At 44.5% G+C, this 72,089-nt stretch overlaps 1 long non-coding RNA gene and 1 other non-coding gene across 2 annotated transcripts; both read left to right on the plus strand.

The window, feature by feature from the left end:
- The first annotated feature begins 7,212 nt into the window (after positions 1-7,212).
- Positions 7,213-7,319, plus strand: LOC122228915. The gene has a single exon (XR_006206802.1). It is a non-coding gene; the product is annotated as a U6 spliceosomal RNA (small nuclear RNA).
- Positions 7,320-21,859: 14,540 nt separating this feature from the next.
- LOC122228297 lies at positions 21,860-28,353 on the plus strand. Its single transcript, XR_006206508.1, has 2 exons — positions 21,860-21,951; positions 28,095-28,353. It is a non-coding gene; the product is annotated as an uncharacterized LOC122228297 (long non-coding RNA).
- The last annotated feature ends 43,736 nt before the right edge of the window (positions 28,354-72,089 follow it).

A 72,089-nucleotide genomic window follows, 5' to 3' on the forward strand; every position in this document is an offset into this window, starting at 1 on the left:
TGTGATCTCATGAACCCTTAAAAGTAGAAGAGGAAGCCAGAATGAGAAGTCAGAGAAAGTTGAAGCATGGGAGGATTCAATCTGTCATCACTGCCTTTGACGATGAAGGGGGCCAGGAGCCGAGGGATGTGGGCAGCCTCTGGAAGCTGAGAATGATTGCTGGCTGACAGCCAGCAAGGAAATCTCAGGGACCTCAGTCCTACAGTGTCAGGAAAGAACTCTGCCAACAAGCTGAATGAGGCTGGACTAGAGCCTCCACTGGAGCCTCCAGAGAAGAGTCCAGGCTGGCCAACACCTTGATCTTGGTCTTGTGAGTCCCTAAGCAGAGAACCCAGTGGAGTATCCTGGTTTTCTGACCTGCAGAACCATGAGATTAAAAATGAGGTTGTTTTATATTTTTAAAAGATATTTATTTATTTTTTTTGAGAGAGGGAGGTGGGGGAGGGGATGAGAGAGAGGGAGAGAGAGAGAATCCCAAGCAGAATCTGAGCTGTTAGCACAAAGCCCGACGTGGTGTTGAACTCACAAACTGTGAGATCATGACCTGAGCTGAAATCAAGAGTTGGATGCTAAACTGACTGAGCCACCCAGACACCCCAATGAGTATTGTTTTAAACCACTGAGTTGGTGGTAAATTGTTATGGCAGCAGTAGAAAATGAATGCACCCTCCCATCTTTGAATCACCTTCCATTCCTTCACATTCCCTCATGCAGAATTGAACTGGAAGCCCATTGGCAAGGGGATCTGCAAAATGTAGTTTGGGGGGTCCTAGATTTTCCATAATTCAGTGCAGAAGGGTGGGAGTAAAGGCTAAAATCACGAGTGAGTCTCTGGCACAGCACATGCTAACATTTGGTGAGATGAACATTAGGAAGACCACTTTGGGGAATTTTGATTATGCTATAGTAGCATTGGACTTTTGAAATGGGTACGTTGGGGCCCCTCATTAAATGAATGAAGATGATACATTCATGCCAATCTTATAAGATTCCCAAGGTGGCACAGTAGGGTGTTGTGAAGAAAACCCCACAGACTGGAAGTCAAATTCTGACTCTGCCCCTCACCCATTGGGTGGCTTTGTGTGGCTCACCATTCCAGGGCTTCCACTTCTGCGTGTGGGGAGCAAAGGGAGTTGACGGAAGCAACCTGTCAGGTCTTCCCAAGCTTGAAAGTTCTCCTACTTGGAGAATAATTTTACTTTTTAAAGTGATTGTGGATTCTATTTAAAGGATTGTAGTCATATTTATGATTGATTTGATGCTGAATTCTTGATTAGCAACGGAACTCCCGATCACAAGATTGTTGCTAAGGGAAATTATGATTTAGTTTGCAGTTATCCGCTCAATATGAGAACAATGAGCAGACTCAATAATGATAATCTTTGGCTCCAAGTGAACTGAGGAGCCTCCAGTGTGGGTGTAAGACGTTCATTGCTAGATCAGCTGGGGGCCATGCTGCATAGCTTCTGCACTAGTCGCTAGAGGGGAAATTAGAGCCATGAGTCATATAATCCCTGGCTTCAGGGAGCTTCTAATGTAGTTGAGTAAGATGGACATGAGAAAATGGATGATGATAGGAATGAATAGAACTGTGTCTTAATTACATTGCAGGTTGATGTCAACTTCTTATAGTTGCACTGGGCTTTTTATAAAGGAGGCCTTTCCTTTCATCTTTCCAGATCACAGAGAGAGGCACAAACCTCTGGTTCAGGGCTAGGTTTTGTTGGCCTTTGCATTTTTACTTGGCTTTCACCAGGAACTGTTTTGTGAAACCATGAGTGTCTTTCCTGAGTTTCCAGTTTCCCAGAGGGTACAAAACATAACTCACCACCCACCTTGAGCAGGTTGTTTTTTGAGGCATTTGAAAGTAAAACAAAGTACCCTGCCATTAATGGAAAGGTAGAATTTTCTATCCACTTATACTTCTGACAGGTTGGTTGATGCTGTCACGGGCTGTGTGTGCCTTTTCAAAATGCATGTTTTTAACTTGTTATTCCTGGGTGGATTAATTCCTAATGCTCTTCTTTTATATGAAATGATGCCATGCTTTTTATACAGCCCTACTCTGTGTGTAGCCCACAGCGTAGAAGCAACAGTCCTGCCTTCCAACAGCCTGCACATCTGCACAGGGGACTGAAATGTTCATTTTGCACCCTGGATGTTCAGGGGTCATGGAGATACACGTTCTTAGCTTTAAGCCTCTTTAATGTTAGAAGCACCTTTGTGTGTTGTATATTTGGTGTTTCTTTTTCTTTTTTTAAAACATTTATTTATTTTCAAGAGACAGAGAGAGACAGAGTGCAAGTGGGGGAGGGGTAGAGAGAGAGGGAGACACAGAATCCCAAGCAGGCTCCAGGCTCTGAGCTGTCAGTGCAGAGCCCGATGCGGGGCATGAACCCACCAACCATGAGATCATGACCCGAGTGGAAGTCAGACGCCCAACCGACTGAGCCTCCCAGGTGCCCGTCTTTTTCTTTCCTGGGAGACTGTGTGGTTTTGGAAACTTTTAAAATGGGACATGGAACAAATTTTGCCTTTTCTGTTTTTCTGTGATAGTTTGGGAGAAGAGTATGGAGCTGGGGAATGCTGCCTGGGGTTGAGTTCTGATTCCAACATTTTTTTGCACAATTTTCTTAACCTCTCCGAGACTCAGTTTTTTCATATGTGAAATGGAAGGAAAACAGCCTGACAGGGTTGCCGTGAGGATTAAATTAAATGATACGTGTTAAGTGCTGAACGCAATGCCTGGGAAGTCAATGCCTGCTTAATACCTGTTAGTTACCATTATCATCTCCATCAGGACCATCATCACCGTCACCATTATTACCATTGTCTTCATCACCATGACCATCAGCATCATCACCGTGATTATCAGCATCATCATAAGGATCGCCATCATCATTATTATGATTGCCATAGTCATCGTCATGATCATCACCGGCATTATCATCACCACCACCACCATCACCACCACCATCACTACCAGCACCACCACCACCACCATTATCATCACCACCATCACCACCACCACCACCATCACCATCACCATCATCACCACCACCACCACCACCATTATCATCACCACCATTACCACCACCACCACCATCATCATCACCACCATCACCACCACCACCACCACCATTATCATCACCACCATCACCACCACCACCACCACCACCACCACCACCATTATCATCACCACCATTACCACCACCACCACCATTATCATCACCACCATCATCACTACCAGCACCACCACCACCACCATCATCATCATCACCACCATCATCACCACCACCACCACCATTGTCATCATCACCATCACCACCACCACCACCATTATCATCATCACCACCATCACCATCACCACCATCATCATCATCTGCAGCACCATCATCCTGCTATCCCAAAGACTCTCTCTAAGTGCCTGATATGTAACAATATCTGGTGGTGAGGCAGACATCAGGCCCCAGCTTTGCCCTAGCCTTGGCTGTAACCACTATACCTCTGAGGAAAGGCGTGAGCCCCCCATTCTCCCAACCATGATGCGTGGATTCTTCTTTGTTTTCCCTCCTTGCACAGTTCTCTACTTGTCTGGAGTCCTGACATTCAGCCTGGCATTTGCTGGCCCTGCCTCTAGGGAGGTTGGAGCCTCCCCTGGTATAATCTCTTGTAAGGATCTAGCTGTGGAGTGGTCTTCTGAGCCTGTGGCTGCTGCCTGTTGGACTCAGTATTTGCTGCTTCCTAGACTCGTATCATGGTAGGTTTAGGCCATGCGTGTATGACTTCACTCCTTGAGACCCTGGTTGTGGAGAATTTGAGGGATTTGGGGGCTAATTGAGGAAAAAGATATGATCAGGAGGGGGCAGGTCTACACAGGCTTTATTTGGGTGACACTGTGACAGATTTGAATGTGGAAGAAGTCCCTCCTAGCATGAGATTGTCCAGAGGCTACGACATGGGAGTCACTACTTAGAGAGGGGTTGGGGGGACTGGGGGATTGGGGGTGGTTTAGGTATCTAGATGATGTCACTCAGCAGCCTGGCCTGTGTCGGAGAGCTCCCCAAAGCAGCAGTGGCTGGGGGTCTTTATAGCCTCGGGGCTTATCTTATCTATGGCTAGCAGATGTTGGCTATGCAGAGCAGGCAGGCTCTAAATAGCTAAAAATCTGCTTATTTGGGCTAAATAAGATAATTGGATATGTTAAAATTTGAGATCAGAACCATGGGTTTTTGAGCTACCACAGACTGGGTGGCTAAAACAACAGGCATTTATTTTTTACACTTTTAGTGGCTGGAAGTCCAAGGTCAGGGTGCCAGTATGGTGAAGCTCTTGGTGAAGGCTCTCTTCCTGGCTTGCAGATGGCTGCTTTCTTGCCATATCCTCACATGGAGTAGAGAGAGGGTGGGGGAGAGCGAGCCAGCACTGTGGTCTCCTCTTACAAGGGCAATAACTCCATCTGGAGGACCTCACCCTCATGATCTCATCTACACCTCCCAAAGGCCCCACCTCCAAATACCATCACTCTGGGGGTTGAGGCTTCTACATATGAAATTTGGGAGAGACACACAAGCATTCAGTCCATGACACTTCTAATATAGAACTTTCTTTTCTCTGTCAGAGACAATAAATGGAAATATATTTTGGAAAGCGAAGAGCATTATACCAATGGAACACATCATTTTTATTACTACTTGAAAGGTTAACGTCTAGCTAATCACAAATAGTTTCCGATGTTAGGTTTCCTTACAATGCAGATGTAAGACTTAACTCTGTCTTTATTCCAGTCTTTCTACTGAACGATGTCAAAGAATGCCAGCCTGCACAATAAAACCCACACCCTCTGTCCCCTCTCCTTCTGTCTGGCAAAGGGAGGGGTGAAATCACAGTGTGTCAAGCAGGCTGTAAACATTTGAGCTGCTTTCCTTCAACTTTTGGGAGGGCTTCTTGGGGATGACAGGGGGACAAAGGGTTGCAATGTAAATTACCATGCAAATTGCCACACTGTTTGAACTTAAGACACCGTTGCCTGCCACAGCTCAGTGAACTTGAACTTCTGTGACTCCCACTGAAGGGGAGACTTGTGGTACCTTCCAAGCTGAGTCGCTGTTAAAATATGAAAACCCAAAGAGTATGCCTGAAGGTGTGTCCCTGTTGATCTTTGAACAAGTTTCCTCTTTAAATGTCAGCGGTAGGATAACTCTGACCAGTTTTGTAGTGTGATGTTCTGAGTACGTCTTGAGTATAGGCATCGCCAACTGTAGCACTGCCCACACATGGATGCTGGGACTTTCTTTTCCCATGCCCTCCTTTCCTCCTTCTGTCTCTTTCACTGGGTCAGCAAAGAAATGGATTGCTCATGTGGGAGGTCGCCTTCATCTCTGAGGTTGGCAGGCTTGGTACTTAGTGCTGCCCCCACCAGGTGATGAGAGGCAGGACTTCAGGACATTTCCTTTCAGGCAAAGCTCTCTGGCTTTGTTGGCTTCTTGTCTCCATTCCCAGGACCATGTCTATAGCATGGAGGCTGCAGGCCATATCCAGGGGTGGTGGCTTGTTCAGAGCTCTCAACTCATCTTTTCTTCATAGGAAATGACTCCCTCAGGGCGCAACCCTAATTTAGGATAAAGAGCGGACCACAGGAAGTGCCCTGAGGAGTTTCCATTCCAGGTTATAGGGAAGTTTCTAAAGAGCCATTAGACCTGATCTTGGTTCGTCTTCCCTCCACACCTAACCCTATGTCCAGTGTGGCATAATCATAACTCACAGTGGGAGGCATCTTTTCTTTGTGTTAAAAAAAGGCACAGCCACCACAATTAATGTCTATTAATCTTCATGTGCTGGGCACTGTGTTGAACATTGTACATATTTCATGTCATTTAAGCTGGACAAGAATGCCTCAAAGGTAGGTATATTAGGCAGGGTTCTCCAGAGAAGCAGAACCAATAGGATGTGTATACATACAGACATACACATACACATGTATGTGTATATACACATACATATATATACACACATATATACACACATACATAATTTACTTTAGAAGGAATCAGGGCTTATATTTGTGGAGGCTAACAAGTCCAAGATTTGTAGGATAGGCTGGCAGGCTGGAGACCCAGGGAATGGCTAATGTTGCAGCCAGAATCCAAAGGCGGTCTGGAGGCAGAACTCCTTCTTTGTCAGGGGAAATCAGTCTTTTTTGCTCTTAAAAACATTTTTTTTAATGTTTATTTATTTTTGAGAGACAGAGCATGAACAGGGAAGGGGCAGAGAGAGAGGGAGACACAGAATCAGAAGCAGGCTCCTGAGCTGTCAGCACAGAGCCCGACGCAGGACTCAAACTTGTGAACCGTGAGACCATGACCTGAGCCAAAGTCAGATACCTAACCGACTGAGCCACCCAGGTGCTCCAGTCTTTTTTTTTCTCTTGAAGTTTTTTTAAAAAAAATGTTTAAGTTTTTTTATTTTGAGACAGAAAGAGAGTGAGAGAGAGAGGCAGAGAGAGAGAGGGAGAGAGAGAATCCAAAGCAGGCTCCATGCTGTCAGCACAGAGCCAGAAGTCGGGCTCAATCTCATGAACTGTGAGATCATGACCTGAGCTGAAATCAAGAGTCTGACGCTTAACTCTCTGAGCCACCCAGGTACCCCTCTCTTGAGGTTTTTGACTGATTGGATGATTCTCACTCATATTATGGAGGGCAATTTGCTTTACTCAAAGTCTACTGATTTGAATGTTAATCTCCTTGAAAAAAACACCTTCCCAGTGACATTTAGACTGTGTTTGACCAAATACCAGGTTGACATGTAAAATTAACCATCATAATAGGTATAATTTCCTTTTTACAGGTAGAGACCACAGGTCTCAGAGAAATTAATTCACCGACAGTGGTAGGCTGAATAACCCCCCCCCCCCCCCCCCCCCCGGCCAAGTCCATGTCCTGGTCTCTGGAACCTGTGAATATTGCCTTATATGGCAAAAGGGACTTTGTAGATGTGATTAATTAAAATTCTTGAGATGGTGAGATCATCTTGGATTGTCCAGGTGAGCCCAGTGTAATCACAAGGGTTCTTATGAGAGGGGAAAAGGAGGGTCAGAGTCAGAGGACAAGGTGCTGTGATGCCAGAGGAGAGATTGGAATGATGTTCTTTGAAGATGGAGGAAGAGGAGGCCACAAGCCAAGGACTACAGCTGGCCACTAGAAACTGAAAAAGGTGCTCGCTTCGGCAGCACATATACTAAAATTGGAACGATACAGAGAAGATTAGCATGGCCCCTGAGCAAGGATGACACGCAAATTCGTGAAGCGTTCCATATTTAAAAAAAAAAAAAAAAAGAAACTGAAAAAGGCCAGGAAATGGATTTCCCCCTGAGCCTTCAGAGGGAACTAGCCTTGCCAAGATCTTGATTTTAGTCAGGGAAACTGGGTTTGGACTTCTTTCTTCCAGAACTGTAAGGGAATATATTTGTGTTGTGTTAAGCCACTGAGTCTGTGGTCATTTGTTATAGCAGCTATAGGAAACTAATACACTTGCCATAGCCATGTAGTTAGGAAACTGTAGAGGTGGGATTCAAAACCACAGCCTCAGGTGCTTGACCCGGTTGTCCTCATCAGTCCTGTTGATCTCTCTCAAACAACAGTTCTTGCGTCCATCCCTCCTCTTGCAGTCCTTGTCCAGACTTCAACCACCCTGTCTCTGAACTTATAATAAAAGGGATTGGGGATAGGGGGCCAAAGGGTAATGAAAACAAGAGTCCCCATTTATTCCTACTATGTGGCAGGCACTTTATAAATATTAGTATTTCATTCTTCCAACCTCCTTGGAAGTCAGGTACTACTATTTTCCATAGTTCATAGTTGAGGAACCTGAGATGAAGAGAGATTGATTAAGTTGCCCAAGATCACACAGCTATTAGGGGGCCGAGCTGGAGTTTAAGCCTAATCTGTCTGATGCTGATGCTTTTGCATATTCTCTCTACCACACTTGCTTCTCCAAAATCTTGATCACAGAACAGCAGCAGCGGGAGAGGAAAATGTTGGTAAGAACTGAAAAGAATTGGAGACTGAAGCTTCCCTTTCCAGAAACCTCTGTCTCAGGTGTACAGGCTTTGGATCCAAGGTCAGAAGACCCCAGGGGCGTCCTCTACACCCCTGGTGATCGAACTCCTCTGGCCATGCTGGAGCCTTTTGTCCACTTCCTTCCCTTCTGCCTTCTTTTTGGACCTCTGTTCTTGGGCTGCCCTTGGCATCTGCCAAAGTGGCATTTGAGTTATCCCCACCCCCTTCATGCACACACTTGTTTCCCTTTTGCCATTCTCACTGTGGCCACCTACAGAGGGGGTCCAAAAACATGGGAGGGAAGGGGGCAGAGAGTGAACCCTGCCTTCCAAGGTGGGCTAACCAGGCTTCTCGGCCCATCCTGGGTAATGGACAATCTAGAGATGATGGCCAGGCCTTGGTCCTGTCCATCCAGTGACTGAAGATGACTCTGGCAACTGGGGCTGACCAGAGACATATTGCTGATTCTGAGCCGAGTGTGTGACTTTACAAAGCAGGTTATCAGCAACATTGGGCTAAAAATACCATGTTTATTTTTGAAATAAGTTGTTTTGGCAGTTATAAATACTCTATGAAGCCAGCTTAGAGTGTAGTCTAGCGGCTCTCAGGAGAACTGAATCATATTTCAGAGGCACATGAGGAATCCAACATGCAAATTCCAGCCAGTTCTTCACTATCCTGAGTAATGGAGGAGAGATTGGGTGTGGATAGAGCCAGTGGAGAATCAATTTAGTGCAGGCTTGCAGCCTAGGCTTCCAAACTGAGAATCTTACTTTGGAGTAGGTTACTGCTGGAAGAAATGTTCAGGGACATTTTCTTTCCCTGCTTGGGTACCCCTTTGCCCTTGGGTAACAGAGAACTGAAGTGGTATATCCTAACTCCCTCTTTCCTCCCTTCTTCCTCCCTTCCTTCCTTCCTTCCTTCCTTCCTTCCTTCCTTCCTTCCTTCCTCCCTCTACCTCTCCTCTCTCCCTCTCTTCCTCTTGCCCCTTCCCCTCTCTCCCTCCCTTCTTTCTTTCTTCATCCATCCACCTTTCAAACAATTATTGAGCACCAACTTTGTGCCTGACACATTGCTGGGTGCTGGGGATATGATAAATAAAACCAACTTGATCTACGTGCCCCTCCTCCCCAATATGAAGTTTAGGAACCACTGTGATTGGTAATTAGCAAAAGGAAAAGGGAATCAATAATTTAAAAATGTGCCCCACCTTCTGAGTGATATGTAGGAAAGAGGGGGAGAGGCTGGGGTGGCATCTTAGTGCAGACAGGAAAGCTTCTCTGGGTGGTTGGGAGGGGGCATTTTAGCTGAGTCTGGAAGGATGAGGAGCCCCTGGGAGGGGAGAGATGGGGGATGTTCCAAGACAAGGAACCAATGCACACAGAAAGGCCTGAGAAAATGACTGATTTGAGGAACTGGCTTGCTACATTTTTATTTATGGAATTTCTATAAAGAACTGCTTGCCTGGCACTCTCAAGAGCTTGGCAGAGACTCTCACTCTCCTCCTTTTTCCTCCTCTTCCTTCTCTTCTCCCTGTTGGGGGGACGTTCTCTTCTGCCCAAAAAACCTACTTCCACTGTCACCCCCACCCCCCACCGTCACCTTATTGTCTTCAGCTCAGAGCCCATCAGTACCTTTGCCGCCACATCCTCCACCTGCCTAGCCTTAGAGGCACCTGGATGTGCTGATGAGAAAAAGGCTCCTGCTTCCCATCACCCACCTTCACCAGGACTTTCTTTACCACCAGCCTGGTGGCTTCACCATCAGCACCATGCTCACTGTCATGGCTCCAGTGATGTTCAGTCACCAGGCCCCCTGCCAACATTCCTGGCCATCCCCCCATCTCTCTTGTATCTCTCCTGTCTATCGTCATCCTCTTCCTCCCTTTATCTGCCCCAGGTAGACGTTTTCTTCTCTCTCCTCCCACTGACACTATGATGGCATCCCTGCTCTGCTTTGTCCCAGGGGGCGCTCCAAACAAGGAAGAACCTGACTATCCCCAACATGTTATAGCAGAAGGAACAGAGACCTTGGAGTCAGATGTAGATTAGCTGAACGGACAAGTCCCTACTCTTTGGACCATTATGGTTGGTCCACCATTATTATGAGGATTATGGAAACAATTGATGGGACCATGCCTGGCATCTAATAGGTACTTTGTAAATGGGCTATTTCTTCTCCTTCTCTCCACCAGCATGGATATTGTGACTGGCAAGCAAGAAACAAAACAGCACAGGGTCACCTGCACCCACACTCAGCCTGTCCAGCTCTTTAGCACCTCCACTGCTGAGGAAGTGTTTTAGGAACAACTCTAGCACTCCCCCAGTGCCAGTTAACAGCTTTTGGCTAATGGTGCCTAATATAGTTTTTAAATTACACAAGTAGTACTTGAGTATATTATTTTTAAAAATTTTAATGAATGAATGAATGAACGAATGAACAAATTTTTTAAAATTTTAGACAGAGAGAGCGCATAAGTGGGCGAGAGGGGCAGGAGGAGAGAGAGAGAATCTTAAGCAGACTCCATGCTCAATATGGAGCCCGATGCTAAGCTCGATCCCATGACCGTGGGATCGTGACCTGAGCCAAAATCAAGAGTTGGATGCTTAACTGACTGAGCCACCCAAGTGCCCTGCCCTAATATGTTTTAATTGAAATTGCCAAATCACCTTTAAACATATTACATCAATTTTCCCTCCTCCTGAGAGTTTATAATTGTACCTGTTTCCCTAAGCTTCCTTAAGTCATTATTGTTCCTGTTTTCCCTAAGTTTCACCACAGTTAAAATGATCAGTGTTTTAGAGGCACCGGGGTGGCTCAGTTGGTTAAGCATCTAACTTCGGCTGAGGTCATGATCTCACCATTCATGGATTTGAGCCCTGCTTTGGGATCTGTGTTGACAGCTCAGAGCCTGGAGCCTGCTGCGGATTCTATGTTTCCCTCTCTCTCTGTTCCTGCACCCCCCCCCCCCCCAGAAATAAACATAAAAAAAATCAGTGTTTTAAGTTTTCTGTGAATCAGATGGGGGCAAGATCAAAATTACTGTGCTTGTCAGTGACTCTCAGGATCCATGTGGCTATGCAGTCTGGGGACCCTTCTCCTAAGGGAACCAGATCCCCAGGGTATAGATCCCCACAAGATGGGCAGCATTGCTGCTGGGCTGTGCCTAGATAAAGTGAGTGATTCATTGGGCGGACATCACAAGCAGAGAGGGGATTGGCTATGTTTTCAGGCGGATTCTTCTTTCCAATCCCTGCACTGAGCCATGACTCCCTAAGGGAGGCTTATCCCTGGTTGAAATATGAAGCCATTCGGCTGAAGCTGGTTGCGCCTAGTTGTGACTGCATTGGTCATCTTCACTCCATTAAGGCACCAGCCTCAGCTGGTGAAAAGATGGTGAGTGAAGGCTTGGAAGGATACCTGGGCATTGCCATGGCTGTGTGCCGGCTGTACCTCTGCTTTGTGCATTCTGTGTCTAAGAGGTTTCTGATACCTGCTTGCCTGGTTAAGATATATAGTGGGGGTTGCAGGTGAGGGTAAAGGAGGACTGTGTACAGCAGTGGGAAGAACTCTGGGCTAAAAGTTTTGTCCATTTAGACCCTGTTTTGTCCATCAGAGCGCTGTGACAGGGTTATTCTCTTTATCAGTCGATGCCACGGTTGTCCTATCTGGAAAATGGGGACGTGAGGGCCTGCCATACCCAACCCCTACCCCTTGCGATATTATCATGGTGACATGAAGTCTGTGAAGGCATTTCAAAGTGTCTATGTGCTCTTCCAAAGCCAAGCTTAGCGTGCAAAATCCACAGACCCTGCAAACTAGAGAAATGCCCCCTTTCCTGGTAATTATTCAGTAATTATTCACATAAGAAGGATTTCATTGTTATGTTTCATATATTCATCGCAGTTGATGGCCTTTTAATAGTGGCATTGAGTTTGTGTACAGAAAGGTTATTCATTTTAAGATTTCTGGGCCTTAATTGTTATTTGTTTTGCTTGGTTCCAGTGCACTATAAATTAGTGATATCCACAGAGCGTATTTGTCTTGGCACCATGGTGCATTGTCTGCAGTGAGCCCTGTTTGGCCTGGCACTGGCTTGGATTTCCCCATCTGTTTCTGATGTTTACATTGTTAAAGATACGACAGACACACAGGACACGGCCACATGCAGAGAGGGAACTTTTTTCCACTCCAGTGCATCAAACAAGGTCTGAGCCTGTAATAAGCACAGCCCTAAATTACACTCCAGCCTGCTAAAGGCCGGCCCAGCCTTGGTGACAGGGGGATTGATTGCCAGGACCCTGGGGTATTCACTCCTAAGAATGTGTCCAGCGGGCTCAACAGCTCAGTCTCCAGAAACTCATTTTTGCCTGGTCTTTGAGAAAAAAGAACTGTACTCCTGAGTGGGTTCCTTGAAGCCAAGGATGGGAAACATTGGTGATCAATCCGCAAAGAATCCTAGTGCCGTGTCCCTGGGGGCAAATGTATCTCAGGGGCCGGGGACCCATGAGGCATTGGTGCTTTCTGTCAGCTTTGTGGAATGGCTGGTCCTGACCCCTAAGCCGTTCTACACGGCCACCCCCCATTTGCTAAAGTGGGGGCCCATATCTTTTTGTGAAGGGGTCTTAAAGTTTCCTCATGGTGTGAGAACCCATAGGAGGTGAAGAAAGGAGGTGGGTGGTGAAGTAGGCTGGACAGGGGAGGGACATTTGGCTTCTGTTGGGAGCAAAGGCTTTGAGGAGGGAGGGGATGGGCACAATGACCTCCTTAACCTCCCTAAATGAGCGAGAGAGAGCGCATGCATGTATATGTGTGTCCGTGTGTGTGCACAGGCATGTGTGTGTGTGTGTGTGTGTGTGTGTGTGTGTGTGTGTAGGGGGTGAGGAGAGAGACAGCAGGTAGGGATTGAATGTAGCAAGGACATTTGGTGGAGGCAGCCAACAGCCTTCTGGTTAGCTGAGGGCCAGGCTTTGACATCTGCTGTCACATCGTTATTTTCATCCTGAGAGTCCCTCCTCTGTACCGACTTCAAGTGTTATTAGGTCAGAACAAAACCTGCTCACTCTTGCTAAACTGACACCCCTTTCACTCCCCTGAAGTGAAGGAGCTGAGAGGTTGGCTGAGCCAGTTCTTCCCCATGGACCCACAAGGGCCTGAGGTCTGGGTTTGCAGAACTCAGAGACGAGAAAGCTTCAGGTCCTCAGCTTCTGTTGGAGTGGAAACCAGTCTACTTTTCCCCTTGCCTTCCAGGTTTATGCTTTTCTAATTTGGCACCTTATTTGGGTCGATGTAGCCCCCTGTGGAGGGCAAGAGGGTGGCAAATTACATAGGATGATTTGATGTTGCTGGCCTGCTCAAATGTCTGCACACTGCCCACAGAAAAATGTTGGCATTCCCTAGTCCGGACCCTCCATCCAGCTGCTCTGTCTCCTAAACAACCCCCACACCTCTTCCCAACACATTCTCCGTACTGCAGTCAAGATGAATTTCCTAGAACACTTGGGGGAGGATAATATATTGAGATGTCCACTGGTGTTCTGTTCTTGCTATATTTCCCCCATCATAATGACTCCTACCCCATGCCTACTTCTGACAAAGGTCATCGGACTCTGCCCAACCAACCCCAGGAGAGTCCGTGTTTCCTGGCCAGGAAGTGGGAGTTGCCTGCAGAGAAGCAAATGCTCTTCTTAGCCGTGTTTTCCAAAGCTTGAACTTCTTGTGGGGATTATGTTAAGAAGGGTATTGGGGTAGAGGTACAGGGGAGAAGAAGGAAGTAGGGGCACCAAGGACCTAAACTGCTTACAGCCTGCTACTTTCTGTCCTGCCGTTTCTTCTCCCTGGAAACTCTGACCTCCCCCTCCACCCCCCCCTCCCCCCATCATTCTTCAAAGCTCAGCTCAGGGGTGACCCTAGGAACACATCTCTGACCCTTCCTGGGGGTCATCGTAAGCCCTGAGACTTGCTCGTCTTTGATCCGTGGCACCTGGCAAGGTGCTGGGCAGGTTTGCTGAGTGACTGCTGGCTGGGGGCTCTCCAGGGGCTTCTCTCTAAGGTAACCTCTGGGTTGTCCTGGAGGTCCTGTTCATTTGTTCTGTGACATTGGGCAAGATCTCTTCATGTGCCTGTCAGGTTAGGAAGTAGGACTGGGTAATCTCTCAGATCCTTTCCAGGTGCTGATGTCCCCAGGGGAGGATGGCATGGCACTTGATCAGGTAGAGAAGGCCACACTAAACTGTGCCTTTTTAATCCATCATCTTCTCTGCTATAGCTGTGGTTTCTGCAGAGGTGTTATGATCAGGGAAGGGCAGACATGCAGCTATCATCACCCGGGGATCCAGAACCTTCCCTTTTTAATTGGGCCTCATCCAACATTTTTTAATTTCAATGAAGTTCATTACCCTCCATCCAGTTCTGCAAGTCAGAAACCTAAGAGCTGCCCAGTGACACCTTGCTTGTCTTCATCACTGTCCCCATCCAATCCACTCCTTGGTCCTAGATAGTTTCAAACTACCTCCTGAACTGAGGCATTCCCGTCCTTTTCACTTCCACCCCAGCCTGGCCATTGGCACTGCCAGCGTCTGCCCTCCCCCTCTCCTGTTTTCCTCATCTTATACCTGCATTGCCGCAAAGTACCTGATACACCTGCTGTCCACACAGCCACTCTGCCTCCTTCTCTCCCATTTAGACTCCACACTTCAGCCAGAGAGATCTCAAAATTCAAATCTGACCCTGACACTCTCCATTTCAAAACCCCTTGCTGGCTTCCCATTGTTCTTAGGAAAAAGATAAAATTCTAGAAATGGCTACAAGCTCCTGCCTTTTTTTTTTTTTTTTTTAAGAGAGAGAGAGAGAGCGAGAGTGAGAGCAAGAGAAAGCTCGAGTGGAGGGGGAGGGGCAGAGGGAGAGAGAGAGAGAATCTCAAGCAGGCTCCACACTGAGTGTGGAGCCCGATGTGGGGCTGGATCTCACGACCCTGGGATCATAACCTGAACCGAAATCAAGAGTCGGATGTTCAACAGAAGGAGCCACCCAGAACTACCCCCTGCCCCCCGCCCCCGCCGACTGCCTCTTTAACCTCTTTTCACACCAGGTCTCTCCTCAGGTTTATTTTTCCGGTCATTCTTGTTCTCTGGTTCTTTCATTTCGTGCTTCGGGATACCCTCTGTCACGGGGCCTTTGTACATGCTTATCAGCTGTTACATTGCAATTTTACATTTATGAGTGTAATTATCTCATTAATATCTGTTTCCTTCAATACTGTTAGACCCAGGCAGGCAGGACCATCTCTGGCTCTGCTCACTATACTATCTCTACACCTAACATGGTACTTGACACTCAGTAAAGACTTTCTATGTAAATAAATGAAGGAAGAAAGGCAGAAAGAACAGCACACCCTGGTCGACATTCGTATACTTACTTTACTGGAACATAGTTTGTCATACTAACCGGTAACTACTACATTTAATAGAAGGAAATTTTACTTGGGCAACCCTGTTCCTTGCATTTTAGTAGTCAAAATCTTCACATTCTAAAGAGAGTCAAGATTTGCTCCATTGTACAAGGTTCCATATGGCCTTAAGAATTAGCTCTAATGAAATGATGAATGGCTCTTCATTCCATTAACAAATGATCATTAATTTTAATTCATATGTCTGACATCTGTTCCCGATCTTTGTCCTTTCAAGTGTAATAAAAATAATTGTAAATATGCAACCCATCACTGAAAGTTACAGGTGATTGTACCATGCCATGTTGACTCTCCAGCCAGCGAGACTATATTTCCTTGAGGGTGGGACCCATCCCAGCCGGGTGCTCAATCAGCATGGGGGAAAGGAGTGGTGTGGTAAGGAACAGACATCGGGTTGGTCTATGTGGGAGGCAACCATTGAAAGGGATGGCTTGAAAATAGATTTCTCTCCAATGTGACCATGAACCTGTTCTCCAAAGGGCAACTCTGCTTCTGTGGCCTTTTTTGCTTTAACTATCCACCCAGAAAGTGGTGAGATTTCTTTCTTGCTTACAGTCCCCAAAGAGTGTAATTGAACATGCCTGAGATTCATCTTCTTCTTCTTTGTAATGTTTATTTGTCTTTAAGACAGAGAGAGAGCGAGAGAGAGTAAGAGAGTGTGAGCGGGCGAGGAGCAGAGAGAGAGAGAGGGAGACAGAATCCGAAGTAGGCTCCAGGCTCCAAGCTGTCAGCACAGAGCCCAATGTGGGGGCTTGAACTCACAAACCGGGAGTTCGTGACCTGAGCTGAAGTCAGACGCCTAACCAACTGAGCCACCTAAGCGTCGCTGCCTGAGATTCTTCTAAGAAACAAGAGATTCTTTCTTACAATTAGAAGGACTGTAAATTAAGATGCTTTTGGAAGAGGAGGTATTTGAATTCACACTAAAGTGTGAATGACTGACACAGAGTTATTTCCCAGAGAGGAAATTTTGATATGGAAAGCATCCTGAGTGCCTAGAGTAAGAATAAGGGCCCAGAAAGGAGAGGCTTAACAAGACTGTGTTGCCTGGGCATTTCCAGAACTTTTAGGTTTCAGACCTCGCTAAGCCTTTGTTAGAATAACAGGGGACAAAGCCCTGGAGCAGGCAGCATGTGGAAAGGGATAGCTCTGGAGTCAGAATGTGGGCCAAGCTTGTCCCTAGGCTCAAGTCTAGGATTAATCATGGGAAACCCAAAGAAGGTGACCTTCTCCATGTGTGCAGGAGTCCCTGGTCCCTGGCAAGCAGGAGAAAACTGGCCTCCATAAACAGAGTCTGCAAACTCTGCAAAGCCACTCCCTTATTAAACCTCTCATATATCCTTCTGGGAGAAAACAGGCTTTATTGTGGATGAAATAAAAATTTTAATACACTTGGGAAAAACCATGGAAGTGAAGTGTTTTCCATATACCTGGATCTAAATTGTTACAGGGACATTTCATCGTAATAGAGCCCATGATCTCAGAAACCAGGTTTTTATCCGGAGGCTATTCTACTTTTATAACCACATCAAATCGGTGGAACATATGAGCTGATGACAACTTTGTTTCTCAGATCTGTCGTGTTTGTGAAACCAATTTCTGCTCCTGACACAGGTTCAGCCATGAGGTTGTTGTATCTGGGAGGGAAGAGTGAGTTATCTCCTTCCCTCCCTCCTTTCTGGGACTCTGTTCTCTCCTTTGCACCTAGGAGAGTGGGTACTGAGAATGCTGGTGTTGGAAGCAGAGAGGAGAGAATTCCTGAACTCCCTTCTCCTCATCCATTCTCCCCCATGTTTTTATGGGGTGGTGGGGAAATTGCTCCCTTGGTTACAGCCCACATGTAAACAGAAGAGGTGGCTGTGATGTTGTAATAACCCTCGTAGAGGAGATGGTTTGAACAGTAAAAGAAGCCGTAAGCATCTTTTCTGTTTTCTCCTGGGGCTCCTCCCTTCTTGAATACATGGGAATTTTCCTTGGCTTAGCACTGGCCATTGTCAAGTTAGTGATAGAGTTACTACATTCTTCCAAGATGTGACTTTCTCCATCCATTACCGTGCTAATCTCTAATCTAAAAGTTTAAAATATTACCTTTGGACACCTGTAGGCACGTGGCATTCAACTGAACGTGGCAATTATTTCTGGTCTTCAAATCGACTGAATCTGAGCACGTATTTGAATTCTATAATGGCAACACTTACAATAGATGAGGCACGTCTCTTAGAGTTGGTGGGAAGAAATAAAATTCTGTATGTAGAAAGTTGGATGGCGAGGTGGAGAAATAACTATATTTTTCTTTGTAAAAATGTATTATAGTGTAGTTCGCTGTATGTTCTGGAAAAAGGAACTGTAGTTTCTCTAAAAGTAAGTAATTGCCGTGAGAGGTTGAGGTGGGGGAAAATGCCACCTCCCAGAACTAACCACTATTAATATTCTCCCAGACTTTTTTTCCTGTGTAAGTATCTTTATAGTTTTCAAAAGTCATCTCCTATTATGCATACTATTATTAGCTGCTTTTTCCACTTAACGATATTCTGCAGCTATGTTTCCATAACAATTACCCTCTATTTTTTTAAACGGCCACCCAGAACCTAGTTGTATGGGTGCACATTAATTTACTTAGCCAGCCCTCTGTGGAAGCACTTTCAGGTTGTTTCCTATTTTTCACTGTTATAAATAACTTGGAGATAAATATCATTTTTACATCTTTTTAAAATTTGGCCAATTATTTTCATAGAATGAATCTTAGTACCCCTGCACCGGAGACATCCGCTTAGAAACAAGAATACGTCTGCTATAAAAATGCAAAGAAAATCCTTCTGTGACCCCAGTCCCTCCTCCTCATAGCCAGTGTGGCATATTTGCATGCTGTTTTGTTAAGTTGAGGTTTCAGTAAGGGTTAGTGAGCCACAGGAAGGATAACTTCATATTAAAACAACAACAACAACAACAACAACAACAACAACAACAACAACAGCAGCAAACAACTCCTACTTGGCATTTTCCTTCGGATTCCACTTGTGTTTCTCTACTCTTTCCCTCTGTTATCACTGGATACTCCCTTTACCTCCTTTATCTTGTCCAGAATGTTTCCTTTTTGGAACTTGGGTGCCAAGCTGTCCTTCAATTCTGTTCTGAGCTTTAGGTATTCAGAGGGAACGAGAGAGACTTCATACTCCTACAGATCCATTGAGAGAGAGAGAGAGAGAGAGAGAGAGAGAGAGAGAGAGAGAAGAGGTGGGGAGGGAGAGGGTAGAGAGAGAGGAGAGGAGGCAGAAGGGAAGGGAGGGAGAGAGAAACAATTTCACTAACAAAGAAACAAAGTGGACATTGAGATCTATTTGTTTATTCCTGAACCTCTGCTATATTGTTTTACACGCTGCAGCCTTTCAATACATTTTAATACTGGGCAAGGCAAGACTTTTAGAACTCTTTTTAAGAGGATCAAGTTAAACAGAGATGCAGGGCAAAGATCAGGAGAAGGAGGAAACAGAGGGATTTATTGCGGTGGGGGAGTGGATAGGAAACTCCCATCTAATTGGTAAAGATTTTGATGCCCAGGGAACTCTCCCAGCTCTTCAGGAGGAAGCTTTGCTGGGGTATCCTCAAGTTCAGTCAAAGTAATCTGTTCTTCTCTTACTCATGTCTGGGTGACAACAGCAACATCCCTGTGACTGAAATAAGACCAGGGACAGAGCCATGACTTTAGCCAGAGTAATAATCAATTATATTGCAGCATCCTTAGTGTAGTCCACAGGTACAGAGTGGATCATGATGCGAAGGAAAATCATCAGATTACTCAGGCCATGGCTAACCTGGTTCCCTTGAATGTAATCTGAGGATGAATACTCACATTTCTGAAGTAGCTTTTCCTTTTATTTTGATTCCTAACAAGTTCTATTTCCTCTTAAAATTGAAATAAACATTGATTTTTTTATTGTTGCTGTTGATGAACAATTTCTGATGTAGAGTCTTCCCGTTTTTGAGTTTTAACCTACTACTGTACTTCCTAGCCTAAGTAGAAATTGATTTCGGGAAGTGAAAAGATACAATTCTGTTGAACGGTTTTCATTTTACAATGATAGCTTAGTAGTAAATGAGGACATTAGAATAAACATCATGAGGTCCTGGCTGTGAGCATCAATAGTGTTTTTTTAATAGCTATTAGAGTTATCGAGTTTTCCATTTTATAATACCATTTGTGATTATGCTGGAGTGAGCAGAAAAGAGAAGGCTATGGTACTATGGATTTTTTTTTTTTTTTTTTTTTTTTGATGCATTAAGGAGGCATATTGGAATCAGAATCCCAGATTTTGGTTTCAGACCAAGCCCTACCACCTCTGTGGTACTCAGTGTGCCACTTTTCTGTGTATCTCAGTCATATTGTCTGTGAAATAGGGAAAATAAGACCGGCTTTACCCATATTTTGGGTTGTTGAATGGGCTGAAAGAGATAATGCACGGAAAGCCACTTTGTAAAAGGTGAAGCATGATCCATCTTAAGATACTACTGTTCAGAGATTATTCCTATAAACTGCTGTACAATTACCTAGGAAGACAAAACATTGGTCAAATTCCTTCTGAATGGTACTTTGTGAATAACCCCTGTAACCCACTAATTGATTTTAGGACCTGGTTAAAGCAGTCCCAATTCACTCTACTTTAACATTGTTGGTGATGGTCACATCATGGGCAAATCTAGGCTCTTCTGTGGCCTGGTTTGCTTTTCCTAAGAACAATCAGGGGCACCTGGGTGGTGCAGTTGGTTAAATGTCCAACTCTTGATTTCGGCTCAGGTCATGATCTCATGGTTCATGAGTTCAAGTCCTGCATCAGACTCTGCAAATGTGGAGCCTTCTTGGGATTCCACCCGCCCCCCCCCCCCCTCAAATAAATAAATAAACTTAAAAAAGAAAAGAAAAGAAAAGAATCAATTGCCCTTTGGTACCTGGGCATGGAGGACTGGATACTACAGATCTGTGGTTCTTAAACCTGGATTTCCATCAGACTCACAGGGAATTTTTAGAAGGTGCTTCTTCAAAATTCTCACTCCAGACTTAGTTCATAAGAATCTTCAGCAGCTGGGGCTCCCAAATCTGTGTTCCTAACCAGCTCCCCAGTGCTTCAGATGCACAGCTGGATTTATAGCTACACTTGGTATAGGAACCAGAAGGTGAGGGTTCTGTTTTTCGCTCTGTCAGGTACTAGTTGATTCTCTCTTGGCCTTACTTTTGACCTTAGTAAAATGTCTGTGAGTTTATTTTTTTTTTTATAAATTTTTTTCTAAACGTTTGAAAGCGAGAGAGAGAGAGAGAGAGAGAGAGAGAGAACACGAGCACAAGTGGGAGAGGGGCAGAGAGAGAGGGAGACACAGAATCAGAAGCAGTTCAGAATCTGATGTGGAGCTTGAACCCACAAGCCTTGAGATCATTACCTGAGCCACCCAGGTACCCCAAAATGTCTGTGTTTTTAAGTTGTGATCAAAATCCAGGAGAAGAGGATTCTTCAGATACTTCAGATACTTCAATGAAGCATTTGAAACCAATCTGAAGATTTAAACTCTCCTGAGAACCTCTGGTTGCTTTTGTTTAATAGTTGGGATCCTGGAAGCTTCTTTCCCTGAAACGAGTCCCACAGCTAAAGAAGTTTGGGACCCACTAAGAATCTACGACCCCTACATTACCTTCCAGCTCTGACAATCTGTGGTTATATAGCTACAGTTCAAATGCTCTCAGAGAAGGTGCTATAAAACTTTCTTTTGTTTCATGTTCTGGTTATTAAAAGTCAGCACAAATCTTCACAGCATTGAGAGACCAGCTTTGAGGATAATTTGGGTCTTCAAAGAACACTCCTCTGCCTCCTTGAAAAAGTTGTGTTAAAGCAATTAAATGTTATTTGAAGGAAAGAAAAAGCACAAGCTGACTACTGAATAACAGGACTAGTGTTAACAAAACAATCCTTACCCTGGGATCAAAGCCAGAGAGAGGCAGACAGATAGTGTGCAGGGGATAAGGGGAGAGAGGAAGAACGGGAGGTGTTAGAATGGCTTCGGTTCAATTAGGGATGCGGATGCGCAATTTGGGGATAGTCTTCTGAATTCAGAACAATAGCTGGCGATGGAAACGCGAATGGCCCCATGAGAACTCACAATGCAAGAAACACTGGATTCGGCATCTCTGTTCAGACAAGGGGCCAAATAAAGGAACAAAACAAACAAGCGGACATAATTGTTTGCCATTCAAGGGAGCCACAGACCGCTCGGCATATGGTGTGTGGAGATTCCGGAATGCACAGGCGATCTCATTTGGAATGACTATTCTTGTTCCAGAAGCCTGGGAGCCAGATGAGCTGGAGGCTGACTGAAAGATGAGGTGGACTGCACCCTCCATTTCTGATGCCGAAACAGTCTTTCTCAGCTTCAGCGCCCAAGGTATTCACCAGACTTGGCTCCAGTAGATATTCATTGTTTCCCAAACTCAAATCTCTCCCGCGAAGGACAAAGAGGTGCCACGACTGAAGAGATTTTGGAAATACGCGATAGACTGAAGAGTATCTCCAAAAGGGAGAGGCAAAAAGTCTTTTGAGTAACACTGGGAATAAGGGCCCCGGGTCCCCATATACCAATGGACGCGTGGGACGTCTGGTGCTTTTGTTGCTCTGTTTGTGGAGCGTTTAGACAATGGGGAAGACTGAGCTGTGGCCTGAGAAGGCCTGAGAGAGGTAACTACCTCTTAGTCTGGGGCTTCCTGGCTTAGAAGCAAAAATTCACGGAGCATCATGCTCCCTGGGGGCAGGGAGGGGAAGGTGGACATGGCTGTTAACAAATTTAACTCTCCCAAGCCTGTGTGTACTTAGGGAGTTAGTTCATTGCTTCTGAGCCATGTTACAAGGGGCAGAAGGAGAAATTCTTAGGCCAAATACATCTGGGAAACAGTTGAGGTAAAACAGGATTTTTTTTTTTTTTTTTTTTTTTTTTTATTGCAGGACTTTTCATAACCTTTGGTATTCTAGGAAAGGGATATTGTGTGCAGCTTTTTCCAAGTGATTTGCTCATGGAAATATTTATTTGCATGGCATCTCTTGGGACTAATGTTCAACAGAACACATGTTGCAAAGGAAAGAAACTGGGTCAAGGAATCTTAGGGACCCTAGTGTCTGCTTCCTCATCTCAGAAATCAGGGTATAGATCCGGAGAGAGAAAATGATTGCGTCAGGATCACACAGATGGTTTTTGTCTCACACTGGAAGAGAAACTAGGGTACCATGTAGAAAGTAACAGGTCTTAGGAATCTGGGTATACTCTTTCTACTACGTCACATTGTACTTGTCACTGCCCCTTTGTACAGGGGTTTGATGCTATTCAATAGCAAAGCTGAGATCAGGAAGGACGGATAATCGGGGGTCAGATTTTGGAGCGGTTTGAATGCGAGATATTTTTGAATTTTATCCAGGTGTGTTATACTTCATCTTGTCACTTATTACACCATATCATCATGGGTGCCACTGGAAGATTATGTTATTTTGCTCACATTTTGCTTCTTTCCCCATCTCTGCTACAGTGGGTGGAGTCTACTTCCTTGTCTCATTGATGTTGGGCTTGGACATGTGTTATGGGCTGAATTGTGTCCTCCCCCCACCCCAAATTCATATATTGAAGCCCTGACCCCCAGTACTTTAGAATGTGACTGTATTTGGAGATAAGCTCTTTAAACATGTGATTAAGTTAAAATGATGTTAGTAGGATGGGCACTAATCCAGTATGGCGGGTGTTCTTATGAGAGAAGGAGATTAAGGCCCAGACAGGCACAGAAGGAAGACCGAGTGAAGACACAGGGAGAAGTGACCATCTACAAGCCAAGGAGGGAAGCCTCAGAAGAAACCAACTCTGCCACACCTTGATCTTGGACCTCCAGCCTCTAGAACTGTGAGACGGTAGGTTTCTGTTGTTTAAGCCACCCAGCTGGAGGGACTGTGTCACAGCAGCCGTGGTAAACTAAGAGAATGTCTGAGAGAGTGTTCATGATGGGTAGGTGGCTATCATCCAAGGAATCATCAGGAACCCAGGCCTTTCCCATCTTGTGGCTCAGCCATCTTCAACGCATGGCTTCCAGAGTCAGTGTGCTTGTTTACAAGAAGATGGCAGTGGGAGAACTGTCTTATGGGCGATTTCTGGAAGTGGTGGTATATACCGCTTCCACTCACATTCCACGGTCAGAACTCCATTCGTGGGCACACCTGCTGCGAAGGATGCTGGGAACTGTAGTCTGGCTGTGCACCAGGAAGAAGAGGAAGTGGATCTGGGGATTAGCCAGCCAGTCCTGGCCATATCTCTTAACTACCCCGTGGAATAGGTTGTGTGAGAAAATGGCAATAACTTCTCTTAGATCATAGGGCTGGCTAGAAAAGGGCATATACTTTATAAAAGAAACTTGTGCTCATTAAAAAAAACTGTGTAGAAGTGTGAATATAAAAAGTAACAGGCCCGTTTGTTCTTCCCCTCCCAAAGCCAGGTCCTGGAGGAGACCAGAGCCAGCCCCATGGCCTCGTGGGCAGGAATATCCCATCTGCTAAGGTGGTTTGTGGGAGGCGGGGCTTCCCACCCGTGCTCCGATAAACGATTGCCCAGGGAGTGTGTTCCTCCCCTAACACAAAAGTCACTTTCCTGGCCCTGGCGGTGCCCTGATTGGGAAATCACCCTGATTTCTACACGCAGAGAAACGAATAATGCTTTCCTTTCTGACTGGCATTTATTTGGTGGCAACTGACTGAGATTCAGACGAGGTCAGGAAGTCAGAAAAGTATCAGATCATTTTGGCTGAAATGAGTTGAACATCAGCTGGCGGGACAACCCAGACACACACTCAGCGATCATTACCAATTTTTTAAAAGCTTATTTATTTATTTTGGGAGTGGGGGCAGGGGCAGAGAGAGAGGGAGAGAGAGAATCCCAAGCCCCGACACAGGGCTCGAACTCACGAGCCACGAGATCATGACCTGAGGCGAAACCAAGAGTCGGACGCTCAACCGTCTGAGCCACCAGGAGCCCCAATTATTAATGATTTCTAATGTTGGTGGTCTTGGCACAATGAAACACAATCATGTCAGTAGCTCCAACTTTGATAGAACAGAGTTGTTGGGACTCCCTTGCTTTTCTCTTTCTACTAGAACATGTTGATTCTAACTAAACCTTGTTTAAGCTTGGAGCAATTTAAGACAAATTTTTCTCATTTTAGACAAGGAGGTGAGTTGAGATGGATTACCATCAAGTCATTTCTTCCAGGAGCATTTGTTCTAAGCACAGGAATAGCCCTCCGGTTTTGCCCTCCCCGACATTTGCAACACTCACCTTTGTTTCTTGCTGTTTGATTCTCTTGGGTGTCTCTTCTCTCCCAGGAACCCTTGCCTCACTCAGGTGCTGTTGCGTTGTTAGAAAATAGGTTTTAATTCTCTTAAGGTGAAACGTTTCCCTCATTCACGTTTCATTCAACAAACATTTATCAAATGCCTTGTGGTACCAGGTCCCCAGAGTACTAAAATGAATGAGACAGTCCCTGCCCTCCAAAACCTGTTGTCTACGGGGGTTGGCCCCATTGTTGCAGAATGGTGTCTTGTGGGAAGCTGGGTTATCTTATTCTGTGTTCCAGGAGCAGTTTAATGCATTGAATGAAAAGACTGAACACAATCTTGATATTCTTAAAACATTAAAAGGTGTCATTCTGGGCATACACGCAAATGTAAATAATTTCCCTTATTATTGAAAAAGGTGGTTGAACGGGAAGTAAGGACACTATTGCTGGAAAATAGCACATTACTCAAAAATGATGTGGAATGAATCACTGGCTTTATTAGAAAGTAGTTCTCTATTAAATAAATTATTGAACCCATTTGGGAGGGGCCTAATAACAAATAGTCTATATTCTGTCTTTTCCTTCTGTCTGTCCTTCCTTTCCTCCTTCCTTCCCTCCCTCTGCTATCCCTCTCTCTCCCTCCCTTGATCTTTTTTTCATTTTTAACATTTATTGAAAACCTGCCACATTCATAGTGTTCTATAGCTAAGATTTTCCAGCATAGGCCATATTTTAATAATTTTATTCTTTTCCAATAAGATGTTTTATTAAATATTTAACTAACTGTGATTTGGTTTCAATATCCTTGTTAAACTTTTCACATGATAGAACTCACAAAATGGAAAAAAAATCCTTGCTAGGCCTTGGGCTTTTCTATCTGGCTTGGGAAGTATGCCCCTGGGTATGGTAAAGGTTCTGGAATAAGCTGGAATGGGACAGTGTGGGGACACACAGGTGAATAGGGCTCAGCCCCTGTTATGATCTAACAGGAGAGATAAGGTGAAATCTGAGTCTCTGTCACAAAGGCACAATTTACTGAGTGCACACCACATCCCTCATTGGCTTTCCCCAACCAATCTTTTAGGAAGTGTGTAGAAAGTGAGAAATTACTTCCACTTGATTTTATCCCTATACATTTAGGTTTGAGACAACCCTTATAGACAATATGTTTCCTAAGAATTGGCTTTTTGTTGATTTGATAAAATCCAAGATACTGAACTCATTGGGAGAATTTGACTTCTCTGTTATAAGTTGTGGGGGCCAAGAAACTATGGCCATCTGTTTTTGTAAGGCCTGGGGCTAAGAATGGATTTTACATTTTTAAATGGTTGACAAAAAATCAAAAGAAGACTATTTCATGACATGAGAAAATGATATGAAATTCAAGTTTCCATGTCCATAAATAAAGTTTTATTGGAACACAGCCATGCTTATTAATTTACATATTGTCCATGGCTGCTTTTGCTACAATGGCAGAGTTGAGTATTCATGATAGAGGCCATATGGCCCAGATGTAAAGCTGGAAATATTTATTATCTGGTCCTTTAAGAAGGCTTGCTAACCCCCTGATATATTGTTTTATTTGCTAGTGGAGAAAAGTTAAAAAAGGCATTTAACACCTGGACCCAGAATCTCTTCTAGAGAAGGAATGGTCTTTGTTTAGAAAAATCCTCAGATGGACCATTTGGATGTGCAAGGCTGGGAGTAGCACCCAGCTGCTTTGTATAAAAATGGAGGACAGATGCCTCTGTCCCTAACCTTCCTCGTCCAGTTTAGAAAGAAGTCTCTTATAGTAAAACGTACTCAGGTTTGAGTCCCACCTCTGTGTGCCTTCTGGACAGTCATTTAACCATTCTGATCTTCAGGTTCTTTATTTGTAATGTGAGAACAATAGCCAAATTTACCTCTCAGATTTGTCTGATGATAAAGTGAATTAATGTATATAAAGCACTTAACATAGGGCTTGGCACATAGTATTTTCTTAGCCTGTGCCTTGCCATTCTTGTTGTTCTTCTTCTCCTTTTCTTCTCCTTTTCTTCTTCTTCTTCTTCTTCTTCTTCTTCTTCTTCTTCTTCTTCTTCTTCTTCGAGAGACAGAGACAGAGAGAGACAGAGAGAGAGAGAGAGACAAAAGGAGAGATAGAAAATCTCAAGCAGGATCCATGCTTAGCATGGAGCCCAATGTGGGGCTTGATCCCATGACCCTGGAATCATGGCCTGAGCTGAAATCAAGAGTTTAACCTACTGAGCCACCTGGGTGCCCCGAGCCTGGCACATAATAAGCTTGCTATCTCTTCTAGCTATGATTTATGATTATCATGATTATATTTATAGGATACAGGAAAATTAAATGAAATAATATACACAAAGTGCCTAGAATACTGGCTAGCAAAATCCCTTTTACATTCCAATGGAAGGTACCCTGATGTTCAATCCTTCTTGGAGCCAGGTCTCTGATGCAGTCTGATCCTCAGATGTTTGGATGTGTATCTGAAGCCAGAACTGGTATCAGGGACACCTGGAGGGTCTGGGTAGTGTGACCCTTGGATATGAAGGGTGGGTGTGATTAATAATGAGTTTTAGCATAAGCAGTGTCCTTGTATAGAGCTGACATTGTCTTCTCAGAGGTTGAACAGGAAGAAACTGGTTAGTGGTGCAATGGGAGGTACAGTATCCAGAAAGAATCTACAGATAGTGATGGCTGTTTGCTTGATTTTCCAAGAAAATAAGGAGTGCCCAGGAAATAGGAATGTTTAACTTCACGCAACAGAGGCCGGGGGACACTAAGGAGTGTTTTTTGATGATGATGAGTTGTTTAGACCTTGTATCCTCAGCAAAGGGTTTCCATCAACTATAAACTTAGAATAAATGCTGTCGGCTGGTCTAGAAGCTGCTTTTAAAACCTGTTAGATGAGCGTACACCATTCTGTGTGTGAGTACTTGTTTAGAGCTTGGATTCTAGAGGCAGAAAGATGAGCCAAATTCAGATCTTGCGTTGGCCATTCATTAACAGTGACCTCGCACAAGTGACTTCACTCATCTGTGCCTCATTGGCTCACCTGTAAATCAGAAATAATAACAACACCTACTTTTGGTAGCCAGCTGGCCCCCAGGGACCCCCACCTACTGGTATTCACTCCCTTAGTATCTCCTCCTACATCGAACCAAGGTTTTCCACGTGACCCAGAGAACACACTAGAAGTAACATGTATCACTTTGATTCTCAGATTACTTGATCCAGGTGAAGCCAGATGCCGTGAAGTGAGGACACTCAGGCAGTCGGTAGAGAGGCCCACGTGGGTTGGAACTTAGGCCTGCCAGCAGCCACATGAATGAACCTTGAAATGGGTCCTCTGCCCCCAGAAGATAGCACCTCTGGCCAAATTTCCATCCACGTGAGAGATCCTGAGCCGGAACCACCCAGCCAAGCTTCTCCCCCCAGTCCTGACTCACAGAAGCGGAGATAATAAATGCTTGTTGGTTTAAGTTGCTGCATTTGGGGTACTTTGTTACATAACTGACACAGCACCTCATAGAGCTGTTAATATTTATAATGCTCTAGAACAGTACCTGCCACACAGTAATCAACATGTAAGTGCTTGTCAAACATATAAATTCACAGATAAATACATACCTAACTGAGGGATTAGGGTGAAGGAAGCGCCCTTTTGGTTGGTCAAGACTCAAATAGTCAAGTCTTGGCTGTTTCAAAATCAAAGCCTTCTGCTTTCTTCAGGGCAATCTTGCCTGTTTTCATAACAATCTGCGATAAGGAGGAGATCCTGATTTATATTTCCCACAGAAGAGAAGAGAGATTGAAATGGTAAGTGCCAAAGAAATTAAAAGTCATTTCGGTTTTTCAATTCATTACTTCTGGAAAAAAACTCAAGCCCAGCTTCATTACTAGTGCTCTGTTTTAGTGCTGATGATAATTGCAAAGGCAGTATTTTTAAATTAGAATGTATAAGACCACATGTAATTAACCTGTACAGAAGGGCTGAGACTTCATATTAGACTATTAAATCAATCCCAGCAGAATCACTAATGCTGAGCAATTGATTTGAAAATACTGTACGGGCAGAGTAAAGAAGCTGGATGCTAATTACCATCCACGAGAATTTAGCACACTCCTCGGATGTAGTTAGAGTGGCAGGCTTTTTCCTCTGGCCCTTAACCCACTCAAAGCTGAGAATGCAAATTAGTGCAGACTGAAGACTTAAAACAACCTGGAGTTTAAGGCAAGAGAGGGTTTTTCTGCTGCTCTTCGAGTGTGATGATCATAAGGGGACTCTCAACTGTTTGGATGCTGTGACTTGGAAGACTGAACTTGTGCGCTCTTGTTTTGGGATCCAGGTGAAAAGGAAGACTCTTATTACAGCATTTCTTTTTTTTTATTAAAAATTTTTAAAAATGTTTATTTATTTTGAGACAGAGAGAGAACGAGCTTGTGCATGTGTGCAAGCAGGGAAGGGGTAGAAAGAGAGAATCCCAAGCAGGCTCTGAGAAGTTGGTGCAGAGCCTGACATGAGGCTCAATCCCAGGAACCGTGAGCTCATGCCCCGAGCTGAAATAAGGAGTTGGACGCTGAACCAGCTGAACTGTGGTGCCCCTGGTTGTATTCTTTCTTGATGTGGTGGGCATGAGCTACTCCTTCTACTACTTGCATTTTGTGTACCACCCTCTTACCCATTCCTCTCTCAAGTCATCTCCATTTCTATTTCTTCTTGTAGGCTACCCTGTAACATCCATTGTCTTGCTTTATTCTTTGTCTTTTTCACTTGATGAATCATTCAAGCGACCTGCAAATACCTACTGGCTTATCCAACAAAAAGAGCAGTAACAACAGCAGCTTGCATTTATGGAGTGCTAGGGCACAGGATGCAAGTTGGCTATCGGAATCCAGTCCTTGCTTCCCCTAAGGGATGTGGGTGAAGCCAGGCACAGGGTCAAATTACACTTCCCGGGTTCGCTTGTGTTGAGATGTGGCCAAGTCCCTCCATGGCGCTGTGAGGAGAAGTGATGTGTGTCACGTCCAGGCCGAGCCCTTTCAAAGAATGGGTGTATGTCCTCCTGACTCCATCTCTTTGCCGGCTGGATGCAGACGATGACATGTCCCTAGAGCCACAAGATGGGGTGAGTCTGGGTCGCTGAATCGCCATGCGGAGAAAGGCCAAGATGAACCAGGTTCATGTTCAGGGGTCTATCGTGTGACCAAGAAACACTTTGTGTTTGGCCGATTGTACATTTTAAGGTATATCTGTCGTATCCCTTTAGCTTGCCCCCTGCTAACGTTTGCATGCATTACCTCATTTAACCCCCTAGCAACCGTATTAAGGGCACCATTATTATTCTATGTTACAAAAGAAGAAACAAGATCTCAGGAGATTAAACAACTTGTCTGAGGACACCCAGATAGTAACCGACAGACCCGGCACTGAGGAATTGCTAAAGAAGTTCAAAATGTAGTCTTTGGACTGTGGTAAGCTACAGGTTACAGAGGCCCATCCTCTTTATGACTGAGAATAATTAGATAACCAACCAATGCTGATGCTTTACAGCTGGCCATCCATTCTCACTGGTTGGTGCCTATGCCATGCTGCTATTAAATATTTTTTCTGCTTAAGGCAAACTATGGTGGCGGATGCCTCTCTCCTGTGGCTGTGAGGTTCTGTGGGGCTCCAGGGTGAAGAGGTTGGTGACCGTTGAGAAGCCATTCTTGTTCTTCCGGTGCACCATGATATGAATGCGGCCAACACTTCTTGGGCGTTCTTGTTGCAGTGCTGTAAATCTGAGTCTGGCTTCTAAAATAAAAACAATAACAACAACAATTTTTACAGGGTGGGGGTGGAGGTAGCAGGGAGAGTCAGGGGTCAGTCTTCTTTGGTTGGACGTTACTATTAGGCCTAATCAGGTTAAAATGAAACCCGGAATGATCACTGGCACTTCCTTCGTGTCTCGGGTTGGGTTCCTTCATGTGTGTTCATGTGAAGTGACCATTATGGATGTTCTCCCCGGGGAGACAAGTAGGGGAGTGGGGACCGGGACAGGGGGGAAAGGAAGGTAAGCAGGGGTGAGGTTTCAGGTGATGTTCCAACTTGTTGAATGACCTGGTGTGGAAATCACCTGCAGAGGTTGCCCCGACCCTTCACCTGGCAGGCTCTGGCTCCCGCGGTAACTCCCAGTTACTTCCGGGCCTCCGCGTGGCTGTGGTTGTTCTAGGGAAGTCCTCTGCAGATGCAGCAGGCATGGGGGCTCGGGAGGGCCACAGGGAACCTGACAGGGACCTGGGCAGGCACCGGCAGGAGCTGCTGCGCCTCAGGAGACGGCGCTTGTCCACAGACACTGGTGGCTTCTCTCGCTTCTCTTTCTCGCCTGGTTTCCCCCTCTTCCCTTTGCTAACCTGGGCTCCAGCCAAAGACCCCCCTATTCCATTACTTGGTTACATCTTCCCTTTTATGCCTTTGCCCTTTCATTCCTTTTGCTGGGAACGACTCCTCCTCTCTCCTCTTCCCTAACTCAGATCGCAGGCATCCCCGGTGCCCATCCAGAGGCTCTCCTTGTGTGGAGCCTTTCTTTACACCCTCAGCCTGAGGCATCTGTCCATCTGCCCTCTGCCAGCACTTCATATATTCTATCGCTGGCTGTGGAGCAGGAGGTATATGTTCCCTATCCTTTCCTGTCACCCCACACACAGCAGCGAGTTTGACAGGAAAGTGAGGAACGAGAGAGTACATGGCAATGGGAGCTGGGAGCCTCTGAGGCAAGGATGAGCACTGGGGCTGCTAGACTATACAGTACCTTGGTAGGAATTAGGCAAAACAGCCTCCCTGGGTAGGCAGAGGCTTGAGAAAGGTGCATGACTAGGTAAGGGTGCACGTTTCGGTTGGTTACTTTTGCACAGTGCACAGCTGGCACAACTATACACTGGGGCCCTACTTTGCACACTCTTCTCTGAGCTGGGTTCAGGTAGGGGATTGGGGATATATGTGGTTGAATCATAGAGGAAAGGAACTGTTGTCTGGATTCCTACAACATAGTATGTGTGAGGAAGGATAGCATTGTCTGAGAGAGATGTGGCCTAGGCCAGCTTTGCCTTCAGCATTGGGGTAATCATTAAAAAACATTTTTTTTAATCTTTATTTATTTTTGAGAGAGAGAGAGAGAGACAGAGACAGAGACAGAACATGAGTGGGGGAGGGGCAGAGAGAGGGAGACACAGAATCCGAAGCAGGCTCCAGGCTCTGAGCTGTCAGCACAGAGCCCGACACGGGGCTCAAACTCATGAACCGTGAGATCATGACCTGAGCTTGGAGTTGGGTGCTTACCTGACTGAGCCACCCAGGCGCCCCTGGGGTAATCATTTCTGATGGTACTGTGACAGGTGTCAAAACTTGCCCCCAATTTTTTGATGCTCCTTCCATTGAGAGGTGGGACAAATTCCCCACAAATATTAGTGGCCTCAGTGACCCACTGGCAACCAACAGAATGGAATGGAAATGACACCGAGTGACTCCTGAGGTTGGGGTAAGTAGAAGCTATGTTAGTTTCTACTTTTGTTTCTTGGAACACTTACTCTTGGATGCTGTGTGTCAGAACCCAGCTGCCATGCCGTGAGAAGTCCAAACCACATGGAGAGGTCATGTGGAGGTGCTTGCTTCAAGGAATGGCCCCAGCTGAGCTCCTGGCTGACAGCCATCTTGGACGTCCAGCCCATTGGGCTTTCAGATGACAGCAGCCCCTCCCCCCCCCCCCCCCCCCCCCATCTGACTAAAACTACATGAAAAGTCCTGGGTAAGAATCACCCAGCTGATCCAATTCATGATGGACCAAATCCCAAACCAGAGAAAGTGACTGTTTTTAACCACTAAGTTTTGGGGGTATTCATCATGCAGAACAGGCAGGTAGATTGCCTCTGCCTATCCTTGCTTCCCAAAAGTGTTTTGTGTTGAGGTCTGGGTGGAGAGAATATAAATTTCCAAACAAACCCTTGGGTTCCCCTGTGTTTGTACTAGATGTTTTCTTATTTAAAATCTTTGTGACATTTCACACATATTTGAAGCTGGGAAGGCTTGTTGATGGGTTAAATTTAGAGGCTGTTACTTTCTTGTATTGTCAGTAAGAAAAGCAGCTCTATTAATAAGATTTAAAATGCCTTTTAGTTATTTGCGGTTGGTTAGATCTACCTGAGGAGGGTTGCATACCAATGCCACATTAAAGAAGGAAAAGGAAAGGAAAGAAAAATCCCTAAGTTCTTTAATAGAGTCTGACGTTACAGTTTTTAAAAATTCTTGGCCAAGATTCTACTAAGTTGTGCTCAGTGGAGTTTGTGCCATATTTAGTTTGTCATCCAGAAAACTTCCATGGAAATTGAGATTTGGAGGAAGACAAGTGAGGATCCCACCTGAAGCCTTCAGGTAGCCCAAAGTTGCCAAGGTGTTTGGAGTTCAAAGTTGAGTAACTTAGTTTTCTTCCTTCATTTGTCAGACTGAAAACCAAAAGTGGATTTTCGGGATTCGAAGAGATTATCACCCAGGCAGAACTTACGTTTGATTTTGTATAAGCAAGTACACTTCAGGAAATTAATGAAACCGGCTGAACTTTAGTATTTGATGGGCCCAGGCTTCAGGTGCTTTAAGATTGATTTGGAATCATTCTTCCACTGAAGGCAGTGGTTATAGCCGTGTTCTGACTGGTTGCTAAACTAGATAGCCTCTTCACATTTGGCTGATTTAACACATCTTCCAAGGGGAAGGGTTACTGCAGATCTAGTATTTGGACTTAGTTAGGTCTCTGAGTCATGGCTTAGGGGTTGTCTCAGGTTGATGTATTAAGTGCTGTTCTTCAATTTCCAGGTTATACTGTGGTTTTCCATGCGTTTCAGACCAGTCTTCCTGTATGTTAGTCCTAGGGAGGGACCAGTGCAATACACATGACTGGGGAGCAGTGAAGTAGGGATGTGAACACAGACTTCCTTTATTTTATTGTTCCTTAGCTCCCCGAGGCAGCAAGGGGTGCAGGCCCCCCTCCTAGGCAATAAGCAGATTCAGTCAAGATGATGCCCTGAGCATAATCAGGCATATGAGCTATGCCCCAGGCACTGCTGGGAATGGGCGCAGGTCAGGCGAGCAAGATGGGCATGATCTCCTTCAGGGAGTTTCAAGTTGAGTTGGGGAGACAGGTAGTCACATCACAGACATAACCCCAGTGTAGTGGGGGATCATGAAGGACATGCACAGGGAACCGTGATCACGATTCCCAAGAGGGACTTACTTAGGACAGAGCGGAGAGGGAAGGCATTTAGCCTCCAGCCTGAAGGATAAGAAGGTTCTATTATTGAGAACGGGAGGTCAGAGGGTGGGGGAAAGGGGCAGATGACCTCAGAGAAGAGAGGTTTGCACTTGACAGTGACTGTTTTGAGGGTATTTTATTATGTCTTCCTGGTGTATTAGCTGTCTCAGCCTTAGCTCTCATGGGGGCTTTCTGGGCTCAGCGGACTGAGGGAAGATATTTGTTTGGGAGCTAAGGGCCCCTACTGCCCACACCTGCTCTCACCTTTACAGATAGTTTTAACTTGAGGGGGTCTCCTGGGAGTTGTCAGATGTAGTGCAGGCCCTACCCCCTGCCTATACCAACTCCTCACTTGAGTGCTGTTTTCAGTTCCACTGGAAGAAGTATCCAAGGAGCCCTGGGGCTGACAGGTCTGTGCAGGACATTGTTTTGCCAGGCCAAGTGGAAGGGGGTTGGGCCTGGGCTATTCAGCTGCCCTAGAGCTTGGTGGGATGGGGTGTGGACCTGCAAGTGTGCAGAAGACCCTGGGGAGATAGAACTCTTGAATCCTACCATTGGCTCTGGTCCCGCTGAAATCACCCACTCCTCCTCCTTGAGTCCCAAGCATAAAGTCAGGGCAGCCTGATAAACCACCAAAGAAAAGAGGCACGGTCCATGTGTGCAGGTATGCACACGCGTACACACTCATTAATCTGGAGAGGGTGGGGCAGAGACACTTTGTACAGACTCTCCAAGCTCATTTAAAGTCTTAAGAAAATTCCTCAAAGGCTCCATTTATCTTTTAGAAGGTCAATTTCTTTCAGAGGTGTTCTACATCAAGGTTATTTACATAGATTTTGCTAGAGGGAAGGGTATTGCTTATCCAACAGAAAGTAAATCCACTTTTCCTGTGTGGTTTTTTTTCCCCCCCTCTTCTCTAGAGCATTGGAGACAACTCAGCATGCATCTTTTTGGAACCTGACTCTGAGCTCCAGTCTCTCATGTCCCCAATTACAATGGCCTCTAACCCATGGCTCATCCAAATCCCTCATGGCTCAGAGTAAACACATTTTCACTAGTTAGTCTTTCCATTGGGAAGTCACGGGACATCTTATTGTAAGTAACATCAGATGAGATTTTGGGAGAGTTTCACCAAGTGTAAATCAATGCCTTGAGGCTTTGGGAGTATTCCTTCTTGTCCTTTCTCTTGGAATATGCAGTTTATTCCCCATGGGTATAGTTTAGCATGATCTCAAACTAGAAACTTATTGAAAGTAATCCCCAACACAATTCCAAACTTTCTTGAACATCTCTTTCAGCAAAAAGAATAGAATCTAGTTTTTTCCCCCTTATGAATAAATGCACATGTCATCCAGTTTTTCCACCTCAATTTAGGAGGGAACAAAGTATTACAACTCTGGGTCAGGGTCAGGGTCATCTTTATTTGTCTCTGAAGTGTCCTGGGATCCACTAAGCCATCACCGAACTCTGCAGGCTTGTTTGTGTACCTGCTCTGTGCCAAGCTCTGTGCTGGGTGCTAGGGATGGAAAACTACTCAGGATATCACCTTTACCTCGGAGAAACTAAGGTGTACCCCAGCAGCAAAAGACAGGTAGAGAATTAACCATAGGATAAAATGACAAGGATAAAAGGGAGATACTTATATATTATAGATATATACACTACAGGAATGAATAGATGGGAAAGGAAATCTTTCTGCCGTGGGGAGGAGGAGGCAGTGGGTGATTTGTTCCCTAGGGGACATTTGGCAATGTCTGGGGACATTTTTGATTGTTAAAATTGGATGTTGGCGGGGTGGGGGAGTACTCCTGGCATCTAATGGGTAGAGGGATGCTGTAACCATCCTATAATGCTTGGGACACCCTGTTACAAGAAAGAATTGGGTCCTTCAAATGTGAAGGATGAGAAGTAATACCCTGGGGTCTGAGCTGGACCTGAAACATGGCTGGAGTCTACTGGGCTGCAAATAGGGAAGGCCATTCTGTGCAAAGCCCTTACTCCATCCCTGGCTTTGGGGATGCTACAGGGGGCAAGACTGAGAAGAGATGAGGCTCTGGGTTTGGGGGGCTCAGCTCGCAATGATGGTGTTCCTGGGTGGCTTCAGAGTTGGCTTTAGGTGGTTCCTGCACCTAGTGTGGTGCAAGTCAGGGGTAACTGGGCAGGAGAATGATATTTTCTTCTTTTAATGGTGGCTCAAGAGGGAGAATTGAGGAATTCTCTTGGCCCTGAAGAGAATGGGTGTACAGCATGCCTGGAAAGATACAATGGAGAGAGCAACAGCAGGAGATACCCCCACCCCCCACCACAATAAGTGACTTAACTTGGACCTGTGCTTTGCAACACTAGGGAGGCAGCCAGCCCACTGCATATGAGCACTTAGAGCTAGAGACTTAAGGGCCAACTGGTAAACCTGTTCCACCCCAGGATCTGGACTGGAAGGCTGGAGCCGTACCTTTGATTTTCTGATGTCTTTGGACAGATGCTAGAAAGGTGTTCTTAAGTGAAGTGAAACAGCATTATCTGAATGGACCCTTCACCCCCCACAACCCTGCGAGGTTGCTCCCCAAAAGGTAATAGTACATTTAAGTACAATAGTACAATTAAAGAAACTGAGACTCAGAGCAGTTTGGGTGCTGCTGATTGGAAAGGTGGAGAAGCCAGAGTCCTGGTTTGGCTGGTGGACCAAGGCTGAGCTATTTGCTGGAATTGTCCATAGCCCTCGATCGGCTCTGTCCTCCAGCCCTCTGACAGCTGCTCTCACTTGCGCTGGGCTTTGTGGCCTCTGTTTTCCCCTAGCTTTCATTTAACACCACCATGAGAACACTCCAAGGGTGGGCGCCTGGGTGGCTCAGTCAGTCAAGCTTCCGACTTTAGCTCAGGTCATGATCTCACGGTTCGTGGGTTCCAGCCCTGCATCGGACTCTGTGCTGACAGCTTGGAGCCTGGAACCTGCTTTGGATTCTGTCTGTCTGTCTGTCTACCTCTCTCTCTCTCTCTCTCTGCCCCTCTCCCACTCTCACTCTGTCTCTCTCTCTCTCTTAAAAATAAATAAACATTAAAAAAAAAAAAAGGTGTAAGAATGAGATCTCTCACAATACCTCACCCTGGGGGAATTGTTTGGTTGTGCTTCCTGCCATTATCCATACAGATCTATAGTTGCAAAAATAGCATAATTGTTGCCGAGTCCTTTTGCACATGTGATGTGCTTGCCCATGTTCTGCATAGACCCCATGAATCATTTTAATGAGCGCATGTTATTCCATCAAGGTGGAGTGCTATCATTTACCTATCAATTCCCCTCTGTGGTCATTTCAGAGGCTTCCAGAGTCTCAGAATCACAAATATCATTGTAGTGAATATCTTTGTGTGAATAGATCTTTTGCTTTCTTTCAAAGATTTCTTTAGGATACATTTCCAGCAGTGGGATTAATGTGTCAAAGGGTATGAATGTCTTCATGATTTCTGATATATGTTGTCAAATTGCTTTCTAGGAGTGTAGCAATTTACATACCTGACATGAATAAATGAATGTAGCAGGTGGGCAAAATGTTGCCAACATTGAATATTATTAATTTTATTTTCAATTTTTTTTGGTGGTTTAATATGTGTCAAAGAATCCCAATTTAAATACATGGGATATGCCTAGGATGCAGGTTGGCACATGGTAGTTGTTTTTGTTGATGTTTCCTTGCAGGTTATGATCCCTATCCTGCCCTTGGACTAGAGCCTAGGTCTTCTGTCTGTCCTGTACAACAACCCCCCCAGCCCCCACCTCCCGCATGATCTTGACTGCCATCATTCTCCTGTGAGTGCCTGTTCCCTTAAATGTTAGGCATTAATGGCGATACTGAGCATCTAGGTTGAGCCCCTGTGTAGCACAGTGGTTGAAAGACTCTTCATATTCATCTCGTGGCTCCTTAGTTTGTCAGCTGCGCGACCTTTGATAAATTACTTAATTTCTCTAAGCCTGGATTTAATTGAGATAATGTATGTTAAGCACATAACACCACGCCGGATATAGAGTAACGCTAGTGTTAATAATCGATTTTAGACATTTTTTGCTTTTGTTTTTGTTTTTAATGTTTATTTATTTTGCACGTGCAAGAGAGTGAGCAGGGAGGGTCAGAGTGAGAGGGAGAGAGAATCCCAAGGAGGCTCCATGCCATAAGCACAGAGCCTGATGTGGGGCTCGATCCCACAAACAGTGAGATCAAGACCTGAGCTGAAATCAAGAGTCAGATGCATAAACCGACTGAGCCACCTAGGCACCCCAATAATAATCGATTTTAATAAATCATGTCAGTCTCTGAGAGAGGCGATGTTATATCCTCATTTTACAGATGAGGCATTGAGGCTCTGAGGAGTTAAAGTACTTTGTCCAGTATGGGCAATGCGATGCGATGTGATCTCTGGCCCTCACCCTCTGTGGCTTGGATCAGTGGGCTCTGTGGGTGGGAGGGGAATTCAGGAAAGCCCTCTTTAGACTGGGACAGCCAGCACTAACTTACCTATACATGGAAATGACTGCAGGCTACAGACAAATGGGTCTCTAAACCCAAACTGAATGAATTCCACACTGCTCCTTGTCTGGATTCCCCAAATTCCAGCCACCACTCCAGTGCTGCCTAATCTGGGAGGGAGGTATGGCTGAGGGAAAGTTCGAGTGGCAAGGGATTAATCTTAACCAGTTGCGGTTAAAATGTCTCACTTCTGGAAATTTTGCAAACACGTATGACCGTGTGCACCACAGCTCCAGGCCTTGGGAGGGGCCGGCTGTGTGAGGGTCCCTTAAGCTGAAGCTTCATTGGCTTCATGATAAATCGGTTGTGGGCCTGCTCTCTTGACTAGCAGTTTACCAGGCATAGCATGGACTAGTTACTTCAAAAAAAAATTTTTTTTTAACTTTTATTTATTTTTGGGTGGGGAGAGGCAGAGAGAGAGAGAGAGAGAGAGAGAGAGAGAGACAGAGAGAGACAGAGACAGAGACAGAGGGAGACACAGAACCCGAAGCAGGCTCTAGGCTCTACGCAGGACTTGAACCCACAAACTGCTAGATCATGACCTGAGCCAAAGTCGGATGCTTAACAGACTGAGCCACCCAGGCGCCCCTGGGCTAGTTACTTTTGGTGGCTTGTCCCTTTTTTCTGAATTAGAACTTTGCCATTAGCATAGTTTCAGTCTGAGAGTTACTGCCAGGATGGAATTACTCTAATTAAGAGGAAAAGAAAAATATGTTGCTAGTCATTAATTTTTCTTGATTAGAAGGTGACCCAGTTTGAGGTTAAAAGAAGAGGATGGAGGTAGTAATTTAGTGCCTGGGGGGGTTTGTGGAGATTTTCTTGGGCTGGAGAAACGACAGCTGGCTCCAAGATGGCCATCTGATTTGAATTCATAGCTACACGTAAATAGATGTGTAAGAGATCTTCAGGAATGGTGTGCTAATTTTTGGAATGAATAAAAGCAAGGGTGCTACCCTCCGACGCCATGTCTATGTCCCCAAAAATGTTCGGAGGCATTTTCTCTTAAGTGTGAAAGTACTATATTTTCATATTTCCTTGATATGAGGATCCATGCCTTGACTGGTCAAATTCTGGGATGGCAAGAAACTTATCTTTAGCCTATGCCCGTAGCATTGAACGTATGTTAGCATAGCTACAATATTTCAGCTCTCTTAATAAAGCACACAAAATTTTGAGGTTTCTGTGATGAAAGCAATGCATCATGTAGGGCAAAGAGCACACACTTGGAGCCGGAAGACCTGAGTGTGAGTTCTGCTTCTGCCGTTGGCTAGCCCCGTGACTTTGGAATTAATCTTTTGGGGCTCTCTGAACTTATTTGCAACATTACAGACCTAGTTTGAGGAATCTAATGAGATAACTAAACATATGGAAAAACAAAGTGATATACAAATGTTTTAGTGGTATCCCTGAGTTCTCTGATGACTTCTAAATTGGGATTTCAAGCAGCATCTTTGGGAAGGTGAGGCAGGTGTCTAAGTTTTCATTTTAAGGGCAAAGCTGTAGGAGTTACAAGATGTAGAGGCGTCTCCCAGTTGAGGCAAAGGCTGCTTGGGCCTCCAGGGGCCACGGGCCTTCCTCTTTCATCTGCTAAGGCTCCCCTGGCCCCGGAGACTGTGCACATTTTGGAGAGACATAACTTCATAATTTTTTTATGGTCCATGGCCGAGTCTAAAGAAGAGGTGGCGGCTTGTAAAATTTTTATTTATGATGTGATTTTCAGAATTCAGTGTTCACAAATACTGGCAGGGTTGAATTTATGGAGGCGGAGGTTATTGGAGTATGTTGTTATCCACTCAGTTTAAAACATTGCCCCGACGGAGGTGTTAGAATCCGGCTGCAGTGGATGACGTCCTGGCAGCCGCTTGTCCTCAGCAGGCACTGTCCCGAAATTGTATCGTGACTTGCAGGTTGAAATGCTCAATGCCATGAGTTCGACTTGTAACTCCTATAGATTTCAGTTTGGCTGAAGCAAGTTTTGTTTTCCTGGGTCTATTCTTAATTACTAATTTGATTCTGGTTTAATTACCATTGTCTGGTGATTGTTTTTGCCTCCTTAGCATTCCTTAACCCATTGACTTTGAAATTTGAAGTGGTTACCTCGAGTGGATACAGAATAATCTCTTTTTCCTGAAGACAATTTTTTTCGTGGGAAAGATTATAATTCACAGTAATTTGCAATCGGTGTCAGTTGGTGGAACAGGAGCCAGGGGCCCCTGTCCCCCCTCCGTATACCTGCCTGCTGGTATAAATGCAGGCCTGGACTGGCTTCAATAGACCAAAGTCCTGATCCAGCAGGTGCACATAGAAACCTCCCTGGAATATTTTTCAAACTTGAGCTGCCCTTTGCAAAAGACGTCTTACATTCATTTTTTTAAGAGCAAGACTGAGAATCCATGAGGCATAGAAATGATGGCTCATTTTAGAGAAATTCCATGTGGCAAAAGAAAAAGACAATGTCATCAGTTCAACTTTGGATTTTTTAAAAAAAAATTTAAAAATTTATTTATTTATTTTGAAAGGGGGGGGGAGGAAGAGAGATAAGGGGAGGGGCAGAGAGAGAGAGAGAGAAAGAGAGAGAGAGAGAGAGAGAGGGAGAGAGGGAGAGAATCCCAAAAAGGCTCAGCGCTGTCAGCACAGAGTCCAGCTTGGGGCTGGGACTCACGAACCATGAGATCATGACCTGAGCCAAAATCAAGAGTTGGATGCTTAACTGACTGAGCCATCCAGGTGCCCCTCAACTTTGGATTTTTAAAGTTTTCCGAGACACATAGAGAAACCCAATGATAGAAACAACCAATGGTTCTTACAATAGGAATCTGTGTTCTTTCAAATGGAGAGCATTCGCCTGGGTGGCTTGGTCGGTTGGGCGTCCGACTTCGGCTCAGGTCATGATCTCACAGTCCGTGAGTTCGAGCCCCGTGTCGGGCTCTGTGCTGACAGCTCAGAGCCTGGAGCCTGTTTCAGATTCTGTGTCTCCCTCTCTCTCTGCCCCTCCCCTGTTCATGCTCTGTTTCTCTCTGTCTCAAAAATAAATAAATGTTAAAAAAAAAAAAAATTCAAATGGAGAGCATTCAAAAACAGGAACTGAGAAGAAAAAATTCATTATCCTGGTTATGAATTTCCCAGAATGTGAACCGCAGGGTGGCAGGAGTGTTGGAGGAAAAGCAGCTCCTAAGTGGAAGGTAACAGGCAGTCCCAGTTGTGCTCTCAGGGGACACTCTCACAGACCCTTCCTTCAGGAAGCAGGCAATGTTGATACACACTAGAGCCGGCCCCACCTGCTGGCTTCACCTATGAGCAGCTATGGTCCAGCAGATCTTATAATTTAGTGCCGAGCTCAGATCTGGGCTGGAATCCTGACTTCACCACTGACTCATCATATGATCTTGGGCCATTCACTTACTCTCTCTGAATCTGTAAAATGTGGATAACGGTCATGCATAGCTCTCAAGCGGTTGTGCGGATTAACTGAGATAATGTATGGTAAGTGTCCCGGTCTTGATTCCCTCCCCACTTCAGCCCCTTGGAGCACAACCAGCCAAACTGGCATTGAGAAAGACAAGAGTGGTCATGCTCCAGAGACGTGGGAGAAATCAGCCTACCTTGGAGACCCTCTGCCTTGGAGATGTTTGTCCTGAAAAGGCCCTTCTCTTTTCCCTGTGGCAGAGCCTGGCGTCTTGTGATTCCAAGCAGAGAGCCTTGGGCTTGGGCTTTGGATAGCGTCCCGGCCTTTAGGCTTGTCCTCTGTGTGTACTGTACAAATATTCATGTTTCCCTAGGGCCTAGGAGACAAGTGGGGGAAGGTGAAACATTCTGAGGCCAGAAGTACACAGGACATCATCAACCCCTGGTATAGTTCTCTATTGTGGCTTAATCCAGGGGCTGCTTCTGTACCAGAGAGAGAGAGAGAAAGAGAGAGAGCGAGCACATGCCTGCAAGCCTCACGAGCTCTTCCTCCTGTCTCCCCGGCTCTGACTGAGAGATCAGGAGTCCCCTTTAAAGACTCCATAAAGTCTCCCTGGTGGAGGTGTGATCACTGTCTGTCCTGGACTACTGGTGCTCCGGCAGCAATCCCCTTGCAGGGAGGTCATGGAGGCTACATCTTGCTTTGTAATGAGTGACACGACAGTCCAGTGAGGAGCTAAAGTGTGAGCAGCAAAGAAGTAAAAAAGAGCCAAATTTAATTTTAGTAGACTTCCAATAGAGTAGGTATTGGCTATTGTTGATAGTGCTGCTATAAACATTGGGGTGCCTGTGCCCCTTCGAACAGCATACCTGCACCCTTTGGATAAACACCTAGTAGTGCAATTGCTGGGTTGGAGGGTAGTTCCATTTTTAATTTTTTTGAGGAACCTCCATCGTGTTTTCCAGAGTGGCTGCACCAGTTTGCATTCCCACCAGCGTGCAAAAGAGATCCTCTTTCTCTGCATCCTCACCAACATCTGTTGTTGACTGAGTTGTTCATGTTAGCCATTCTGACAAGTGTGAGGTGGTATCTCATGGTGGTTTTGATTTGTATTTCCCTGATGATGAGTGATGTTGAGCATTTTTTCATGTGCTGTTGGCCATCTGGCCGTCTGGATGTCTGTTGGCCATCTGGATGTCTTCTTTGGAGAAGTGTCTATTCATGTCTTTTGCCCATTTCTTCACTGGATTATTTGTTTTTGGGGCATTGAGTTTGATAAGTTTTTTTATAGATTTTGGATACTAACTCTTTATCTGATATGCCGTTTGCCAATATCTTCTCCTATTCCCTCGGTTGCCTTTTGGTTTTGCTGATTGTTTCCTTCGCTGTGCAGAAGCTTTTTATTTTTATGAGGTCACAATAGTTCACTTTGCTTTTGTTTCCCTTGCCTCTGGGGACCTGATGAGTAAGAAGTTGCTGCGGCCAAGATCAAAGAGGTGTTTGCCTGCTTTCTCCTTGAGGATTTTGATGGCTTCTTGTCTTACATTTAGATCTTTCATCCATTTTGAGTTTATTTTTGTGTATGGTGTAAGAAAGTGGTCCGGGTTCATTTTTCTGCATGTCGCTATCCAGTTTTCCCAGCACCACTTGCTGAAGAGACTGTCTTTATTCCATTGGATATTCTTTCCTGCTTTGTCAAAGATTAGTTGGCCATATGTTTGTGGGTCCATTTTTGGGTTCTCTATTCTGGTCCATTGATCTGAGTGTCTATTTTTTTTGCCAGTACCATACTGTCTTGATGATTACAGCTTTGTAATACAGCTTGAAGTCCGGGATTGTGATGCCTCCAGCTTTGGTTTTCTTTTTCAAGGTTGCATCAGCTATTTGGGGTCTTTTCTGGTTCCATACAAATTTTAGGATTGTTTGTTCTAGCTCTGTGAAGAATGCTGGTATTATTTTGATAGGTATTGCATTGAATATGTATATTGCTTTGGGTAGTATTGACATTTTAACAATATTTGTTCTTCCTATTCAGGAACATGGAATATTTTTCCATTTTTTTGTGTCTTCTTCAATTTCTTTCATAAGCTTTCTATAGTTTTCAGTGTATAGATTTTTCACCTCTTTGGTTAGATTTATTCCTAGGTATTTTATGGGTTTTGGTGCAATTATAAATGGGATTAATCCTTGATTTCTCTTTCTGTTGCTTCATTATTGGTGTATAGGAATGCAGCTGACTTCTGTACATTGACTTTATATCCTGTCACTTTGCTGAATTCATGGATCAATTCTAGCAGTGTTATTGGTGGAATCTTTTGGGTTTTCTGTATAGAGTATCATGTCATCTGTGAAGAGGGAAAGTTTGATCTCCTCCTGGCTGATTTGGATGTCTTTTATTTCTTTGTGTTGTCTGACTGCTGAGGCTTAGACTTCCAATACTATGTTAAATAATAGTGGTGAGAATGGGTCTTTCATATATGGCTTTTATGATCTTGAGGTATGATCCTTCTGTCCCTACTTTCTTGATGGTTTTTTATCAAGAAAGGATGCTGTATTTTGTGAAATGCTTTCTCTGCATCTATTGAGAGGACCATATGGTTCTTGTCCTTTTTTACTGATGTGATGAATCACATTGATTGTTTTGCGGATATTGAACCAGCCCTCCATCCAAGGTATAAATCCCACTTGGTCGTGGTGAATAATTTTTTTAATGTATTGTTGGTTCCGGTTGGCTAATAAGTTGTTGAGGAATTTTGCATCCACTTTAATCAGGGAAATTAGTTCATAGTTCTCCTTTTTAGTGGGGTCTTTGTCTGGTTTTGGAATCAAGGTAATGTTGGCTTCATAGAGAGACTTTGGAAGTTTTCCTTCCATTTCTATTTTTTGGAACAGCTTCAAGAGAATAGGTGTTAATTCTTCTTTAAATGGAAAGCCATCTGGTCCTGGACTCTTGTTTTTTGGGAGATTTTTGATTACTAATTTGATTTTTTTACTGGTTATGGATCTGTTCAAATTTTCTATTTCTTCCTGTTTCAGTTTTGATAGTGTATATGTTTCTGGGAATTTGTCCATTTCTTCCAGATTGCTCATTTTATTGGCATATAATTGCTCATAATATTCTTTTATTATTGTTTATATTTCTGCTGTGTTGGTTGTGATCTCTCCTCTTTCATTCTTGATTTTATTTATTTGGGTCCTTTCCTTTTTCTTTTTGATCAAACTGGCTATGGATTTATCCATTTTGTTAATTATTTCAAAGAACCAGCTTCTGGTTTCATTGATATATATCTCTATCTATCTATCTATCTATCTAGGTTTGATAACATTAATTTCTGCTCTAATCTTTATTATTTCCTATCTTCTGCTGGTTTTGGGTTTTATTTGCTGTTCCTTTTCCAGCTCTTTAAGTTGTAAGGTTAAGGTGTATATCTGAGACCTTTCTTCCTTCTTTAGGAAGGCCTGGATTGCTATATAATTCCCTCTTATGACCACCTTTGCTGCATCCCAGAGGTTTTGGGCTGTGGTGTTATCATTTTCATTGGCTTCCATGTACTTTTAATTTCTCTTTAACTTCTTGGTTAGCCCATTCATTCTCTAGTAGGATATTCTTTAGTCTCCAAGTGTTTGTTATCTTTCCACATTTTTTCTTGTGGTTGATTTCGAGTTCCATAGTGTTGTGGTCTGAAAATATGCACGGTATGATCTCGATCTTTCTATACTTGTTGAGGGCTGATTTGTGTCCCAGTATGTGATCTATTCTGGAGAATGTTCCATGTGCACTGGAGAAGAATGTATATTCCATTGCTTTAGGATGACATGTTCTGAATATATCTGTTAAGTTCATCTGGTCCAGTGTGTCATTCAAAGCCATTGTTTCCTTGTTGATTTTTTGTTTAGATGATCTGTCCATTGCTGTAAGTGGCATGTTGAATTCCCATACTAGTATGGCATTATTATCAATGAGTTTCTTTATGTTTGTGATTAATTGATTTATATATTTGGGTGCTTTCACATTTGGAGCATAACCTTGGAGGATTACCTTGATTCCAAAACCAGACAAAGACCCCACTAAAAAGGAAAACTATAAACTAATTTCCCTGATTAACATGGATGCAAAATTCCTCAACAACTTATTAGCCAACCGGATCCAACAATACATTAAAAAAATTATTCACCAGGACCAAGTGGGATTTATACCTGGGTTGGAGGGCTGGTTCAGTATCCACAAAACAATGTGGATTACATCTGAGGTCTTCTTGGTGGATAGACCCTTTAATTATGATATAATGCCCTTCTTCATCTCTTGTTACAGTCTTTATTTTCAAGTCTAGATTGTCTGATATAAGTATGGCTACTCTGGCTTTCTTTTGTTGACCATTAGCATGATAGATGGTTCTCCAACCCCTTACTTGCAATCTGAAGGTGTCTTTAGGTCTAGAGTGGGTCTCTTGTAAACAGCATATACATGGATCTTGTTTTCTTATCCATTCTGTTACCCTGTGTCTTTTGATTGGAGCATTTAGTCCATTGACATTTAGAGTACTGAAAGATATGAATTTATTGCCATTATGTTGCCTGTAGAGTTGGAGTTTCTGGTGGTGTTCTCTGGTCCTTTATAATCTTTGTTGCTTTTGGTATTTATGTATGTATGTATGTATGTATTTTAGTCTTTTCTCCCCTCAGAGAGTCCCCCTTAAAATTTCTTGCAGGGTTGGTTTAGTGCCCTTTAGTTGTTGTTTGCCTGGGAAAATTTTTTTTTTTAATTTTTTTTAACGTTTATTTATTTTTGAGACAGAGAGAGACAGAGCATGAACGGGGGAGGGTCAGAGAGAGAGGGAGACTCAGAATCTGAGACAGGTTCAAGGCTCTGAGCGATCAGCACAGAGCCCGATGTGGGGCTCGAACTCACAGACCGCGAGATCATGACCTGAGCCGAAGTTGGACACTTAACCGACTGAGCCACCCAGGCGCCCCTGCCTGGGAAATTTTTTATATCACCTTTTATTTTGAAGGACAGACTTCAACTAAAGGGCACTAAACCAGCCCTGCAAGAAATTTTAAGGGGACTCTCTGAGGGGAGAAAAGACTAAAATAAATAAATAAATAAATAAATACTCTATACCTTTTAGAGGTCATCACAATTGAATAAACCTTTGGTCTAAAAAAAAAAAAAAAAAAACAAAAACAGAATTCTTGGCTGCATATTTTTCCATTTCAGCACATTGAATATATCCTGTTTCTGGCCTGCCAAGTTTCTGTGGATAGGTCTGCTGCAAACCTGATCTGTTTTCTCTTGTAGGTTAAGGACTTTTTTCCCCCTTGCTGCTTTCATGATTCTTTCTTTGCCTGAGTATTTTGTGAATTTGACTATGATATGCCTTGTTGATGGTTGGTTTTTGTTGAATCTAATGGGGGTTTTCTGTGCTTCCTGTATTTTGATGTCTGTGTCTTTCCCCAGGTTAGGAAAGTTTTCTGCTATGATTTGCTCACATAACTCTTCTACCCCTTTTTCTCTTTCTTCATCATCTGGGACCCCTATGATTCTGATGTTGTTCCTTTTTAATGAGTCACTGATTTCTCTAATTCTTAAATAGTGCTCTTTTGCCTTATACTCCCTCTTTTTTTTTCTGCTTCTTTATTCTCCATAAGTTTGTCCTCCTTATCACTGATTTGCTCATCTGCCTTATCCATCCTTGTCACTGTAACATCCATTCAAGCTTGCAGCCAGGTATAGCATTTTTTGTTTCATCCTGACTAGCTTTTACTTCTTTTATCTCCACAGAAAGCGATTCTAATCTATTTTCAACCCCAGCTAGTACTGTTATTATCATGATTCTAAAATCTGGTTCAGACATCTTGCTTATATCTGTGTTGATTAAGTCCCTGGCTGTCATTTCTTCCTGCTCTTTCTTTTGGGGTGAATTCCTTTGTTTTGTCATTTTGAAGGAAGAAAGGAATTAATAAGGTAAAAAAAATTAAAATTAAACAATTAAGAACCACACACAGACAGACACACACACACAAATAAATGATGCTAGATCCTAGGTGTGTTTTGGTCTCGTTGTTGAACGGAGCTTGATAGATTAGAGGAAAAAGGGAAAGATAAGAAAAGAAAAAAAAGAAAACAAGAAAAAAAAAAGGGAAATGTTTGAAAATTTGAAAAAATGAATATGGTGAAATAGAATAAAATGAGGGGCACCTGGGTGGCTCAGTTGGTTAAGTGTCTGACTTTGGCTCAGGTCATGATCTCATTGTCCATGACAAGCCCCACATCAGGCTCTGTGCTGATAGCTCAGAGCCTGGAACCTGCTTTGGGTTCTGTGTCTCCCTCTCTCTGCCCCTCCCCCACTTATGCTCTGTCTCTGTCTCTGTGTCTCTCTCTCAAAATAAACATCAATTAAAAAAAGAATAAAATGAAATGATGGAAGTAAAATAGAATTTAAAAAATTTACAAAAGGTAAAACATATAGTAGAAAAAAATTAAAGAAAAATATTTTAAATAACAATTGGAAATAAAAATAAATTTTTTCTTTCTGTATTCAAGAATAAGAAAAGAAAAAGAAAAAAATTTAATAGATGGACCAGCAAACAGACTGAAATATGATTGGAATTACATCGGTTTCTCCTAGAAGTCAAACTATGAAGCTCTTTACAGTCCATGAACTAAGCAGGAGGAGAGATTTGTGTTCCTGAAGAATGAGACTGGCCCAGTTGGGTGGGGCTTAATGTAATGCCTCTATTCTCCACCACGTGGTGCTGCTGAGTTTACTGGGTTGGACTGTTGTGGTGTTTGTAGGTGTGTATGCGCATGTGTGGGAGGGGTGAAAAATTACATCACCCAGCTACCCAGTCTCTAGTATCGGAACTCTGTTCTCCCTGACCAGCAATTCTCCCATCCTTTGTCTCTGGCTTCCGTCCACTTCCTGCTTTTATACTGTCTGTGACCAAGCTGTCAGGTTGTCAGGCGGCACCTCCCTCTTGAGTTTTATCTCAGATGCAGCTGTATTTCCCAACCCCTCACTTTTAAGGAACTGTGGCTTTGATCCATTCTGACCGTCTCGGGGAGAGTCTCACTGAGCAATGGCAGGGTGCTGGCCCGCCCCCCTGGAATGTTTGTGGAACTGTGGTGCTGCTGATGCCCAGAGACTGCAGCTGGGTGCCAGTCCCCCCCAGAAAAATTTCATGCGATCATGTAGCAGTGTTTCAGGGATATGGTAAATCACAACACACATCTGGTACCAGGCTTCACCCTTAATGTCCTTGTTCCAGCACCAGGGAATATGGTTGTTCTCCAGGGTCCACTGGGACCCTTGCCTGTGTGGTGGCTCCACAGCCTCTACCAAATGTCCTTACAGCAGGGGAACTGCCTCTCTGCATGTGGCCTGAGGACCCTTCAGACCTCAGTCTGCTCCTGAGGACTCGCCCTTCCCACCAGAGCACCACCACGTATTGAGCTGTGGAGTTTCAGACTCTGTGCTCCCCCTGTTTATAGAGTCTTAATGGAATTTAAACCCTCTCCTTTCTCCTTTCTCCCTTTTTTGTTCAGTCCCTGCGGCTGTTTCCTCTTTCCCACTTTCTCTCAAGCTGCTTTTGGTAGGGGGTGCTTTTTCTGTACTCTCCCCCCGATCTCCATCCTCTCTCCACAAGCAAAAACAGCTCCCTGCCCTCTGCGGCTTCTCTCTTCCCCAGTTCACCTCTCCTTGCTGGGTACCTGCAGAGTTCTATGGTTCAGGTTGTGCATATTGTTATGTTAATCCTCAAATCAGTTTTCTAGGTGTGCAGGATGGTTTAGTGTTGATCTGGCTGTATTTCATGGATGAGAGATGCAAAAACAAACAAACAAACAAACAAAACCCTTCCATGCTGTTCTGCCATCTTGGCTCCTCCCAGTAATGGGGTAATTTAAAATTATTATTTTAAAGGCAAGAAGTAGATGACTGTATGTATACTGTTGAGTTCCACTTTGATTTTCTTTCTATACTCTTCACTCTCTTATGAGTTAGTTGAGGCAAACAACTTTTTGGGGTCCTTTCCACTTTCTTCTGATTTCATCTCCCCATGTATTTACTTTTCTCTTTCCAAAAGCAAACAATGGGTTTGACGTGGGGTAGGATCAGACTGTGTGTGTTTGGGAGATCTATATGTGCCTTTCCTTCCCCACAAAATGGGTGATGATGGAAGTTCCAAACCCAGGTTCTATTCTCATAAACACCAAGAAGGGCTAACTGAAGGTAAGTGCAAGAGCGGTATCACCATTGATCTTCCCTGTCCACCTTTGCTCTCGAAGGTCCCGATTTCCAAGATGCACTCTGGGGCACAGGGAATCACAGCTGTCTCCATTCATTCCACAAAAGGGAAAGGGCAAATAGCACGTTAGCACAACACGAGCTGATTGTGAGCGATTGGTCATGGCACTCCGCCTACCATTATGCTAAGTCCTGTGCACCCAGCAGAGGGCAGTGGGGAGCATGAGATGCATGGTGCTTGAAGCCTTCATGTTCGAAAGCTTAGTTTTGTACTTTGAATGTGGGAAATGGTTTCCAAGGAAATCACATTTTTGTCTGGATCAGACTGGAGAGCCCACGACCTTAACAGAACTTCAGCATTTCAGAGGTGATTGGGTTTGTCTAATTTTATTTTTCAAAGGAGGAATGGAAGGCCCAGGGAGATTCAGTGTCTTCCTGCATGTCCCATGGCACCCATCTCATGCTGGATCTGGCTTTGAGGGAGTGCAGATACAGTGAGGATTCAAAGTGTGAGCTGTAAAGAAATAAAAGTAGGCAGAGCCAGAATGGAACTCTTTGTTCCTTTTATAAAAAGGGGATTGCTCTTGTTTCATGTACACATCATCTTGTATGTAGGAAAAAGTTTTTAAAAACCGAATTTGATCATACCTTGGTGAATATTCACTGTCTTCTTAGTGGAGAAGATCAATGCAGTCGGATAGAAAAAGTTCTGGGACTGGAAGAGGGGCGGGAAGGCGTCAGAAAATCTAGGTTGAAAATATCCATCGACTGACCAATGGATAAAGAAGAGGTGGTATGTGTATACAATGGAACATTACTCGGCAATGAAACAGAATGAAATCTTGCCATTTGCAACAATGTGGATGGAACTGGAGGGTATTACGCTAAGTGAAACGAGTCAGTCAGAGAAAGACAAATATATGATTTCACTTATATGTGAAATTTAAGAAACAAAACAGATGAACATAAGGGAAGGGAAGGAAAAGGAAGATAAAAAGAGAGAGGGAGGAAAACTATAAGAGACTTAAATACAGAGAACAAACTGAGGTGTGCTGGTTGGGTGTTGGTAGGGGGAAAGGCTAAATGGGTGATGGGCATTAGGGAGGGCACTTGCTGGGTTGAGCACTGGGTGGGATATGTTAGTGATGAATCACTAAATTCTACTCCCGAAACCATTATTACACTGTATGTTTACTAACTTGGATTTAAATTAAAAAAAAAAAAAAAAAAAAAGAAGAAAACCTAGGTTGAGTCCAAGATGTGCAATGAGGTACTCACTGTTTCTTCTTAGTCACTAAATCCTCATTTGTGCTATGAAGGGTTGGACTGGATAATTTCTAAATTATAACACTAAAGTTCTGGAACTTTGTGATTGTACATGCAGTATTAGGACATAGTTTCAGTGGTGTGTGACAGACATAAAAAATAAAAGTGATTTTTTTTTAAATTTTTTTTAACGTTTTTTTAATTTATTTTTGAGACAGAGAGAGACAGAGCATGAACGGGGGAGGGTCAGAGAGAGAGGGAGACACAGAATCTGAAACAGGCTCCAGGCTCTGAGCTGTCAGCACAGAGCCCGACGCGGGGCTCGAACTCACGAACCGCGAGATCATGACCTGAGCCGAAGTTGGACGCTTAACCAACTGAGCCACCCAGGCGCCCCCAAAATAAAAGTGATTTAAACAAGGTAGACCTGTATGTATGTCTCATGTAAATGGTCAAGCTGATACGGTGGCTCTGCTCTCTAATGCCACCAGGGGCCCAGGCTCCGTCTATGTTGTTGCTCGGCCAACCTTAGAGTGTTCCCTGGTCTTCACCACCCAAGATGCCTGGCTGCCATGCTCATGTTCTGAGCAGCAGGATGGAGGAAGAAGGATGAGGAGAGGGAAAGCCTTTATAAGCATGGCTTAAAAGTTGTACTTATCATTTTTGGTCAGACCCTGCTGGCCAGAACTTAGTCAAATGGTCATACCTGGATGTAACGGAGTCTAAGACACGTAATCTTTATTCTGGCTTGCCATCCGCCTAAGCACAAGTTCCAATTTTATAGGAGAAGAAGAAATAGATATTGGGGATAACTATCAGTCTTTGTCATATGAGTCATGCTCGAGACAATATAGTGCACAGACTCATCTGTTGCCTCCAGCACTGCTCAGTGAGGCATGGGAGGGATTGGGTGGGGACGATGTCTCTGACAGACCGGACGAAAGCCCAGCTTGAAGGAATAATGGTGGGGCTCAGAAAACCTGGTGCTGAAACTCTATTATTCAAATAAGTGGGTATTGGTTGAAAACTCCTTTTGGGGAATCTGCCCAGTTCCTGATGTTCCCCTTTCTCTGAGCTTTAATTCTTGTTCCCCAATATAGTGAATGATGACAGCCATGTTTGTAGTGGAAGTCTTTCTACTCACTGGTGGCCACAGACTGAAATGAATGTGGACGTAATCTGCACTGGGCCATCACATTCTATCTCGTGGGTTTTCGGAGCTGTGACCAAAAGACTCATGTTAGTTAGAGGTCATTTGCCTCTATTTGAGTGTCATAAACTCAAAAGTAGCGGGTCACCATCTTCTGTCATGAGTGTGGAGAATCAGAAAAATCTGGTCCTTGGACAGAGAAGGATGAAACAAGTGTTCAAGAGACAGCAGGACCCCAAAACTGGGGGTGGGGTGGCTCTGAAAGAGAAACTGGAAGGGGCTGCTGGTTCCTAATGGCTCCACAGATAGGTTTTCAGTTTTGCCTAAGGCTCTCCTATGAAAAGCCTCTTAAAAAGACACCATGTATAGATAGAGCTTTTTTTTTTTTTTTTTGACAGAACCAAAACCAAAAACCAAAAAAACAAAACAAAAAAAAAAAAACACAAAAAACTCCTAATCTGGCCAGTTGAGTTTTTCTTTCCTTTTTCCCCCACCCTAACAAATTTTAAAGTCTTATGTACCATCTTAACAGCCAATGGCTTGCAAATTTCAATTTTCTGCTCATCACTAGGGGTGACAACTCAGAGGAGACTATATAAATTGATTCAGCTAGCCAAACTTATCTGAAGTGGGGAAGCTAAATAGGTCAGTCAATGGAAACCAAAACCACAGTGTCTGTCCCCCAAATAAAACAGCAAGAAATCCCCATAGGAAGGGGTTTCATGCAATGCAGTGGTTCAGAAGGGAGACTGAAAACATGTTGTGAAAGTTCCCATATGAAGTACAAAATCCACTAAAAGAAATATGTCAGAGTCAGACTTTGATTAACTGGAAACTAATTAATCAGAGCTTTCGATAATTATTATTCTTCAACCAACTTAAATCAGGGATATAATAAAACAAATCAAGACTTAGGGTGACTCCTAGCTTTAGCTTTAAATTTGAAAAATTTTTTAACCTCTCATACTTATCTAGAGCCATAGAATTGGCCAAATAACTGGGTTTTAGAGCTAGCAAGATGATATCAGAATCTCAGGGAGTAGGACCTGGGCTGATTTTCCAAATGATTCCAACGTGGAGTCAGGCTGGAAAACCAGGGATCTTCTACAGCTGTCCCAAGCAGTAAAGTGACTGACCCAGATTGCCAGCTGGTCTAGAACCAGGAGGGCCTCTGCCCTGTTACGCCTGTTACACCAGAAGGCTGCCAGCTACACACAGCCAACATGTACCACCCCAATGCCAACCGCTAAACCTGTCCACCTCCAACTTTGATATACCTCCCGGTCACCAGGAGAGCTTATGAAATGTGGCTTCTGATGAATAGATCTGGGGTGGGGCTCCGAGTGTTTTCTTTTCTTTTCTTTTCTTTTCTTTTCTTTTCTTTTCTTTTCTTCTTTTCTTTTCTTTTGTTTTCTTTTCTTGCCTTGCCTTTTCTTCTCTTTTCTCTTTTCTTTTCCTTTTCTCTTCTCTTTTCTCCTTCCTTCCTTCCTTCCTTCCTTCTTTCTCTTAATGTTTATTTAATTTTGAGAGAGAGGGACAAAAGATAAGTTGGGGGGGGGGAGAGAGAGAGAGAGAGAGAGAGAGAAAGAGAAAAAATCCAAAGTAGGCTTCAGGCTCTGAGCTGTTGACACAGAGCCCGATGTGGGGTTCGAACTCACCAACTGAGAGATCATAACCTGAGCTGAAGTCAGACACTCAACCAACAGTCACCTGGGCACCCCTAAGAATGTGCATTTCTAACACGTACCCAGGGATGCTGCTGCTGCTGCTCTGGGTACATACTTCAAGAACCACTCTGTGGGCTATCATCAGACTCTCCCTTCCACAAGCATACCTGCCTTGCACCTAGGTGGCAGATTTTAACTCTTCTCCTCCTCCTTCAAGGACCTGATTCCTATTTCAGAATCTCCTTGTTTTTCCAAAAGCGTGTGCAGGTATTCTGTTCACTCAGAACCCAAGAACCATCCACTGATGAGGTGTCTTTTGGGGCTGAGGATTCCACAGCCCTTGTGCTTTCTTGAATTGCAACATTTGGCTACATCATTCCAGAGCAGGTTTTTTCTTTTTTCTTTTCTTTTCTTTTCTTTTCTTTTCTTTTCTTTTCTTTTCTCTCTTCTTTTCCCTTCCCTTCCCTTCCCTTCCCTTCCCTTCCCTTCCCTTCCCTTCCCTTCCCTTCCCTTCCCTTTCCTTTCCTTTCCTTTCCTTTCCTTTCCTTTCCTTTCCTTCCTTCCTTCCTTCTCAGCTTATCCCCAAGAAAGTGAAAGATGTGCTTCATAATATGGGTGACACCAAGGAGGTTAAAGTTCATTGACAAGGACCAATCCCTTAGGCAGGATGAGTGTCTGCGCTCTGCTTATCAGCCTACACATGTGGCCGGAGATGGAAAAACTGACAGGCAGTAGAATGAAACCTGGGCACCTGCGGAAATCCAGGCCTAATCCCTTCCCATAAAACAAAGCGGAAGATAAGTGAAAACGGTTGAATCCCGAAAGCAGATGGCTGAGCTCCTCCACATTGGGCTATAAAGGGGGACCTTTGTGACAGAGTATTTATGGGGTTGGAGAAACCTGACAAGGTGTTGCTGTAAATGCCAAGAAATACACAGAACAGCGATTTTGTTATTTGAACACATCTCATGATGACTGCAGCTTAGCAAGGATGGGGAAAGACAGCTGGTGTGTGTGTGTGTGTGTGTGTGCGTGCGCGTGCACACGTGTGCACTCACACTGCTATGAGCAAGACTAACTTGGTGTTTGGGGGATAAAGGGCTGCCAAGGGAAATCCCTGCAGATGCTTCAGCAGGAACAAGCTGACCACTCGGTCACAGAGGAGCTCTGTGGGGTTTGAGGATGGGGCCAGGGAGTTTGGACTCACAGTTTTAGCATTTCTCCTCAAAAAGCTCCTCAAAACAACATTGCCTCCAAGAAGTCACAGAGTAAAGTAGATGTATCTTTGGCCATCTCTGTTCTAGGCCATTCCACTACTCCTTTAGGCCACAATCTTTTGCATTCGGCATTTTAGCCTCAGTACTTAGAGCAATGCTGCCTTTTCTGAATAGGTATCAGACCAGGATTAGTATCTTTCACTGGTCAATTATTCTCAATCTTGTAAGTTTCTATCCTTGCTCCTGGCCTGATACACAGAATACTTCTGATAGATAAAAAGAATTCCTTAATATGCAAAGGAGTAACCAACTGGACCTTTGTAAGCTATTCTCTCTGAAAAAAAAAAAAACCCACATGTATTATTTAGAAGTCTGTTTTTAACATCCAAAGAGCACTTTCTAATTGCAGTCCTGAAACAATCCTGCAGGACTGTGTGGTTGGGGGGAGGGGGTGGCCCTTTTGTCTCCAATTCCAAAAAACACGTGCTTTCCTTTTCAGAGTGGAAGCAGGAAGATTTTCAATTGTAGTTTAAACCGAGTGGACCCTTCGGATTTTCCTGGAGCTTGTCAGAATTCTATTTCTGGGAAACTGCATTGTGATAGAGAAAGACAAGGGGGGTGGTGGAGAGAGGAATCAGAATGAGAACATGCAAAGAGAAAACAGATGTCTCAAAGTCACATGCCGGGCCCCTCATTTGCAGTGTTCGGGTAAACAGGGCTGAGTGTGGAGAAGCAGCTTTGGACGTGAACAGTAAACACAAAAGGGAAGGAATCCATGGCCCCAGAGCCCCACCACGGGACTGCTCCACACCTGCCAAGGCTGACTTCAGACAGCAACTGTAGATTGCCCTCCTTGTCTTGGAGGGGCCTGGCCATGTACCCTCCTGAAGGAAAGGAGCGAAGAACCCCCCACCGCCACCCCAGGATTTGCTGGCACAGGCTGCTGGTCCAGTGGGAGGGGGCTCCCTCCTGGGCGGTACACCTTTCTCCAGGACATCTTTCCTGCCTTTCGCTGTCAAATGTTACAGCTTCTGTAGCACTGGAGCCGGTTCGATGAAATCAGCAGCATCTCTCAGGGCAGGCCAGTGGTTCTTGACAAGTGGTGTCTGGACCAGCAGTGGCAGCAGCACTGAGGAACTTGTAGAAATGAAGATTCCCGGGCACCACTCCAGATCTACTGAGGCAGAGACTCTAGGGTCTCATGATTCCACAAGCCCCTCAGCAGTTTGTGCTGAAGTTCGAGAATCACCCATACAGACTTGTAGAAGTGATATTTACATTGGAGCAGAGGGGCATCTATGGACAGAGGTGAATCTCCTAATTGGGAATTTGGGGGCACTATGGAAGGCAGTGGAGGAGGTAAAATTTAGGGGTGCAATTGGGCCCTCGGTTGGCCTCTAGATGACTCCCTGCTTTGTTGATGTGTGAGACCCATCTTGAGTGAAGCTGGCTTTGGGTAGGTGATGTTACTGCTCATGGTAGGGTTATAATATCTTTGAGAAGGTCCTCCAGGGAACAGTTGTACTCATCCCACTGCCATCACCCCCTTCCTGGAATTCCTTTCCTTTTTTTCTTTTTTTTTTTTTAATGTTTATTTTTGAAAGAGTCAGAGACAGAATGCGAGTGGGTTAGGGCAGAGAGAGAGACGGAGACACAGAATCGGAAGCAGGATCCAGGCTCCGAGCTGTCAGCACAGAGACCGACCGGGGCTCGAACTCACCAGCCGTGAGATCATGACGTGAGCCAAAGTCAGACGCTCAACCGACTGAGCCACCCAGGCGCCCCCTGGCATTCCTTTTCATTCTCCAACATGGTTTGGATGTGTCATCTCTCGGGCTGTCTTCTTTGGAAGATATGCCCCATATGCCCCCAAACACACACACAGGCAAGTGCGTGTGTGCACACACACGCGTGCGCGCACACACACACACACACACACACACCCAAGTCAAGGACACAGAGGGCATCTCTGCCATGCTTTTGCTTTCTTCTCTCCTGGGAAATGAGCCCAAGAGAGGCAGGCAGCAGAGTTTCTTTGATGAAAACTGTAAAATATTGCTCACAGAGCTGCTTTCCACATGTTTTGGCTGTAGAATTTCCAATTGCAGATTAAATAGTGCATGTGTCTACTTAAATTAACTCCTCCTTGCCCTCAGTCCTGAGTTAACTGTACCGCGTACTGACCTGCCCCACCTTTCCCGCCTTGCTGCGTGGATGCTGATGCTGATTTAAGAGGACAGATTTAGTGCAGTCTTTGGCTGGACCCCACTAACCCACAGTGATCTCTCCCTGGTTTTTGGCTGCATGAGCCAAACTTCTCTTGGGTCGCCCATGCACTCTAGACCTTAAAAGTGTAACTAGAGGAGGCTGACTATGCCCTCTCCTTGGCAGGAGAACAACAACATTTAATTCTGACCTTTCTAGATAGACCTATTATGATAACCAAGGGACAACCATTAGAAGTGAAGTAGGCTCCTTTCCACCTGAGTTTGGCTCCCAAGATGGAGCTGAGAAGCCATACTGCATTTCTTTTTGGATGACGTTGGGGAAAGATTAAGTTATTAAGAACTTTAACTGGTCTTCTGCTATGTTATCATTCCCTTTTTGGAGTCTGTCCTAACTCTTCAATAAAGAATCTCCTAAATACCTGTTCAGCCTGGTATGCAAGTTTCTGGGAGACTGAAGACAGAGTGTAAAGGCCACCCCCGTTCCTTGATGACTTCAGTGGGCATGAGGTATCCTAAATATTGAAGGACCTACATTTAACCTCTCAAATGGTGGCCCACTGAGTCCCTGGGAGGAGTTGGAGAAAGACCACAGGCAAGGAGAATAGCTCCTAGATGGGAAACTCAAGACATGCAGTCAAGGTGGCCAATGTGTATTGACATTATGGTATTTAAGGGAATAATTGCATGGGAATCCAGACAGAGCCAAAGAGTCAGCCTCAGGAAGAGAAGGGTTGGAGATTGGACCTAGAGCCCCAAAGGTGGCTTTGGGGAACATAAGAGTTTATGAAGTTGGTCATGGATGGAAGTATGTTCCATCATTTCAGGGACTCTGTTCCTCCCTGCTTGTCCACTCCTTCAGTTTCTTTCTCTACTGACCTTTCCCCCTCAACATCCACTTTGGATAGCTGTGTTTACTCCTCTAGATCTAGCTTTACCCCTCCCTACCCTGCTCTGTACCCATGGAGGCTGAACCATGTAGAACAGTGACCATTAGAGCTGAAACAGAAACTGAGTTTGTTAACCTGCCAGGCAAATGAACACACGCCAGTGAACAAATCCACTGAGTTGTTCTTGGAAAAGTCAAGGTGTTTTAAAAAAGATTTAGTAAGAGGGTGTCAGAACAGAACGGTAATGCCAGTTAAGGATCAAAACTAGCACTCTCCAGGGTGCCTGGGTGGCTCAGTCAGTCGAGTGTCTGACTCTTGATTTCAGCTCAGGTCCTGGTTCCAAGGTTGTGGGATTGAGTCTTGCATTGGGCTCTGCACTGAGCGTGGAGCCTGCTTAAGATGCTTTCTCTTTATCTCTTTCTCTAAAAACAAAACAACACACACACACACACACACACACACACCCCTAGCACTCTCCATAGGTCTGCTCTCTATTCATTCAAACAGGTCCCATGGTTCCTTGGTGAGGAAGGAGCCTGCAGTAAACTCAAGTGAGGGCCTTTCAACAACTCCAGCTTGTAAGGACCAGCTACAACAATACAAATTCAGTTTTGATATCGTTTGAGCCAAAGTGTGCCGCAAGGGGACACTTTCTCTCTACACCTAGATGGACAATCCACCAGCTCTGGTCTGGTTTGGCTAACTGAGGCAGTGCAGGAGAACAGGGGGTGGGAGGAGGGTGAAGGCACGACTTATTCCCTGGCTCCTTTCGATCCAGGCTGGCCCCAACTTCTGCCTGAGGCAGCCTCCTCCATCCAGCTCCCCTCTTCTGGCCGGATGACATCAGGCTTCAGGGCGGTTGGCTCTCAGGTACTGCTTTATCCCTTGTTAATTCCCTCAGCCCTACCCCTAGCTTGGAACATAATCTCTTTATCCAACCTTTCTCAAATTACTCAGTGTGATGGTGCCAGGACCTTGACAGGTAGGTTGACAGATACAACCTGCCCTGCCTAATTTTTTCCCCGCCTGCCTTCTTGTACATCCTTCTTACAGCTTCCCAACTTGACCCTGCACATGGTCCTTCTCGACGCTATTCTATAGGTTACAACTTTTCAGCTGTAGCTCCCACAATGAAGGGCCTCTATCAGTTAACATTTTTGAGCAAGTATCAGATGGGCTCAGAGTCTGTTCTTATATCTGGTCCACATCATATATGTCGGGTGAACCTATAAGTTGACCCATTTGTTCAAATACTCTTGGTTGCATCTCCCCTGGCTAAAGGTGGAGGGAATCACATAAATATGGAATGTATGTGTGGGGACGGAGTGGAGGTACTCCCTTAGATGGGGAGTGGCCATGGCAGACACTGTAACTGACATATAACTTTTAATACATCATAGTCTTCCCCCCCCCCCCCCCCCCACTTACTTATAGGCTCCTTGAGGGCAGGACATTGTCTTGACTGCCCCTGTATTCATGCAAGTGTCTAGCTCAATTCTTTGCTCAGTGAATCTGGGTGAGTGAGAGTCTCCTTCCAGAGAAGCTTCCCTCCACCAAGGATCAGCAGTCTGTCTAGTTCAGTTACCAGGGAGGAGGGATGGCTTTGAAAACTGTTCACCTTACCAGTTCAATTTTTGAAATTCCTCAATCATCCTTCCCAGAGTTGGATCCAATTTCTCCCTACTCAGATATGCAGCAGGGAGCAGGTGAACTGATGAGGCCAGATGGACTGGGGAAGTAGCTGGTATTTACTCAGTAGCTACTTGGTTTAAGGCACTTTCCTAGTGGTTTGTATATGTTTCTCTTTTAATCTTCTAGGAAACCAAATGATGCGGGCATTTTTCTCCCCATTTTTTGGGCGGGAAACTGAGGGAAACTGAGGACCAAACAAATTAAGTTCCTTGCTCAAATTCAGTGGCACAGCCAGGACTTGAACCCTCGTTTCTCGATTCAAAACCTTTGCCATTACCACTCAGCCACATTTGCAAACACCACCCACTTGCTGGCTGTCTCTCCTCTCCCCATCTGTTACCAGCTTCCTCTGCTTCACCCAAACGCTGGACAGTGTGGAACAACTTGAGTGAGGGACCTGTTTTAAACGCTTTTTCTTCTACATACCCTGCAGTGCTTAGCACATAGTAGGTTCTCATAAATCCACAATAAATTCAGTTGCAAATGGAACAACAAGAAGTAGTTTTGATTAGGTAATTTCTTCTCGAGGGGGGCCAGGGTGGAGGAGAAATGGCTATGAAATAATTTACCTTCGCTATAATACTGGCATTGTTTCTCACTTTTCATCTCTTTGTTTGGACCTTATATGAATAGACATTTGATGGCCCCCATAAGTTAGAATCCAATGAAAGTGCTGCAAACCTCAGCCTCTGATATCCGCCCTCCGCAGAGTGTAATTTTGAGAATTGCTTTCTTGATTGGCTATTGTGGATAGGTAAGAAGAGACTGGTGCTCAGGTAGGGCGGCAGAAATGCTTCTGGAATTCCAATGGAAGTCTGCTTTGAATGCCTGGTACTTATTCATGAGAACTCTTTTACACAGAATCACACTTCCCGCACAAATGAAAATATTTATACGATGGTATTCATGCAATTTGAAAAAAAAAATTGCAGCCTGCGATGCTTCCCTTCCCTGTGTGCCCCAGCATCTCAGAGTCTTTTCCTTCCTCCCCCAAAATTAATGAAAAAGAAATCAAACTTTTGCAGGCTTCACTTAGTTCCTGACTTTCAATCAGATAAATTTGTGACCTGAATATTTCCTTCTCCTCTTTCAGTATTCATGAAGAATCATTTGCGGCCGGGCTGGTGGATTTAAGCATTTGTCTGGTTCAGGAAAGACAGATTTATTCCTTGGGAGTTGTGTGTAACTTACAACCTACATATTTCTTGCCCCTCCCCTGCTTTCCCCATCCTTTTTTCTGTCTTTAAATTTAGAGGGAATAATTTTTTTTTCTCCTGGTTTGTTGTTAGTCCAAAGTTAAGGAGTTTGGGCTTAAAATATTGATCCAGCTTTTCCCACAGAGACTTGGGTCTTTGAGTTGTGCAGTGTGGTATGCCTGATTGAAAGTGATCTGGGCTGAATTTGCTTAATAGGATGTTACTCTCCTCTCCTGGGTCAATTTGTATCCACTTTATCAAGTTACTTATTGATTACAGTTCTTGTCACATGCACATTAGTTTGCCGAGAAACTCAAAGATATGTTTTGTTTCTTGCTTAGAGTAGTCTAGGAATGTTGTGGACTCTAGTTCACCTGGGACCCCAGATGCCCTGAGTTTTAAAAATGACTCCATTCTGTCTCACGCACTTGGCTCTGAATTATGAGGTTGATGTTGACTGTCTAGGATAGGAAAGCAAAACAGATAAGAAGTCCTCCTGTTTAGTACTTTTCTTCTCTGGGAATGCTTGGAGTCAGTCTCATCTTGAATAAAGGGAACACAGCGAAAGTACTGAAATGGGAATTTAAGAGTGGAGGGAAGGCGAAGAATGGATGCAAGTCAAGCTAATGGGTTAAATCCAACAGAGGCTGGGCTGGGTATTTTCATGCCTAAGAAAAAAGCAATTTGGAAAAAGGAAGGAGAATATGCTTTATGCTACTGTACCTTGGGCCTGGCCAGATTTTTGAGATTTTTGTTTCCTTTGATTTGCAATCAGATGTAGAAAACTCCACTATGAAAACAGAACTCTAATGAGCTTGATTCTAAAGATTTGGAACCCCTCAGCAAGTCATGGATTACCCCAATTACTGGGAGTATTGCTGCCGGGGGAACAAAGAGCACCCAGGAACACACTCAAAATGGAAATATTTTTTTTTCTATTGGACCTCAGCTTTGCATATGCAAATGGTTATGTCTAGGGCTAAGTCCAAGTAGAATCATAACGTTTTCTTCAGTGTCATCCCACCTCCCTTTTCACATAACCTAATTCAAAGTGGTATATGTCTCCCAGAGCAGATATAACCTGACACTTATTTATATTAAACCGAGATAACATTATCTTCTAGGTTGTTAGTATTTTCTTCTGCTAGAGTGCCAACAACCTAGAAGGCAAGCCTTTGCCTAGGAGGTTCTCTCCACACCTTTCCTTGTTTTTACAAAATCCAAATATGCTAGCTAGCCTTGAAGATAGCCAGCAATGTTTCCGGTCTCCGTCTTCGTTCTCTTATGTCACCCCTTCCGTGTGACCAGTAGCATATCGCAGAAGTGGTTGCCTATGATTATGAGGTCATGTCATGAAACACACGGTCGGTTCTGCTTTGCTCTTTATTGGATCCCTTGCTCTGGAGGAAGCCGGGTGTCATGTCATAACCACACTCAAACAGCTTGATGGAGAACTTGCGGTGAGGAACCGAAGTCTCCCGCCAACAGCTACCTGGCCATGTGAGCGAACTGCTTTGGAAGTGCATTCTTTAGCCTCTGTCAAGCTTTCAGATCATAGCCCTGGCCAACACCTTATCTGCAATTTCACGAGAGACCCTGAGCCAGAATGACCCAGCTGCTTCCAGATTCCTGACTCTCAGAAACTGTGGAAGATAACACGTGTTTCTTGTTTCAAGCTGCTAAGTTTGGGGATGATTTGTTACACAGCAATGGATAACTAATACACAAAGGGAGGCATGCCCAGGTTAGTTCCCCAGTGGAAGCCAGAGTGGGGGCAGAAGTTTCCTTTCTCAGATTCCCAGCAGTTAATGCTTGGGCATGTGACCTCAACTGAGTCAATTGGATGCTTACATTTGGGCTTGTAACCTCTACTGGGGTCAACCAGATGCTTGTGTCTAAGACCTTGAATCTGAACAGTGTTATAATACAGCAGAGTCCAGTGTAGAACTAATTCCCTCAGCGACAGCAATAACAGCAAATGGTGTCTTTTGTTGACAATAATGAGAATGAGCCATATGCTTCTGTACCTTGGGCCTGGCCAGCTTGGTGGGCCACATGCAAAGGTGGGTTGGGTGCTGTGTGCATCTGTGGCCTCATATTTGCTGTGGCATGATACCGAATGTCATTCTGCCTATTTGGCCTCCATTAGGTTCTCCTGTTTTTAGAGCTTCACTCTCTAGTGTTACTAGTAATTGCTGCAATGTGAGATTCTATAGAAGTTAAACAAAATTAGCTTATATTTTATACGACCAGGAACCCTGCCTAGGACAGCACTCAAGTATATTTTTATAGTGACAGTGGTAACTTCTTTTCAGATATGTCCAACGCCTTGAGTACTGGCTAGACACAGAGCAGGTGACAGGTAGATCTTTACGGCTTGGAAGGCTAATTAGTGAGCATCTTTTCTCATATGAACCTATCAGTTCTATGTTCTAGATAATGTTCTATCAGTAGCTTTGTGGAGATGGCAATGTTAGAGGTAGTACCTGGCACAAGGAATTCATGATCTGAACCAGAGACAAACCATCCCACCTTCTCACCCTGCTGTAATGATCTGGTCCCAGTGATATGGATGGAAGAGATCTCTCTTTGGAGGCTGAGCTACTCCACCTGTTAGCTGTGTGATTTCGGGAATGTTGTTTGATATGTCAGAACCTCATTTTTCTCACTGACAGCATCACAACCCCTAGTCCACTGGGTTCCTGTGAGATTAGGTTAGACAACATGTGAGAAAAGAGCTCAGCCCTTGGGAATGCAGAAAGGTCATTATTGAGCACTTAGTGCTCAAGCTCTGGCTCAGGGCGGGTGGCCGGCTTTGAGCAGTGAACTCTGGGTTCTTGGACGGCCACTCACCTCTACTTCAGTTTCCTCATCTGAAAAATGAGCAGGTTGGATTAGGGCCGTGATTTTCAAACTATTTTTTTTCTCTTTCTGGAAATCTAAAAAATAAACTCATTTATAGACCTCAACATAAAATAAAGAAATAGTATTTTATTAGCATGGATTTATTTTATAAATTTGCCTATTACAAATTCATTTGTTGAGAACCATGAGGCTATTCTGATGAAGATAAACATTTGAAGTTAGGGTTATGGGTGACATTTACCACCCAGGCTTAAGTATCACATTGCATTCTGCATATTATATTGGAGGCGCATCAGTGAGAAAGTCCTGATTCATATATATAAGTAGTTGCATGTGTAATTGTTTTTCATGGGGTATCTTGCAGTCTCAGAAGATTTGTAGTTAAACAGAGAAGGTTTGATGTGAGGACTGTATGAACACAGGTTCTCCAAGTACAGGTTAAGGTGCAATGGATTTAAGTGTGGCTTATGCCACATTTGGCCTATGGAGCCCTAGGGAAACAAATTGTTAAACTCCAAGAGTAGATGATGCTAAGTTTCCTTTCAGTTCACACACTCAGTAGTTCTAAGGACTGACACAGGAGTGATATCTGCATAACACCAATCATCTTTTTAATGTGCAAAGGTAGTTTGTGAACATATGCTCAGTGTAAACACTTCAAATACCATGGGAACATATAGAATGAAAAGTAAGAGTTCCTATTCAACCATCTCTTCTCCCCTTATGGTCCTGTCCTCCTCTTGTCCCCCTCCCTTTCCCCAGGGAACCACTGTCAGCCTGAGTCCCTCCCTTTTTTTAAAAATTTTTTTAATGTTTATTTCTTTTTCAGAGAGAGAGAGAGAGAGAGAGAGAGAGACCAAGCACTAGAGGCAGAGGGGAAGAGAGAGAGGCAGACACAGAATCTGAAGCAGGCTTCAGGCTCTGAGCTGTCAGCACAGAGCCTAACACAGGGCTCGAACCCACGAACTGTGAGATCATGACCTGAGCCGAAGTCAGGCGCTTAACCTGCTGAGCCACTCAGGTACCTCCAGCCTGAGTCCTTCCTATTGCTCTGCATTTACATATGTACACATGTGACTCTCTCTCTCTCTCTCAGCAAGTTTTCTATGAATATATAACTCTACCATATCCTTTTAGACTCTTATTTAATATTTTGTAATATAAATATCCACAATTCATGCACTGTTCTCCTATTTAACAAACATTTAAAATAATCTATTTTTTTCATTATTACGAACAGTGCTGTAGTCATCACCTTTCTACATACACCTCTCCTGGCCTTTCAGTAGGATAGGTCTTGAGAATTGGAATTGTCTCATCAAAACAAACAAATATTGATAAATACTGTCCAGTTGCCCCTTCAAAAGTCTATGCCAAATTATATTCACCCACAATACCGACTGTCTTAATTTACACTTCTCTGGTTACTAGTGAGGTCAAGCATCTTCTCACGCTTATTGGCCACTTCTGTTTAGTTTTCGCTGCGTTGACTCTATCTTTTCCCATTTTTCCATTGGGTCATAATAATTTTTCTTTCCTAACTGGAAGTAACGTATCTTTTAAGTAGTGTTTGACATGAGAGTATTCCAGAGTATCAACAAATCCAGATAGATTTTTGGAACTTGTTGCCACAGTCGTTACTCCATATAAGTAAACGTTTCTATCCACTTATTCATCTGCACACCAGTCATTCAAGAAGTACTGAGGTGTATTAGAAGTACAAAAATACACGAGACCTACCCCTTACAGTCCAGAGTTGACTTGGGAAGACAGATACATAAGCGGTTACAGTTCTTAGTGTAAGAGCTCTAACACAGGTGTGCCCAGGGAGCTGTTGGAGCACCAGGTCTACTGGGTATGGGTTATAGACGTACCGGGTGTGCTGTCTAGAGTGTCATACCCTATTAGCTCTGAAATTCAATGGCGGAGGTAACAAGACACCACGCGTGCGTTTTAAGGAATACATTTTTAGAGACCTGGAATTTCAAGAGATGTTTGAAAAGCTGGGGGGGTGGGGGGCGAGGTGTGCGGGGCGGAGAGGCTTAGCAGGCTCAGGAAAAGAAGAGAAAATGGCATCAGAAAGCTTTAAGTCTGTAATGAGGAAATTACTTGAGTAGCGGAGTGTGTAGGAGAGATTGGATGAGTGAAAGAAGATGGCGAGGAGGGCTCGGAGTTAAGAATATTTCAGGGAGCCTGGGTGGCTCAGTCAGTTTAACGTCCAATTCTTGATTTCAGCGCGGGTCATGATCTCACAGTTCATAAGTTCAAGCCCTGCATCAGGCTCTGTGCTGACAGCGTGGAACCTGCTTTGGATTTTCTCTCTCCCTCTCTCGTTGCCCCTCTCCACTCATGCTCTCTCTCTCTCTCAAAATAAATACATAAACTTAAAAAATTATAAGAATATCTTAACACAGACTTCCATGGAGCTCAAGGACAAGGAATCATAGTGTCAAACAAGTCAGGAAAGAGGATTTCCTAACTCCCACCTAAGATTTACTAATGTAAATCTTACCTACTAAACCTCCTTCTGTGGAAGGAGGATGAGACCCCCAAAGAGAATTAGATCAGCTCTCCTTGGAGATAGTCAAGAGCTTGACTAAAGTGCTGGGTTTCAGTGTCACAGAGAAATGCACACGCACACACACACACACACACATACACACACGCTTATATATTGATATATTTTGAGGCGAGAGAGGGCCACATTTGATGATGGAGGGTGGTAGAAAAGCATTAAAGCTGGGAGTCAGGATAATGGAAGTTTTAGCTTAGAGTTCTCCAGAGTCTTCTAGCATTCTCTAGAAGGCAGAACCTGAGGCAAGGGTTAAAGTGCTAACATTGTATTTGGGAGGTACAAGCTTAGGGTGATGAGGGTGAAGCAAAAACATAAGTGAGGCAAGAAGTATGTGAAACGTTAGGGTGCAATGCATGATTGCACTGGTCATCACTTCCTAGCGAACCTCCCTGAAATACAGTAGGTCACTCAGCAGGTATATTTGCTTGGCATGTGGGACTTTCTAGGAAGGACTGGAAAGAGGAAACGCACTTGAAGGAGAAATCACACCTCACAGTTGTCCCTGTAAGAGATTATGGGTGGGGAATTTAATGGTTAGCCCCCTTCTTTCTCCCATTTTTTTGTTGGTCAAATTTTACTCCTTGGGGTGCTGCTGATTGCCCTGTACTCCTTTCTGCTTGTTTGCAGTGAAGGACCCTGAAAGACCCCTGCTATGATGACCTCCATGGGTTCCCATCGTTGTGGCTTGCCTCTCCCCATGCTTGACTCAATGTGTAGTTTCTGGCACTGACAGTGTTCTTGGAAAATTTACTTAGGTGATTCACCGTCAAATCCATCATTCTTCCAGCTACTCACCTTCTGACCACAGGCTCTACTTCTCGTAACTTTATTTTTGTCTCTTTTATACTCAAGTCTCCATCCTGTATCCCAGGTCCATAATTGGTTCTATGCCCTCATCCCTGCATCTCTTCCCTTATAACCTGGGTGGGATTTATATGGAAGTAGATCTGAAATTAATGTAATTGTAATTCAACCCCAAACTGGGCCTCCTGTGGGCTAGCCTTGGCAGAGAATTGCACTCTAAGGAACACCATCCAGCAACCAAAAGCAATTAAGTTAAATTAAAACTTTACTGGTATCTCTGGGAAGGATGTCAAGGGAAGTAAATATATTTTTAATGTATAGCGAGACTTGTTAAACTTTTCCCATCTCTGGTATTTTCCACATCTTCCATATCCCCCCACCCCACCAAACTCCTCTCTCCTTCACTCCCATTCTAAACCAAGAATTTTCCTGTTGCTCTGCCTCAGCGAGTCCCTTATTTTCTTCCTCTTTCTCTTCCCCCTTCCCTTCTGCCTCAGTTGTTTCTCTGCCAACTTCTGATACATATACCCCATTTTTGCATTTCCAGTTCTGTCCTGCTTTGCTCCATTGTCCCAGAAACTGAGATTGCAGAGGCAGAATACTTCTTAAAAATGGGGAGGGAGGGGGATACTCACACATTGATCATTTTTATTTTCAGCATTTGAGAAAGGAGTTGCTAATGAGCAGAGCTGTGGATCAATGAAATAGGTGACTCCATTAGGCAGTGAGTCTTCTGTCATGAGGAATAACTCACACGAAGTCCGGAGGATCAGTGCTCAGGGATACTGGGAGAAAGTTCTAGCTCTGGGTGATGTTGGGCCAGACGACTTGTAAAGTCCCACCATGTCCAAGATCTGAGATTTAGGTTTGTGTCCCATAAACCCTGCCATAGTGTCAGTTTTTAGTGTCCTGTCCATCTTTCCCCTCTTTGGAAATCTCTATGCCAGCGATGGGGAACCTCGGACTTGGACCTTGCTCTAACTCTTGTGGTTTAAATTTCTTTGAGACAACTTATCTACATTATCTTTTCAGCATCCCAGCCTTCCCTGCTGTAATCAACGAGCTCCATTATGTGTCTCTCAAATGGCTCAGCTTTGCCACTAATGTGTCAACTACAGAGTCCAGCTGTGCCAGGCCCTTGCTGGATGACTGGTCATTATAATCAGAGACAGCCTTCTCTTTTTTTAAAAAAAGTATTTTATTTATTTATTTATTTATTTATTTATTTATTTATTTATTTATCTATCCATCCATCCATCCATCCATCCATCCATCCATCCATCCTGAGAAAGGGTGAGGAGAGGTAGAAGAGGGAGGGAGAGGGAGAATCCCAAGCAGACTGTGTGCTGAGCGTGGAGACTGATGTGAGGCTTGATCCCATGACCATGAGATCATCACCCAAGCCAAAATCAAGAATCAGATGCTTAACTGACTGAGCCCCCCATGCACCCCCGAGGCAGCATTTTCTAGGGGACGAGTGGGCACGGTGCATACTGGATTGGTAGAAGGCAGCATCCAGGAGCTCAGATTTCCCCAGTGAGGGAATGGCGTCAGGATGGTTGGCTGGCTGGACCAGTCATGCTCTAGGTGAGCAGTGCGGTGGGAGAAGAAGGGCACGCGCTTCGGGGTCAGATGGGCTTGGTCTGAATCAGCTGCTTGTGCACAGGGAATGCTTGTTAAGACTCCTTGGGTTGCAAATGACAGACTTTGAACTAGCTTGTCAAAATAAAAAGCAGGGTGCTGGTGGTGGTGGTGATGGGGTATTTGTTGACTTCCAAACCTGGAAGTAGTCACAACTATATGCAAGAGCTCAAGAGACTTGTAAAGACTTGCCTTCGTTTCTTTCTCTGTCTTCCCAACCTTACCTCCTCCAGTTTCTACAGTTCTTCATTTTCTATCCCAGTGGAAGGAAATCCTTATACTGAATGTTTTGAACCAACTTCTCAGAGTCGAATCTCATTGGCCTGGATGGGGTCATGTGTTTGCCCCTGAGTCAGTCTTGGTGGCTGGGGGATAGAGTATACTGACTGGCCAGGAGAATGTTTTCCCAGGGGGAGAGTGAGACTTTTGTGTCCACGAGGAGCAAGAGCATATGGATGTTGGCCTAACGAAAACAGCCCACATCTACTACAATACAACCTTAGCAATGATGTCGTTGCTCTGAGCCTATTTTCTTCAGGTGTAAAATTCCTATTTCACAGAGCTGTTGTGAGGACTGTAAAAAGTAAATGCATAGCACCGGTCACATGGCGGGCCTTCAATAATTACTAGCGATTCTTATTGTTAGGTACAGAGGACCAGTTGGTGAGGGCAGAATTCCACCCAGTGGGGAGATGTGTGTGTGTGTGTGTGTGTATGTGTGTGCATGCATGTGTGTGTGTACACTCATTCGTGGGCTATCAGGGAGGCACGGGCTAATAGGACTTGTTCCTCAGCCAGGAAAATGTGATGTTCTGACTGCCTTGGCTCCGGACCCCTACCTGCTGTGGGGCTGAGAGTGTGGCTGGCATGAACTCCAGAGGGAAATTTTATTTCATGCTTTACTAGATGAAGGACAAATGGATGCTGCATAGGACAAACCACAAATGTCCCCAGGTGATCTTCCTCAGTTTTCAGATCAGCACAATGAGACTTAGAAAGGCTACCTCACTTGGCCAGGTACCCACACAACTGGTGGAATGATGATTCAGACCCTCCTGTGTGCCAGCAAAGTCCTTCCCCTTCTTGGTTGTCTTAAGAGATTCAAAGCCCGGGGGTAACCCCATGGGATGGAGCATGCTAGAGGCAGGCCTCTATTTACTGAAAATAAAGTTTCACATTCCTTACTTATAATTTTTAAAACCGAGCAAGTTGAAAATGTTCTCTTTTCTCCAAAAACCAGCTAAGCAATAAAAGCTGAACATGATTGTTATGTGTGGTCCTTGATCTCATCCACGGGGTGGTGGATTGTGGTAGTAAAAAGGTTCCGCACGTTTATAGGGACTAGAGAGGGTGTTAAAGACAAAACTGGAGTGGGGGGACAAATGGGAGAGCGGAAATGGTGAGTCTCTCCTCTGAGGTTCATAGACCTTTGGAGAAGAAAGAGATCAGTCCTTTAGAGATACACACGTTTCAGAACGAAAGCGTAAGTAAAGATGAAATGGAAAATCTGCCTCGTTAAAACACAGCTCTTCAAATAATTAGGCTCACAGCTTTGCCTCTGTGCTGGGGCCATGTATAGCCACCAGGCTGGCCATCTGCTGGCTGATCCTTTTTGAGAATGTAATTGTGGCTGAGAAAGGTGGTTCTATGTCAGAGCAGTCAAGGGACGGTGGCCATCTGGACAACTATACACAAAACCAACTTACTGCTTCTTTAATGTCATCTGCAAGCACAACTACATGTCATTTCTTGTCGCAAGGGGCACTGGCAATACTTGGGAAGACGGGAAGAGGAAGGGGCACGAGAGGAGAGATGAGGAATTCTGCCTTGCTTCATGCATTACATGAAGAAGGTCAGATAATACTGCTGGGCAAACTCTTGCACTTGAGAGATGGGATCATCCCAGGGGGAGAGGGCATGAGTGGATGGGGGGAGGGGGGGCTTGGGTATTGCTCTAGGATGGGAGGGATTTGAGCCTGACTCTAGAGGTGGTGCCCGAGCTAATGAGAGCATACGAGCCTATGTGGCGTGTACAGGAGACACAGCATTATCTGCTTTAATGTCATCCACGGGAATGGAAGGAGACTCCCCCGACCCCTCCTCTGTTGGATGATGCTGTGGGATCTTCTGTGGGCTTTGCCCTTCTCCCTACAAGTGAGAACACTGACAACCCCAGCCTCACGTCTTTCCTGGGCCTGTTCCGGGGATTCCCTCATTCAGAAAGAATTTACTGAGCTCTGACCACACATTCAGCACTGGGTCGGACACTTCGGGGAATAGGGAACAAGGTTAATTCTCGGTCTTTTTCCTTAAAGAACTAACAGATGTGAAAGACTTTATAGAGCCATTAGGGGTGTTTGTAGATGAGTGGTCGGGGTTGGGGGGTAATCTGCCTGGCCAGGCCTCAGGGTTCATCCTGCTGTGCCCCATACGGACTGGGCTGGGGCACCCCTTCTCTGGGCCTTACCTACAAAACAGTGAGGTTATGATAGTGGCCCTAGGGCGTCTCTTCTGGCCTGCATGAATCTTCTCACTGCTCACATCTGCTTGTGAGGTCAAGTAGGAACCCAAGTG

Source organism: Panthera leo, chromosome C1, assembly GCF_018350215.1.
Source record: "Panthera leo isolate Ple1 chromosome C1, P.leo_Ple1_pat1.1, whole genome shotgun sequence".
NCBI classification, from domain to species: domain Eukaryota; kingdom Metazoa; phylum Chordata; class Mammalia; order Carnivora; family Felidae; genus Panthera; species Panthera leo.